The sequence below is a fragment of the Sinohyriopsis cumingii genome, chromosome 5 (genome assembly GCF_028554795.1).
Source record: "Sinohyriopsis cumingii isolate HCF-2022 chromosome 5, ASM2855479v2, whole genome shotgun sequence".
NCBI classification, from domain to species: domain Eukaryota; kingdom Metazoa; phylum Mollusca; class Bivalvia; order Unionida; family Unionidae; genus Sinohyriopsis; species Sinohyriopsis cumingii.
Window position 1 is genome coordinate 65,989,226 of NC_142965.1, and position 72,089 is coordinate 66,061,314.

General features: G+C 35.8%; 1 protein-coding gene and 1 pseudogene across 2 annotated transcripts; both read right to left on the reverse strand.

The window, feature by feature from the left end:
- Nucleotides 1–1,756: 1,756 nt before the first annotated feature.
- Nucleotides 1,757–20,529, reverse strand: LOC149799343 (uncharacterized). 2 transcript variants are annotated; one of them, XM_089958668.1, is made up of 4 exons: nt 20,435–20,493; nt 9,804–10,042; nt 7,227–7,404; nt 1,757–5,802 (listed from the first exon to the last, which is right to left on the reverse strand). In XM_089958668.1, the coding sequence occupies exon 4, from the start codon at nt 5,795–5,797 to the stop codon at nt 3,644–3,646; it is 2,154 nt and encodes a 717-aa protein (XP_089814794.1). In that variant the 5' UTR covers nt 5,798–5,802; nt 7,227–7,404; nt 9,804–10,042; nt 20,435–20,493; the 3' UTR covers nt 1,757–3,643. The 2 variants fall into 2 exon arrangements, with proteins under 2 accessions (XP_089814794.1, XP_089814793.1); XM_089958667.1 differs by lacking the exon at nt 9,804–10,042 and having other exon boundaries at nt 20,435–20,529.
- Nucleotides 20,530–42,239: 21,710 nt separating this feature from the next.
- On the reverse strand, nt 42,240–47,421 carry LOC149799344 (uncharacterized; annotated as a pseudogene).
- Between the last annotated feature and the right edge of the window lie 24,668 nt (nt 47,422–72,089).

Sequence of the window (72,089 nt, forward strand, 5' to 3'; positions counted from 1 at the left end):
AAAAATGCAATGGGGCGGTGTATGTTATTGTAAAATAACTAATACATACATGAAATCTAACTTTCACACACATACAGAACTGATAAGATCATGATATAGTATTAGTTTAGCATAGAAACGCATGGACACATACTGGCACAAATAGAGAAGATTTGAATGAATGATTAGAATTCTCTAGACTTTAATACTAGAATGTCCGTTTAAAAGGCCATTGTACTGAGTGGTGTGCGTAACAAAGAGGATATTTTGTTCACTCCAGTGGTTAATACGCCAACACATATACAACTTTCTCTTTGTCGTAATTACATATTAGAAATATGTTGTTTATTGTCCCTTTTCGGTTTTTAATGGTCCAGTTTGCCGTCTGCTGAAGAGAATAGTCTTGATCGAAAAGGCATACTCGAGAAGGTGGTAGATCACTCTATACTAAATCACATGTAGCTTCTTGATAATCTCAGGTCAGTTTTCTTTCATTTCTCCCGTAACCTGGTTGGTACCTGATATCTTTCTAACAATTTCTCTCCATTTCGACATATTCTCCACTCCATTTTGGGACTTTGCAAAGTCCACAACTATCCACTATTTGATGTTATATTCAAATTCTCTTCTGTCTGCCTGAGTTTCGTTTTCCTCTGTGTCCTGTATGTTTGTCTTTGATAGGCCAGACGGGCATGAGACGTGACATAGCATCTTAGATTACCATTCTATATGGTTTTGAGCCTATGGTTCAATTGCATCTTGAATTCCTCATTAGAGACGTATCGAAGTATGAGATTTTCAGGATCCTTCGATAACATCTCTATCTAAAGCATGGATTATTTTCACTAGTTCTGCGGTCAGGGTCTATGTCCCACATGCATACAGGAATAATGCGAGTGTGCATAAGCTTAATCGTGGATCCAAAGGTAAAATGTTGCTGTCCTTCCCAACAGGCTTCAGCCTACCCAGTACAGTTGTTGTCTGCATAACCCTGGAAAGAACCTCAGGTTTTGAACCTTCATTAGAGGATATAGCACCTAGATACTTGAAGCTTGTCACTTTGCCCAGCTTCTTTCTATTCACTCATTTTTCCTTTTGGATGCCACGCAGGTTATTTGCCATTAGGGTCTCCTGCTAAGCCATCGATATCGTCAGTGGAGTAATTGGTTGGTAATTGTTCTGCCTCCAAAACTGACTCTGCGACAGAATTGCCGCCTGCTCCGCTACCACTAATCCAGTGTAGTCACACGTGAAACTAGATTTATCGTTTCTTACTCTGTGCTTTTCTTACCACAGGAATTTCTCTTATTAGCGGTGACATAGTGCGGTGCACAGGAATTTCTCTTATTAGCAGTGACATAGTGCGGTGCAGTTCAGTACAGTAGATAGCGGAGAGAAAGACTAACAAGAGAAATAAACAGGGGAAGTACTGGCTTCCAAAACAATGCAAATCCAATGTGGTGTTTAGAATGTCAATGGCTACGTTGATTTAAAGACGAAGAATGTTTTCAGCTCATTCATTTTATCTCATGATAGTGGCATCAAACATTGTGGATAGCTTGCTCTTGAAGTAATACATATTGTGTTTGGACTCAAGGATCAAAGTCAAAGTGAGTCGAAGAAATAAAGAGAACATCTCAGTAAGCTTGCAGCTAGAGCATGTACTATGATCAAACATTGTGGATGAATTCTCTTTGGACGGGAAAGAATTTTTTTTTTTATTAGAAGGTCAAAATTATAAAATGTCATGGCATTGAGCTACAGACAAGAGAGAAGATTTATGTAAAATAAGTTTAATTATGCATCGCATAATGATGTAACATTTTTACGACAGACTGATAATGTGGGAAGAACAATAAGTTACATATGTTGGAATACACAGCGTTAAAGTCATTGAGGTAGTGACTCCAAAGTAAAGATAACTTGTTAGTACAAGATTGCTGTTTAGAGCCTTTTCCACCTAGTACTAACTTGGGATCATATATAAAACATTCGTGTTTAAATACCTTTTCTCTAGGATAATAATACGGTAGCTCAACGATGGACGCACTTTAATTTGGTTACATGAAAATCTAGGACACCAGTCTTGGATATATTGCAACACCTTTTAGAAGTAAATAAGTTTTGAATCGACAGAATAAATTAAATACCAAATGAAGGTTCCAATGGTTAAATATTTGAACACTAATAAATACATTTAAGTTATTGAAACTGGGGCATGCTATATAATCAATTAGTCAATAAAAAAGAACATTTTTAATCGTTGATTAATTTCCCAGTTACTTATGACATCTGATAGACGTCATATAGGGGCCCCGGCTGGCTGGGTGGACTAAGACGCTCGCCTTTGCAAAACACCCGCACATTTCACGTCTGTCTGTTTGAGATAAGAGTCTCCGCTCGGCCAAGGTGGGTTTCAGAGAAAGCTTATCAATAGCTTCCCTTAGGTCAGTTGTTCTTCCTGGTGTCTCTCTCCGCCAAATACACGGTTATCATGTATACCCTACCATGTGCTGAAAATTACTTTAAAACTCCACAAAAAACCCACAAAAAAAACCAAACAAACATTGATCTATTATTGTGTTTTCTTAACGGCTTCATTATGGTTAAAGCAGCTATAAGTTCGACCCCTGCCTTCAGGTATAGAATATACCTAAAAAACATTCGTTTTACCTGCTCTCAAACGACGTCCATCTTTTAAAAAACCCAAACTTTTACTGTGGAACTTGAAATCGCGTTACAATTACATTGTTAGGACGTTTGATATGATGTCATTGTTATCTCATTGGTATAGAGCTGAGAGGCAAAAGAAGTATGGTGACATGATGCTGACTTTTGTCAATATCATAAACATAAAATGTTTGTACATGTATATGCACTTGTAACAACCGCATTACTTTTGTTGTGAAAGAAAATTATGTGGTAAACCAAAATGAAATAGAACGTATTCGGAATCATTAGAGATTATAAACTGCATAAATTGGCATTGCATGTTGGAATTCTCGGATGAGCTGAAAAATTCATCATAAGGAAACAATAACTTCACGATCATACACTTTTTCAAATTTTCCCGTTACATGCACCAAGAATCTGCATAGCTGGTGACCGGGCACTCTTTCCTATACCTTTCTTTGCAATGATCATAACATGGTGATATGTATTTATGTGTGGCACTAGAAAATGTACATCAACCGGTGTACAGTTATGTAGTTTTAGTTCGCATGGACAAGAAAGTATGTAAAAATATAAATTTTTCAACAAGTTAAAAACCTCAACCTGCCACCAATGATCATCCTAAAATTGAAAAGTGTATGAGATATGTGTATAGGGCAAGTTTGCGCTGGACTACACGTAAACTCTGGGAAATGGAGTCTCCCCAAGGGCATAGCTCCCCAGATTGTAGCCGGTATTGTCCGCCCTGAAAACACACGCTAACACACATACATAATCCGAAGTACACTAATGATCATCCATATTTGCATTTGTAAGGGTTGCATCTGTGGCAGTTATTCCCCATAATTAGAAGTATATGTTCGAAGTACCTTTTCTGTGACACCATGTCAAATGAAATATGTTGTCTTAATGCACAATAATGCCTATGAAAAAGAATATGTTACCATGTTACATAATATTGCTCTAACTGGCAAGTTCAGATCGTCCTGCTTCAATAATGTACATGCCTTCTGTGAGTCACAATAACCCTCTTGAATAGAAGTCCCAAGTAGAACTTTGCAGCGTTGTGATAAGGACGGATGTTTAAGGATTGGGTGAAGCATGTAAATGCATTGGTGAGCTGATTTTCCTGTATAAAGCAATAACCCAGAAGATTTAATGCTGTGTCTCTGTGTAAGATATTTGTTTCCATCCTGATCACGTGAATCATGTTGTCCATGGCAGTCTGTTTGTGTCTCTCCTTCCCTTGTCTGCTGAAATTCATGTATTGAAAGAAACTGAGACATATGAGTGAATCAACCACGCCCCAGTCATACCAGGAATCATATTTATGTCTCAACTCCGGGGGTGCTCCAGTTGACCTGAACATCTCCATCCTCAGTGGAGTGGGCGTTATTGAAATCTCAGACTGAACATAGATCACGCTTAAGGATACTTGGGTCTGCATCAGCTCCTCAGTACTGAATCTCTTCGTGCGGAGTGTTTCTTTAAATGCGTTCATGTCACACTTCAGTATAACTGCATTATGTCTTACATCCACCGTAGCTGAGTACATGCACCTCATCCGGTAGTCACTAATATACTGAAGACATACCTCTGTCAAATCGTAATTCCCAAGCTCCATTCCCAATCCGCATAGTTTGAGTCTTACTGATGTAACATCGCTGTTGATTCCAAGAGAAAGGCAACCCGAAGCCAAATCCACAAGATAGCCTACTTGCTCGTTTGACAAAAAACGTGTATTTTCTTTGCAGATTGCAGCAATATGAAATCCTAACTGCGACCACATAATCAACATTGCATGCTTGAGAGGATATTGCATGATGCATGAAAAATGTTTAGAAGCAAACATGATTCTTTCTAGATATTTAAGCAACATTCCATAATATTGTGGAATATGACTAAGTATAAAACGTCTACAATTACATGCACTTGCCAGACATATGTCGTATTCAATATGTTCCTCTGTAATGATAAACGGTGTAGTTGAGATGTCGCGAATTTCCAATCCGCTAATCGTATTTGTCAGAATCTGTCCCAAATGACAGCATTGTATTCCAAGTAGAAAGCTGCAATCGGTTGATAGAAGATACCCGAGTATATTTGCTAAGGAAACTCGTACTGTTCCAACTATCTTTCTGTCATAAATATTATTTGTGGCAATGAAGTAGTCAGGACAAAACCCTATAATTGCCCACTCATACAGTTGTCTAATGCAAAGTATGAGACAGTACAGAAGATTTTCATTACTCCACAGCTCACATGGTGTTATTTCTCTCATCCACAACATGCAGACTTTGCAATGGTAGCTAGAAAATGCATCTTTAAGAACAGGTTCAATAAATGTTTCCTTGATCATTTTTAGCAGTATGTACACTTTAATCACTGTGTCTTCAAAAGACCTCGTCAGGTCCCTTTCAGCTTCCGAAAATGATAACCTCCAAGTTAGGTGTGGTTCAGAACTGTGTGGATGTCCAACAGGTGTAGCAAAACATCCATATTCCCACGCATTCTCTATCTGTATAGGTGTAGGCCAGCCATATAATCTATGACGCTGGAACCATTCGTATCCCTCTCGTGGCCATTGTGAACACCTTACAGCATATACTATATCGGTGGATAACTCCTTGTAATTTGCAGGATGATGAAGTGCCGGACCTGATGCATTACCAAAGTGATGATGTATTGTGTTTGACATTACAGTCCTGTTTAATGAATCAATAGTCAAAATTTTATTAGCACTTTCCGAATTGTATATCGGAACTGGAGTGTTTTCCGGAGATATGTTTATTTTCTGCAATTTGACATAACCAGGATGAGTGAAGTTATCTTTGACCATAAGATAATTGTCCTTGTCTGGCTGACAGTCAGCTAGATCAGTAACTACCTTAATAAAATTACTCTGAAACAGAATGTCTGTATCTGACTTTAATCCCGGTCCAGTGGAACCCTCTCCTCTACTGCCAAGCACGAACGCTCTTGTTTCTGCTTTGCGAATAGCTTCACCAATGTTCAGGAAAAGCTCAGTCTCTGTGGCAATCCTAACCTTCCTTTCTCGGTCTGCACGTGAGTAGCGGAGATTATCCAGAACGTTGGATAAAATCTGTGATACAGGGCGGTAGTACTCTGGGGCCTGTTGAGTCATGTCAACTAAAAGTCGAGAAAAAAAATACCAGCATAAAAATAATCCAATAATCGTTATAAGAGCTGTGAAGGTACTTGCAACTTCACTTCATCATTAATGTCATCATCATCATTATCATCATCATCATCATCATCATCATCATCATTATCTCACCATTTCAGTCTTCACACATCCACCGGTTTTTCACCAAAACGAAATAATTAAGTACCAGTATGAATCCTGCATTTCTTATATTGAATTGCTAATGCACTCCAATACACTTTCTGAGTTTGCTGAGAAATTGTAATATTTTTTATATCCATAAATACTTGTTTGTGTTATAAATTTTAAAACACCGTTTGTATTATGATTATGAAACATTTATATATGAATTTCCAGGATTCGTAATGACTCAGTAAGATTTATAGGTTTCCAGTTAACTAAACGAAGAGTACCAGTGATATCGATAGTTTTTACGTACGGGCTTCAGCAGACTCTACATTCGTTTCTGACAGGTGAAAACATTTGGTTTATCTGCGTCAGTGAAACTATTTGGGTTACTGGGGTCTAATCCTTCATATTGCCTTACTAGTTTCAAAGTATGTCATCAAATAATGTTTACAAAACCTATCTTGCAAAATTTTGCATGGTTTTAATTAGCAATTTAATAACATTTATCTATAAATAATCAGTTAGTAACAGACTAGAGCAATTGTCTTCGCTATCATAGCCAAAGGAATACAAGGATAAAAGACCGAGTCAATCACCAGTTCGACTGAGTCCGACAGCGACGCTTGACTGGTTGAATGTCAATGATGACGTCGCTGCAAAACTATTATTGTGTCACAAAGAATCAGTGGCTCGCAATTAAATAGATGAAAAGAAAATATGCTAGACTAACGTTATCAAAGAAGAAATGTGTTTGCTTGTCAGTTTTTTAAACTCAGCTATACAAATAATTCAGTCCTCTCAACGAGAGAGAGAGAGGGGGGTATTAAAGAGAGAGAGAGAGAGAGAGAGAGAGAGAGAGAGAGAGGGTGGTAATAGAAGAAATGATCAAAGGCTTCCGCTCATACAATTCCATGTATACATTAGTCACTTTTATCCAATATAATGTTGTAACTATCAAAGCTATTTGAGAAACACTGGGTTTAATGATAGCACTACATCTGATAAAGCGCTATATATACAGTAATAATGGGATGTATATTTTTACAAAAAGATCTCTGTAGGATAGAAACTTTGGCATCTAATGTCATGTAGCCAATATAACGCATTCTTAAAACAGTCACACAGAGAGACAAACAGGCTTATATATATATATATATATATATATATATATATATATATATATATATATATATATATATATATATATATACACAGATGGAGGGAGAGGGTCATGGCGAAAGAGACGAATATTCAGGATGCAACTTTGTCTCAAACATACTTGAATGGTCAAGCAAAATTTCTTGTCGATCTGTCTAGTGAATGAAGAATCCTCTTCTCTTGAGGGCCATGCTAGTTAAACATTGTGTTTGAGACAGTCCACTGTACAATCTCGTGCAAAGATCAGTGCCAACTGTTAAAAGTTTCGAGCAGTCTCATAAACAGGCATAATTTGTAAGCTGAAAATTAATGCAAAGACAAAGCATAAATTTGATTGCAATAGTGTTGAATTAAAAACTTAAATCAACATTGTTTATAACAGTGTTGTGAATCAATATTTCTTCATGATTTTAATTAGCAATTTAATAACAAAGTGATTAAAAGACCTCTTGACAACGTATTTAAAACTTTTACAAAATTTAAGCTTCTTGTCTTAATAGTACACATTATTTTTCCAAAATCGGTGGGGAAGTTGGTCAACACACTTCAAGATCAGTGGGTGGATGGATAAATGGACTTTCAAGATCAAATAGTCCCAAAACAAGAAGCCGTGTGCAGATAAACTCTGTGCCCCCCCCCCACCATATCAAATCGGTGATCCCTTCACCACACGTTGTCCTGAAACACCACACCCTTGCTGCTACCTTAGTAATCTTAAGTGGCATTACTTCATCCCAAGGTTTCTCATGTTGTATGCTTATGTTCCAATTTAATCTTTAAATATCTACATTAATGTTTTACGTATTTTTGTGATTGAAACTGGAATGAATGAAAAGCACATATGAAAATATAGTGTATTGAAAAGTTAATATAATGTATTGAAACGTTTCACATATCTCGAGCCAGCTATTTAAAGGTAAATCAATTCCACGCATATTAATCACCGTTTTCTATTAAATCTATTACGTGATTGTCATCACAGTGAAATGCAAACTACGCAAAATTTCCCATCACCTAGACAGACAACTTGTTGTTTACACAATGTATTCTAATCAGCTCTTATGAATGGTGCTTTTCTGTAATGATATAATTGCTACTAGATTATCCTCAATAGAAGATGCAAACGAATAATTTACCGATCGAAAGTTTTATCAGCTTGATGTAAGGTGATAAAGGTGAATGTTAAAGAAAAATATCCTTTCGATTGTTCACAGGCTCGTGTGAAGATGTCATGGGGATGTGATACTTGGAGAAACGCAGGAAATAACTATTAACCATGAAGATCGATTACTTAAAGGTACATATCTTAAAGCCAACGGCGAAATACTTCGAACAAACAATACCTGATATAATCATACTATGACAATGGCGGCAGGAAACTGACAGCTGTTTGAGAAGTCTCTAATTCAGATCTAATCTGTGCAGATCATTTCGTTTATGAACGAGTCACAATTGTAGTATGCATTATTTGTTTGCAGTATGTTGTTGATCGCTGTAAACCGAAGTTTTATTGACAGTGTGCACAATTGGAGGTTAAATTAATAATCACCATCAATGGCTTATTTATTATCAAATCAACACCAAGTCTCACCTTTCTCTGCACTTTTGACGCGGTGCAGAAGTTTTAGAGTTATCACTTGTTCTGACACGTGTGATGGATTTCCGCTTGACATTATAGCTGACACATTCTTGAAAGAGCAATTGAGTAAAATGAAACTTATTATGCAGACAATATGCTTAGGTCAAAGTTTTGGATCAGAATAAATTCATCTTTGAAAGATATATATGGTCATAAATATCATTTGTTCATGAACTTTGATGAATTTAGGGTAGCCATATGAAAAATGCCCGGTTCTGGATAAAGTAGCGCCCAAGGCGAGATTTGCTATTAACAATCCGCCCCTGTATAAAGAAAGAAATAACGCCATTAATTGGACGGTGCCTTAGCCAGCCGCCTAACTTGCATGAACCTACCGCTGGGCAAGATATGAAGGGCTGAGCATGACCTAAGTCAAAGACAACCTGATTTTCAAAGAATTCTGAACCATCCAAGATGGTGATGGTGGACACTGATTCAAGGCTGTCACAGTTTATAACCTCACATCGCCCAAAACAAATACAGAAAGTTACAAGCACCAATTACATGCTCTAATGATAGGTAAATTCAAATTTCACGGGAGCAGCACACGTAAGACGGAATCAACACGTTGGCGGTTCTACAAGTAGAGCATTTATAATATGGCCGTCACGTTCAAATGGATGATTTGCGCAACATAATCTTGAAGGAGTCGCAAGCCGAAATGGTACAGTCCGTTATGATGCCAACTTCTACTCTCTGCCATGGTGTTGTGCATTCTGACACGCTAATCGCATTTTGAAGTTACCGAGGTAGTTATTGTCAACGAACTTCTCTGGTACAGGATACTTCTCTAGAGTCAGGTCCACCAACTATAGCCGAATGCTGCCACATACGCTGACGATGTATAACCACATCATGGTGAGATCACCTTTCTTTTCTTTGGCATTAGGGATAATTTTAGCCAAGATACTGGTGTGCTCAAGGCAACCAGGTACACCTGGAACTCAATTTTTCTGAACTAAAGCATCGATTTACTTGTTCTCAAGCATGGAGTTTGTCAGACGCAGGGCAAAGGTGACGATGCATATATTCCATTCAATATTTAGAAGAGGTATTTACCTGAAGTGTTTAATTCCTGATGAATTCTCTCCCTTCTCACAACTAATGCAGCTCTCTGCAAGCATACAACTTTCTGTCAACTTCTCCACTCCAAAACACTTTTGTTAGCTTCCAAAGTTTTCTGGATAGTCTTGGACAGTACTTGGTGAACAAGTAAGGAATATAGTTTGTTTCCAGGAGTTGATACTTCCTTTTGCTAAGTTTTATCGTCTTTCACTTCTTGCAGTCATGGTTCTAAACTGACAAATGATAAAATAAAATAGAGACAAACAGCCATACTTATAACTATATTGTTATAAAGGATATACAATATATCAATTTAAACTATACAATTTTATATAGTGCATTGGCATTAAGTCCATTAGTATACAAAGTATCTAACTTATGAATCCAATAAGTTTATTTCATGAGTCTATTCATGTCACCATGCACAATATCTATTGGCATGAAAGAAAAATCGAGTAGAGAGTGATTATTGGTGTTGAAGTGTGTTGAAATATTAGAGGAAAACTGGGGATCTCTATAATGTTTTATATGAAAGCGATGATTATTCATTCTCTTAGAAACTCGTTGAAGTGTTTGTCCAACATATTGCACGCTACATTTTTTACAGGCTATTAAATAAATCACATCAGTTGATATGCAGTTAGTGTTATCACGTAGAGAAAACACCTCTTTTGTATTAGCACTACTGAAAGAAATACTTTCTCTTATGTTTGCACATCGAGAGCACCGGTGTCTGTGACAATTAGATGACGAAAAGTGTATTTTTTTTCTGTCTGTCTAGTTCTAATTAAAAAATCTTGCGAATTCTTGGGTCTTCTATAAGCGAGAATTGGTTTAATTTTGTAAAGTGATTTTACGCTGGTTTTATTGGATAAATTTAGTAGACTATAATATTTATTAATTATACGACCTATATTAGGTAATGAAGGATTATATTGTATTGTGAAAGGAATCGCATCTCTCTCTATTTTACATTCTGCTGTGTTTAAAGCCTCAAGTTGAGTAAGATTACGGGCTTTGTTCAGCGCAGAATCAATTATATATGATGAATAATTACTATTTTGGAAATATGTTCGTAATTTATTCAAAGAATTTTGTAATTGACAATCATTTGAAATAATGCGTCGGTATCTTTTGGCCTGTCTATATGGTATGCCGTCTTTTCATGACATGGGGTGACATGAAGAATATTCCACATATTGGTGGATATTAGTTTCCTTGATATGAATATTTGTAGAGATAGTGTAATCAATATTTTTTATTACATTTACATCTAAAAATGAAACATGCGTACTAGATGCAGTATAAGTAAATTTAATCGTCGGGTGAAAATGATTTAGGCGATCAGTAAATTTTTTCAGTTCTTCAATTGACTGATTCCAGATCATAAATATGTCATCTAAAAATCTGAACCAAACAGATGGATTAAACTTTTCGTTTTGAAGAAAATCTTTTTCTAATTTACCCATGAAAAGGGAAGCGTATGGAGGGGCCATAGGACTACTCATTGCCGTACCAATTATTTGTATGTAATTCATAATATTAAATTGAAAATAATTGTTTTCCAAAATAAGTTTTATTATTTTACAAATATCTTCGCTAGATAGTGTGCTATTATTAGGATTGTTATCGATAAAATATGTACACGCTTCAATACTATCTGCATGCGGAATGTTGGTATATAGTGATGTTACATCTAATGATACAAGGATTGAGTTTTCAGATAGCTGTGGGATAGACTTCAACTTTTTAATGAAATCAGTATTATCTTTAATGTACGAAGGAAGTGATTTCATTAAAGGTTGTTAAACACTATCAATACATTTGGATAGGTTTTCAGTATATGAATTATAACCTGATAGAATGGGTCGTCCTGAATATTTTAAAGGTAAATTATGGTCAGGATTTTTATTAGTTTTGGGTAATATGTAGAATTGAGGTGTAAGTATGTTAAGAGGGAAAATATCAAATTCCTCATATACGGAATTATTTTTTTAGCAATCTCATTAATGCATGTTGAAATTTTAGATTTAATTTCTATTGACGGGTTTTTGTTAGTATGTTTGTAGTATTTTTCATCATTTAGTTCACGTACAACTTCTTTAACATAATCTTCTTGATTCATGATAATAATAGTGTTTAATGTCGTCCTTGAAATATTACTATGATATGGCTTTTTATGATTATCCGTTAATATCTCTTTTGTGATCGCATCAATATAAAAATCTAAATATCAATCACGTCCACTAGGTGGTATAAAAGATAATTTAATTGTGTTGAAATAACCCATCTTTTTAGAATGAAACGAAACCGATTTACTGTCACAATTGCTGTATGCTTTATCATAAAAAAATTCTTTTAATTTTAGGCGTCTAGAAAAATTAAAAGTTTCTTCAGCTAATTTAATTTTATTGTGACATTTTGGTTTGGGCCAAATTTTAAGTCCTTTGCCTAACAGTATATAGTCATTATCAGTTAATTTTCTACGTGAGAGGTTTAACACTGTTTCTTTACCTCTCTTAATTTGTTTTCTTCGCTTTGTTTCTTTTTCACACTCTCTTCTACTTTTGAATCTGTGGAATCTCCTATTCCTTTGTCTTGTGATGTCGTCTCTATTAGCCCTTGTAAAATCATTACCAGGTTTGTCAGCGTCTTTCTCATGGTCACTGTTTCTGATTCCCCCCGATTTACGGCTTCTGAGTATGTCTTCTTTGTTGTTCCCTGAAGAGTCAAGTTTTTTCGCTGTTGTTCATGCTGTTGATTCTTGTTTGAATTTACAAAATTCCTATTTATGTTGACTCTTTGGTTTACTGACGTTTTGGGAGGTGCTATATGTGTATTACTGTTCCTTGCTGTAGTTTCCTTGGGTTTTGAATACTTTCTCTCTTGCTGTTCATTACTCTGTTGTGTTGATTCGCTACTTTTTTGCTGTTGCTTATTCTGTTGTTGTGATGATTTCGTGCTTGAAGAAGTATAGATTAAATGCGAAACTAGGTGCACAGAATTTTCGGCGTTTGCGTTGTTTTTTATCACTAAACTGACAAATGGAACTACTGTCTCTACTGGGCGTATACGTTTGGGGTGCTATATAAAATCTTTTTTTCTCTCTGGATCTTTGTGGATTTTCTCAGGTATTTTTCTACCATCTTCTTTGTTCATTCAAGTCTCCCTGACCTTTTATCTCCTAGAAGCTTTTTTGACAGATGGGCAGTGACATGGTCGCTCTTCTCTATTCGCCCCCTTCTGTTTTGTCTCATCTTCTCTTCTCTTCTCGCTTTCTTCAGCCGTAGGTTATTCCTGGGTCACCCAATCAATTTTTCTCTTCATCCTCTGCTTTTCGATGCCTTCTTTTCAGCCACTGTAGCTCTCTGCTCCAATGTACTCATTCTCCCGAAATCTCCAGTTTTCGTTTGGCACTGTTTTTCTCTGCTTCTTTTCTTCTATTCCAAACTGTTCGTTTTCCATACTTTAGTTTTCGGCAACGGTTTCTACATTTCTGTCAACATTTCCTGCCCATATTTCTTCCAATAATTTGGTTGGTCTATATCCTCATCAAACTGCCTCCATTTTGTTTTGTTTGCGCTCACAGACAATTTCACTCTTTCGTTCTGTTGACAAGCCCTCCAGTTTACCATTGCCAACCTTCCCTGAATATCAAACTCCTGGACAATGTGGTGTGCAACCTGATCCATCTCCTCCTCCGTTTACAGGTTGCCCTTTGCTTTGTACTACATTGAGAATTGGAGGACAGCCCATATATGAACCTTGAATTTTAAGCACCCTCTACTTGTTTTACATGTGATGCCACAACTGCAAGCTCCAGATGCTTCTGTTTTCTGGCTCGTTGTCCCCGTCATCTGTTCGGTCGATTATCATTCCCCACTCTCTCACGACCTTGGGGGTATCTTACAACTTATTTATCTATAGCGAAACGTTGTAGATTTTTCCAACTCTCTCTGTCACTGCTACATCTAAGCCTGCTTAGGTTCAAAGAGATAAATTTATGGAACATCCAGTTAATTCAGGGCTTTTTTGCATATGTCGGAAAGTGTGACACGATTTTGATTTTCCCAGTGAATATTTTAATGTGCAATAGGCTTAATATTTTACAAAGCAAATGTAGATAGACCGATAATATCTTCTGCTATTATTTAATCCAATGTATATACCATGAGAAACTTCATTTATAGATGCAAATATTTACACGCTTACGTTTTCAGAAATAAGTCGGTCACTCATATAATAACTAAAACATACGTTCAATTTCAGAAACTAAGATATGCACGGTAGGTACTTGGTTCATACAGAAAATTGTTTTAAATTTCATGAAACTAATTACGTTCATGATTTCAAACGGACAACAATAGAATTTCGTGATATTTTGTTACAGTTGTGTAAGCCAACAATACACGAATCCCTATGCATTAGTATTTACAATACTAATTTGAACTTAATTGTAAATAAACGCATATAGTACTTTTGTTTTAATGTTGGAATTCAAGACATTGTAGTTAATTACATAATTTTAATGTCTCATGAAATCAATAACCGAGTACTGGTTGACTAAAATAATATCTTGTTTCTTTGTTTGTTTTCTGTAAGCTTGTCTGTCTGTATATTAGACCGTGACACTGATCATTGTATATATTTTCTATAGCAGAAGTCAGATACAAATAGCTGCATTTACAGATGTGAAGTTACTATAAATAATCAACAGGATAACTATAATTTACAACAGCATCATGTTGACGTAATGTATGAAGTTGAGTGGTTGTGCAAGTTATTTAATTCAGCAACTGAGCATTATTTCTTAAAATTAGAAAATAACATAACCTTATAATATATATATATATATATATATATATATATATATATATATATATATATATATATATATATATATATATTCAATAGCATGGATTGAATATAATAGCATTTTTAATGTATAGTATTCATTAGGTGTAGTCCTAATGATAATATAGAGAGGCTTTGCTTGAAAACGACTGAGAAAAGGATACATTTCGTTGAGTGGGTGAAAATGCTTGAATTTTTCATCAGCGAGATGAAATATATCCGTTATTCAATCAGAGCTATTTTCTTTTCTCTTTGTTTTATGCTCAAAGATATAGTTCAGCAATAATCATAACAGATTGAAGTACCCATTTCTTTCGTTATTTCGCGCTATAATAAAAGCGTTTAACATTTTATGTTCGGTTTTATCATTTTATATTCGGAGCTGTGTTTTGTGTATATTCGCACAGAAGGTGTCAGTAACGCAATGGTCTTTCTTAACAGAAAGTAAAACATTATTTTTTAACCACAAACGTGAAGAAAATATAAACACACTGCGGAACTTTAACTCGATTTACCTCTTTTCAATGTTTCCATACATATCACATCACCACACAAGTTGCCTCAGATTTCTTCATCATCATCTTATTTTTGTCTTTTCACAGCAGATAAAAAATATTTGTAGTGTTCTACTCCTTTGAATTATTAATTCTCTTGGAATGTCTTTTAATTCACAGCCTAGTATAACATGTTCTTTTCTCCATATTGTTATGTATATTTGATTTAATTTAATTGTTTGTAAGTTTTGAAATCTTTTTATTTTTAATTTCATTACATGTCAAAATAATGTAATTTTGTTTACTAGGAATTTGATATTTTCCAGAAATTAGTTTAACCTGACTGCTAGTCGTAAACACCGAACTTTGTATCTTTTGCTGACCTAGTTCCTAGCCTTGATTGAGAATCAAGCAAACAACTTCTTCTTTTAATGCATTTTTAATGTCTGAATGATAACAGTGAAATCGATGCTGAACTGGAATACGTGACTTTAGACGTGTAGATACCTTCTAAACCATTCTGGAATGTGATCACGTGACCCTCATACGGGAATCTGGTTTGCGTCTCAAGTTGCTGTATAACCTATGTTTATAGAGAAATTAGTGTCGGTCCTCTAAACACTGGTACGTAAGGTGTTCGTTTTGCTGTGACCAGTTTGGAGTTATATTTTCATTTTTATTCAATTATTTGGATTCTAAAAGATTAATTCTTTTTCCTGGAAATATTTGAGTGCTCATACAGAATTCTTGGACAAAGATATTTCTTTACATTTTTTCGGAAATTCAAACACCGGAATATTGTTTGTGAACCAGCAAAGAACTGTAGACACATCCGTAATATAAAGGCTACAGTATACGTCATCGTCTTCAATTTTGGGTTTTTCGTCGGGACTCGAACTTGAATTCATTTGAACGTTTCATTACTAGGACTTCTAAAATTTAATTCATGGATTATTCTTGGACTATTTTTGAATTTGATTCTTAAAACCGTAAGTTCTCATCTTTTTTCCCCTCATTTTTACAGTGTTTTTCCAGGGAAATAAATTATTTGTTACATTTTTCAAAGCTTGCTGTTTTCACTTTTTCTTTTGTCACTGTTTATTAGAGCCTAAGCACGTAACATAAGAATATGTTACCGAACTGTTTCAAATTTAATTGCTTGCAACATATCAATGAAATGTTCCTATCTTTCCTTATATGCCTGTACAAAGTACTTATCTGTTTTTCATATCTCCAAATGACAGTAGGATATTTTCACAATTATAGGATGAAACATTGTGACTTAGCTACTGTTTAAATAATTAGGATACTGAATATTTCTTTAATACATTTTCATGGTTTAATTTGATGTAACTTGAAACCAATATCATCATACCGCGTGATACTGCATTTAATTTGTGAGAATTTCAACATTTTCTGATTCCTTGATGGAATCCAAGCATGGGTGGAAGTTAATGCCACATTCTGCTACACTTATTTGCATAACGATCGAGTATCCTTATGTATGTTTACATGCTCGTTTATCACTGTTATTATGGCATTGTGGTTTATATATGTGTTTAGCATACAAAATGCAAGTAATAGTTTACAGTGAATTACTATCTTTACTCGTTTCAGGCAGCCACACACAATCCAAAATGATACAAATCGAAAGGATTTAATAATAATAATAATAATAATAATAATAACAGCAGCAACAACAGCAACAGAATGTCGTGCCTTACAAACGCTTCCTTCATGAAAAATCTACATGGATAGGAAATATTAAGTTTTAAAGCTCCCCCCCCCCCCGCTGCATGATCTTCGACTCGGCATCCCGAGTGTTTTACCCGGGAACACTCTTTATTCGATTATATTTCGTATGTGTCTTGTTTATCTCCTGCTATACACCTTCAATGTGTATACAGTCGACCATTGTAGAGGTGTTCATCTTTTTTTAAATATAGTATATTCGATGTATTGCTAACATTGTTCTTTAAAGTTGTTGATACTTGTACACGTTTTTGGTTACTCGAATTCGAAGTCATGTGATTAATACTAGACTGGTCTGTATCTGCCCTGTAGCGTATGGAGGGACGACAAATTATAACAGACAGACATGCAAATGGTATAAAATCATGCGCATTGTATTATGTCTCGCTTTCTTCTTTATTCTACCTGTTATTTCCCTTATTGTAAAAGCATTTTCTTTTCATCAATTGTATGCTATTGACGTAAATAACTAACTTTCAATTCATCCTAACCCGTATGTACAGTGTCAAGCCCTCGAATGAAGCATAAAATGTCTATAAAACTCATTATAATGGGTCAGAATATAAAGAAACAACTTTACCTGCATATAATCTTAGTTTTGCAAGTGCCCGACCATACAAGACTATCAAACAATTTATTTCCTTGATATTTTCTGCCATTACAGTTATTTCACTATGTCACTAAATTTAGAAGCGTAGGATCTTGACCAGGGAAATAATTCTAACAAGAAGCTATTCTTAACCATTTGGTCACATTGTTTACAGCTGTGGCTTGTTTAGCTTGGTTTGCCAAGATCTCTCTGGCTCGTTCTTTAATATTCTTTGATTTTGCTGATTATATTTTAATGAACAGAAGGTGGGGATTCTAAAAATATTATATCACTGAGGGATTTCATTGCAGTTTTGTAAAATTAAGTTTAAAGGTAAGATACTCTTGATATAAAATTAGAAAAAGTCGTACTCAGTATCTCGTTTAAGTCTAGAATTATTAGCTTTTGACAGAGTTTTAATAGTAATTAGAATGACAACATTTAATGCATTCTGTGCGATTCATTGTACCAGTGACATAGTAGCGATATTTTTTCTATCTATACGACTGTTATTTGACATAGTATTCTCAAAGGTTGTTGAGTAATGGTATTTTTGGAAATTTAATTATATTAAAGAAGGTCATCCCAACTTTTCTGGACGGCTTTTTGCAGGTATAGAAAGATGATTTTTCTTTCTATATAAGTGTATCGATTATGGAATATTTAAAAAGTAATCTGGTTTTGAAAAATATTTAACACTGTTCTATTCAGACCTGGTAACGTATTTATGCCATTTCAGTTCTTGTAGTTACAAACTTTCAGTAGACGTAGCTCGATATTTCCGTATTGATATTCGTAATATATATGCAAACCTTACATTATAGCCAATATATTGCTAACCATTTGCGTTTAACTTTTCAATGATTTTCGGAACGTAACCTGTACAATGATATGTTATCAACATTAAGTGGTCACTTGTTACTAAGGAAAGATTATTACCGGTATCAGAGAAAGCTCAGCTCTTTGTTAAAGGTAGACATGATTAGAAGGCAGGCACAGGCATGGTTAGATGGAAGGGCATTACTTGCTATGGGTACTATCTTTAAATTTGTGGAAATAATACGCTCACGTCTTTCACTGTAATGATGTTACAAGCATGATTAAAAGGAATCTGATGGATCAGTGAGCACTTATGCATAACATTCGACGGATGTATGTGTCTTTCAAAACTTACGTTTACGATAATATGTCAGATTCTTTTTTTTTATTTCCGTCATCTGCATTCTTTAATATAATGAATATCAACTAACACACCACGTACTGTAATATATCTATTAGTTCTACCATCAAGTTAGAACATACTTAACTTTAATTTTCACATAACTCGTTACACCAAGCTTTCAATCACTTAAATATTTGACAAGATAGTGCAAAATCGAACAAGATGAGAGAACTACAAATCAAACATATACTTTTCTTTGATTTTGTCTTTAGAAACGTTTTTGAGACCCTCAAGTCTAATGTAAGTGAAGCAACCAAAAACAGTTTATCATGGGAGGATGATTACGTTACCTCTGTTTTTTTTTAGACTATCATGATGACTATAGCCTGTTTAATGAAAACGGATAATAATTCTCAACTTTAAAAGAGCCGCCAGTGAACAACGACAACATGAATGCAATGCGTGTCCGTGGGTGAGTATTAGGGTGTTGAAATATACAACTATTAGTATAAAAAACTGTAAGAGAAGTATTCGTTACCTAATATCTGCAAATAAGGCAAAAATGAATATCGGTCTTTACATGAGATGAGATGGGATATAATTTAGTTATAATTACATATATCTCCAAAATGTAACGGGGAAGCTCTGTATATGTTGATACAAAACCAAGAGTATATTTAAAAATATTATTAGAGCATTAGTTTTAAAATACCTCTCGGAATCTATCATTACCTAATTACTGTGATTCAGACTGACGAATTTTACCAGTACATTCGTCCCTGGTAACTAGGTGGAGGGACGAATCAAGATCAACTTCGTTCCCCAAACCACTCAGTCTCCTCGCGCCATTTGTCGAACAATGGTATGGCCAGAATTATTATTTCCCCAGGGTTTTGAAGTTTAGTCAGAAGAAAATTAAACAAGCCATAGCATTTTACAAAACCTCAAATAAATAACGCTTGTCTAAGACTGATCATAATATATAATAAATGGACACAAGGGATAAAATAGAAGAATGTAAAGAGTCATTCCCCGCTTCAGTTCGGAACATTATTCTCCCCCTTTCAAATTAAAAGTTCATAAAAAAATTTGAGCACATCATACACAAGACAGTAATTAATCCACGTATCAGCGATACTTCTTGCGACATCAACGTGCAAAAGAGACACAATAGGAACTTTCTCCTTTCGTATTCAGTCTCTGAGCACCTTCACACGGAAATTGGAGACTTGCTCGTTTCTATTTTTTTTATATATTATGCTACCTTTCCTCCTGCCATTGTTTATTTAAGGTTCGTAATGTTCGATCGTATTTCTATTTGATATGATTAGAGTCCTGTAACCTGAGGAGTGGGGGAGGCGATGTGAAACCGATAGAATATAAAGTTAGACATGGTAGACATACAGACGGACCAGTGACGTACTAAGGGTACATAGCGCCCGGGGCTACGATGATGGCCCAAATGGGTTTTGGCGCCCCAAAACCTCTGGCGCCAGGGCAATCGCCCCATCCGCCCTCCCCTCCCTAAGTACACTACTGAGACGGACGAAAGGTAATATCACATTTGCAGCAATCTCTATATCGTTGTAACCCATCTTCCTGTTTTTCTTCTTTCCTGCTGTACCAACGTTGTTAAATAATTTTGCATTAGTGACATAAAGAGACAAATCTCAGTCAACCTTCTCGCACATGTACAGTGTCCAACACTCCAAAGAGGCAGATAACGCCTATAAAGCTCTTTACAATGAATCAGAATGGAAATACACAACCTTACCTGCGTCGAATCTCATTTTCTCAAGTACCAGATCACTCAAATCTATCATAGATTTTCGCGATAACGAAAGTTGATTAGGCAGTAAAAGGTTTTCCCTGTGTCACTAAATTTAGAAGCGTGGGATTTTGCCCAGGGGAAATAATTCTTGCAAGAATATATTCTTCACCCATTGGTCGCATTGTTTGACACGTTTGACATATAGAGCAGACTATACCAATATAATTAGTAACTTCGTGTATGTGGCCTGATTATTGTTGGTATATAACAGATTCCAACATAATTCCAAGGCATAGAGACATTTTCACTAACAATTAAAATTATCAGTGATAAAGTGGACGTATTCATGATTGGTATTTACTTATTTTAACAGTGAGAAGCTTACTCTTCGTATTGATAAACAGATACGCACCAAAAAACATCTTTAATAACAAGTGGTTAAATAAAAAACAGCAATAAAAACAACATAAGCGGGATCTCTTGCTATCTGGGAAGTATCATCAATTCTATTATGTGTCTTTCTGGGGATACTAACATATAAAAGTTCTGTTCAGAATATTTAAAGCGACTATATCTGAGACGGAAAGTTTTACTTGTTCATCTCTCCATATGAATGTTTGGTGGTGGAAGACGGCGGCTAGTATTATTATCATTCCATAATTCCCCCTTCGTACCTTGACAATGACTCATGGACAGATGTATGATACCCAGGCTGGTGTGGGTTTGCCTGATGATGTATAGGTTGTGACTAAAGCCTAATAATGACAGAATGGATATTTGAAGTGGACTTACAAATGACAGCAAGGCAGTCAAGTTACTACTACTAAGTTACATGTTTCATAACGATATTCGTAATGAATGCAAACATAGTGAGCAAGGAGTTTTATTTATCAGAAAACACAGATTACTATATCAGTATCATTTGGTTATGTGCTTCTAAAGAGAGAATATTGTCAGTACTGGCATTAGCCCCACCTTCGGTTTGAGACATAGGATCAAAGGTTAGGCAGACGCAAGATCAGACTGAATGGCATGAAATTAGCCTAGGAGCTTCCTTATACAATTATGGGATACTGGATTAGAGTGTTTTACTGCGGCGGTTTTAAAAAGTGCGATCTCAGGGTTTATGAATGAGTCGTACAATTAGCACATTTGAAAGGAATCTCACGGATCGATGAGCTGATATGCAAAACATTTTAGTGTTATCTGTTGTCTTTAAAATCCACATATACGATACAAATGATCTATTCTTTCTTCGTCATATGTGTAGTATGAGCATCGAAACAATGCATCTCTTACTGTGATATTATCTTTATTCTTTTTATTATTTTGTTATTACTTGCTTGGCTTTAATTTTTCATAGCATTCTACACACATATGTTCAGTGAAGTTAATATTTGCAAGTAAATGTAAAAGAAACTTGGTAGGCAAAATCTAAATTAAATGTTACGTTAACCCCTCTTTATCATTAACTTTTATCAGCTACGATTTTGGATACCTTTAAACCTAATGTAATCCATGGGGCTCAAGCACAACGCAGAAATGAAGCAAAGAAAATTACGTTGGAGGTAACCCTTGTTTTACAGAAATCTAAGATGAATTGTCTTACACGAAATTTTGCTCAGTGTTTGAAATGTTATCAATGATCATGTGACAAGGCAAATGTAAGGCCTTTTAGGGTGTTATAGACAAATACTGACCAAAAACAATCCTATAAAAGAAATATTTCGTTCTCCAACACTACAAATTATTATAAATAAAACCATTGGCCATTCCATCATATAAGACCGGTTAGAAACCATTTGTAAAGATCAATTTCTCGAAATTTACATTGGAAGCACAGTAACATGTTGATACGAACCCGACAGTATCTTTTTTAAATAATGCGTTTTACATTCAAAGGATAGAAAATAAAAATAAAATCAGAAATATTTATTGTTGTTGCAGATTGTTTTGGGGTACATTTTATTATCAAAATCATTTGTGTGTAGACGTTTATCATGTGAGAGCTAGGCACTACTAAATTATATAAATCAAAGGACTAAATGTAAAATCTCGTTATGGCTTAGATCATACTTACCGCTTCTCAAAAGCACGCGTTTACGTACGTTACTATCCTGTTTACCCATACATAATTATTAAACAATTTTTATTGATGTGAGAAAAGACAGAGTTTTGTCGTGTGAGTTCGTAAATGAATACTTCCAATGGCAGGTCTATAAGTTGTAAAGCACCTTAATTTGACAAAGCATTACCCAATTTTTCTGATGAACAGGTGTATGCATTAGTTCATTACAGACTATTGTTCAAGGAAGGTAGTCCTACCTGCAATGAGATTAAACAAGAATGAAACATTCATCATTTTTTAACAGACGCATTTTTGCAAGAGATAGATGGTACACATTTTCATAACATTAGTTTCCAAACCATATGTAGGCGTTTTCAGTGGTGTATATTTTGTACACATGCAATATATTTTGACGGCTCTTTCATATATAGTCACAGTAGCTAATATTTTGTATATTTTGTTAGTATATCTGCACGTTTTAGGGATGGTAGAATACAATCAATATGAATTATATTCGTCGGTCGTTCATGAGTTACAAAGTAAAATACAAACCAACTTCTCAGATTGGATTTTTTCTACGACAAAATCGATGTCCATTAATTTTTCTCTTACTTTGTTATCTATTCTGAATGCAAACAAAGCTCTCGTTCCTTCCGAAGGCATCAAAACCACTCCCAATTGCACAAGCATTTAAAATACTATTTCGAATTGAAAGAAGGACTGAATTTGATGTCTGTGCGCTCTGATTTCGTCAAATACAACTGAGTGGGAAACACTGTCGCTTCCACTGATGATATTCGTTCGTTTGAACGTGGATTTTGCCATATCTAACGATGAGGAAACATGTATCACGTGTACCGAGAATTTGTGTATCTTCATTAAATTCCTTTCGGTCAATTGCATTTTGGAAGTGTGAATATTCACAACAAAAAAAAAAAAAAGGAAAAAAAAATAGAAAGGAGATATTGGACAAAATATTATATTCCTAAATTAAAAGTCGCCGTGAAACTGCATTTTCTAAAACGATAATCCAGTGAACTGTAACTGATGTATCGTGTATACCAAGGAACAGTTCAACAACGAGAACATGGTTTTGAAGATATGTTACAACCGGCTTTTCATATGGAAATACCTGTCTTGAAACTCATTGTCACACGACGATTGCATCGTTTAAAAGATGCGGTGTTGACTCAAGGAAAATAATTTATCCAAAATGTGCTCATCGTCAAAGTTCCAAAGAGCTTTTCATGAAAGGAGCAAAAAATGTGTTATTTCAGTCAGGAAAATGAATATGCGGTCGCCGAGATTGCACACTCCTGGTAAAGGCAATAATTCCTCTTCTGCGCCACAGTAAAGACAAGGATGAAATACAATTCGAAAACGCTTCAGACTTCATTGTCACGACCAGAAAAATAACACGAAAAGAAGAATAGACCGAGATACCGAGCGTCAGGACTAGATCGGTTTGCCACACCACGGTCGATAATAACTAAGCAAGAATCCAAGTGGATATAATCTCATCACGTGTCGTGTTTTATCGCCTATAAACTATCGCGTTTAAAATAACATAAAAACAGGCTGGTCTGATTGACAGTTACTTGTACCTGAAACTCAATAGTTATCAAAACGGACACAAGTAATCCAGGTGCCGATTATAGTGACTCTTTTAAAAAAAATAATGTACACTATTTTCAGTGAAGTGGATTTGTACTTTAACAACAAATAGATCAGCAGAACCATGGACACTTACCCTTACCAAGCCTATCTCGAAGATCTCCCGACATACGTAAGTGAAGCCAGGAACACACACAATGAGGGGTCGTTGGTATAAACACCTGACGCACACGGTGCCTTCAACGATACAAAGTTGACAAAATCTGACGATCCTCGCAATGCTGAATTTGACGACCACCAAATGAAAATCAAATAAAAACGTTGTTCTGATATGATGGCTCGTTTGCTCTTGAATATGTGATTGCAAGAATATTTTGAAAGGTGTGGATGTATGGCTGAGAATGAATCAAAGTACCACCGTATTCCATTTGATAAGAAATGCTAACGGGCGCTACATAATTATTGAAGAAGTCAGACTCTAAGCATTTCGACTTGAAGTCTTACCTAAAGTTGGAAACGACATCAGTCAAGCTCTGATTAGAACCACCGCCAAGTATTCTCTACGGCTAGTGGGAGACGTCATCTTAATTAATTCCTCCGGATTCCTATCCAAGATCGAATATCATATCTTCCAAGGTCTCCTGCCTAAACGTTTGTTTATTGGCACTGTCAGCAATCCTGTCATCAACTCAACTACGGATCAAAATCCTTTCGAGTTCCAATATTTGAACGTGTTTACAATAGCAGACACCCGAAACGGCAAGATGTTGTGCAGCAGCCATTTTGAAGCTAACCTTACCTAGAAAAGTTACTTGAGATCTTGCTTGACTCAGTTTGAAGCCACATGACAATTAGATTTCAACCCATGATATTTTGTACAAGGATTACGCAGGAGGATATTCTTTTTGGGGATTTTGTTTCACTTAATACAAGGCAGTGCAATCATGTATCACTCAGTTCAATAATGTGAGATTACAAAGATCGGACTGAATAATAGATGACAATAGTATATGTAGCTTCTTCAGCAACATAGTCCCATTATAACATTTCCTGACTTGTCTTGGAAAGCGATTTCTCTAAAAATGATGCCAAAATAAAAATATATTTTCTTTAGCTCCAAAGCGATTGTACATCGAGGGAAAATAATACACTGTACTAGATCACTTGATGCCTAGTCCTATTCCTGAATGTTGTCAATCTTGTAAACACTTTTTAACATATGCCTTTGCATTTTTACATGAAAAGGAAGAAAAAAGCGCAAATTCCCCTTTTAATAGTTTGATATTTCCGTGAGTGGGGCTTATTAATGGATGTTGTATTTGAAATTAAAAAAAGGTGTTGGCTAGTTTGTATGAGAAAAAAGTTATTACTGCATGCTCTATAACATTATATTTGTCAATCTTTGGATTTGTAAAAAGGGGACGTTTTCACGTCCACATCTTTACTTTTGAGTGATGATTTCTTTTCTATCCGCGCTTAAATTATATTAATATATATTTTACTCCAACAAGAAGCTGAAACACAAAGGGAAAGGAATCAACTAAGTCAGTCAAACACCCTATAAACAAAGGAACAAAACATGATCGAAGGGAACAAGACGTACAAAAAGGGACGCGGGATAACGAAACCAAACAAGAGGTAACATCAGCAAAGCAAGAAGTGAGACCAGACAATAAAACAAGGACACAAAAGGAAACAAGGAGACCTCAACGCCCATATTGAGCAATGGGGAAGAAATCATCAAGTTCATAGAGGAAAACTTGTAGAGCAATGCATCAGAAAAGAAAAACTAGCTATTCTTAACAACAGAACCTCAACAAGGCTTGACCCAAGAAGCGGTGACTATCAGCAATTGATTTAAACATTTGTACCTTTAGATTAGCCTTAACAACCAAATGGGAAGTACTATTAAATAGCACGAGCGGCAGTGACCATTCCCCTATAGCCATTACAATTTATACCGAAACATCATGGTAAACAGAAACCACCTGATCCCCGTGGAAATTTGATAAAGCAGATTGGGATGCCTTCCGAAGAACCCTGAATCATAGCACATTAGATAAAATAACAAGAACCAACAATTACCAATATTATGAGAACAAAATTAAAATCCTTAATCCTGCGGCGAGTAAAAGCATCCCAAAACCAAGTGGCAAAGGAACCAAAATACAATGCCTTGGTGGACAGAAAATTGTAAAACTGTAATAACTGATAAGAAGAAAAAAGCCTAAACCGCCATAGGCACTCCAAACTGACCACAGACATTTTAATATATAAACAAAAAGCAACATTTTCTATGAGTGTGCTTAAGGAAGCCAAAACCAGCTCATGGCGTACTTACTGCTCATCATATAATTATAAGAGCAATGCAAATCGGGTCTTGGATAAAATCAAGTCAATCAAAGGCAGAACAACAAGAAAATTCCCAACAATCCCAGAGGCGATTACTGACAAGGATAAAGCCAATGCGATCGGTAAACATTTCGCAGCGGTGATCAGCAATAAAAAGCACTCAGATAAATGTTTAAAACAATCCTCAAATTTAAATGCGCAATATCCCCACCTATTCCAAAACCAGGCAAGTGACAGTGACAGGTCCCCACTAAATGATAATTTGACAAATTATGAATGGGGAAATGCAGTAGCTAGCTACAAAACTACCTCACCAGGTGAAGATCAATTGGCGTATGAAATGTACAAAACTTAACAGAAAATATGGAATACATCATGATTGATTTTATTAACCAAATATGGCAATGAAGAAAAATCCTTCAGAAATGGAAACAAGCATTGGTTGTTAATATCCCTAAACCTGGGAAAGATCCATCTATTCTATCTTGATATTTATGATATAAATAAATACAGAATAAGTTATGTTTAACTTTTTATTGTGTTCTCTCTATTTTCGAATACTCGCACTATTAGAATTACATTGACACACATAATAATAATTCTACTTCATGGCCATCCAATTACTATTCCAACCTCAGCCAACAAGGTTTTCTAAATGCACAATTTTTCTCGTATATTTTAAAAACAACAATTTTATCATAAATGTTTTATAAACTATATTTGATAACATGAAGATTATGTTTTTATAACATTAAAGCATAAACCTATTGGTGGAGACTTATACTACCTTATTAACAGAAACTTCCGATAAAATCAAACCTTAAAATGAGGATCTGGGCAAACCCAAACTTTAGACGAACCCGAAATTTGGATGACTTAAAATTAAGGCAAGTCCGAAATTTATATAAATCAAAATCTGGGCAAATTGCAAATTTTGGTCAAACCCGAAATTCTGGTAACTCGAAATCTGGGCAAGTCGAAATTTATATAACTAAAAAAATCTGGGCAAATCCGACGTTGGCATTGTCATAAAACAATGCTTTCAGATGTGGTTTTTATCGGAATAAATTTGATCATGACGGATGAAAATTTGTATTTAGAATTTTGAAATTTTAGTCATAAAGGACACAGATGATTCTGACTATATTACACTTGGTACTTTAGGTATTGAAAAATGGGAACCAGCCTGGAAATGGGTGAACATATAATAGAGTATATATGGGTCAGGCTGTCCAGAATTGGTTAATAATGTAAGTTATGTTGTAGGAAAAATAATATTTTGAGAGATTATCCTAGTTGTAAGTGAAAACAATAATAAATAGAGCCTTTGTTTTATTGATGGAATTTCAGTCCTTTAACATTCTTGAGGTTGGAACATTAGTTATTTAAATTAGCACTTGACTCTTTGCTGCGGAATGGAAAGCATGTTTCAAACACATGCAGGTCCAGAAAATGCTGCGGCTCACATCTTTTCCTCTACACAGAAGCTGACATCCAGGTTTCATCTATACTGATAAATATAAGTTTGATCATGAGCACCTTAATATTTTAAGTCATTGAATTTTTAATATCATGGTGATTGCATAGGTTTGCTATGGGAAAACTGAATCAGTACCGTGAGTCCTTCAGGGCTGTCTGTCCCACATCTGCAACAACGAGGGCCATATTCATACCCTCTGTACCACTGGAGAACCTAAGATGTTTACACAAACATAAACAACGGGGATAACCAATGCTCTCCGATTCGGGTGTTAGAAACAGGACCGCTACAACGCTATCACCTCGCGCTCAGCAACACAGAATGCTGGGAACCATGGCGCCATTACAAAATTAGTGGAGCACGTTCCTGGAGGCAGGATTTGACTAAAATGCACCTTAAACAAATAAGGCAACATAAAGTATTGTCATATTGTTATAAATGATCATCATTACTGTTACTCGAAACATCGTGACTAGTTGAAATAATCAACATAATGGATGAAATGAGTGTCTGTCGATCTCATCCAAAGCAGCCATGTGCTTTTGACGAGAGACCGTCTCAAGACGACGTATTCAATGGAAACAAGGTACATTTCCTCATTATTTTAAATATTTATTTAAAAAAATATATACCACCATGTCGTCCAATTCTGCATGTCAGGTAATTATGCGCAACGATACGTCATTTCTGTAAACATTGGATCACGTGTTTTTTTGGGTAAGAAATCCATTTTGTGTCAAGAAAGAACGATCGTACTTTAATTAAAAAAGCGATATTCATAAAGTGTACAAAAATATCCCACATTTTGACTCTAAATGCATATGAAAATGTGATTTCTAGGTGTCAACATGAAGACCCACTCCACGACCTTCTTGAACCTGTAACCCAGAAAATCCTGTTTACTATGTATTTTTAAAATCATACAAATAAATACGTTATTTAAAAGATGGAAATGTTCATCTTAAAAGCAATCTTCATCTTAATATAAGTTAACAATTTTGCAGGAAGTTGTCCCAGATACAAAATCGTCTGCTACCCAACGTGTCAACTTGCCGCTAGAACGGGATTCTCTAGAAATTCCCCTACGTATAGTCTGTTTCTGAATTGTTTAGTAATTTTTCCCCATAAACAAGACATTGCAAACACATTACATCCTATTTAGTGTTATTTAAAATCCACATAATAGCTTATTTTTTCATATACAACGTTGAACTTTACAATATTTTTTAACAAGATCGGTTTAGTTTGCTTGATATCTCTTGCCATTTACTGGCATTGTTACGTTGAATTTTATAAAACTAGCAATAAACCTGACATAATTACTGGACTGAACTGCTGACAGAAACAGTCCAAAGTAATAGTCTGATGGATAAACATTACATAATTTCAAAGCTGCCTTCAGAATAGGTCGACATATCGCGAGTCATGAAAACACGTGGGTGGTATACCCGTGTGTGTAAAATTAATATTGTTTTGAACAGAATATTTTGGTGACAATCGCCTCTTTCAAATGGTAAGCATAAAAGTATTGTAGTTTTGTCAATCGGTTGAATTCGGAATGCATTTTGCTTCAATATTGGAGACGGAAACCTTACGTGCGCAGAAACGCCCGACAGCATTGTAAATAAGATAAAATTGTGAGACTGGCATAGTAATGTTATGGTGAATGAACTTGGCAAAACAATCAATCTTGACAAAAGTGATGTATCCCACCCAGTACGCAGATGATAGTAAAATATGGAGAGCAGGCAACCCGAAAAACTAAAGCGTTATCTATGGAATCCAAACCATCATAAACGCAATTGGAGACTGAGCCCATAAGTGGGGTTTTAAAATCTCGACCAACAAAACTATAGGTATGCCAATTTCTCCATAAAAGAAAAAAGATCAACCGTAACCAATCCTACTGTTACAAAGCACACCTGCAACCTTTGTTAAATAAACTCGTTTCTTAGGTATGCTACTCGATGAACAACTAAGCTGGAAATCCCACATCACTGAATTGTTAGGAAAATGAAATCAAGACCTAAATCTCCTGAAAAATATCAAAGTAACAACATGGAGAGATGATCATGAACTCTACTAATGTTTTACAAATGTTTAATTAGATCAAGCCTTCAGGATTTGTACAGGAACATAAAATATATTTAAAAAACACAAAAGAGGACCTACAGATATTGACAGGAGAATTACCGCTACACCAAAGGCGAGAAGAACAAATGTTAAGATATGCGACAAGAACACATCTATATTTGAAAAAAACCACGCACGAAAAAAGAAAATCAACAAATGATATTAAGATTTTGCACGAAATTAGTCCCTAATTTTTCAGGAGGGAAACTATAACAAGACAAGGCCTAATAACATCAACGAATCACACTGCAAGCCGACTCAATACGATATTCAGATCCTACCCAATGGAAAAATCATCCAAGTTTGACCAAGATCGACTTACAAACTCTAGCAATGGGATCAAAACATGAAAAACCACTCGAAATGTTGCATTACATAAAACCTATTCTGGAAAATAAATACTCTAAACACACAATAATGTTTACTGATGAATCAAAATCGCACAAACTAAGTAGAACAGCCACCGCAATCATTATCCCTGCTAAAAACAGTGAACTAGAGGGCATACTACCAGATGGGACTTAAATATACACTGCAGAATTCTTTGTGATAATTGAAGCCCTAAAAAGGATCCAAATTCAAAGGACATGTAACAACCTTATCGTCACGGACTCGCTCAGGGTACTAAAATCAACCTTAACAGGAAACCCAAAAGTAGAGAACATTTCCTACAGAAGGCATTACATCTCATTAGGAGCATCGAAGCAAATAACCAATCAATAACATTTCTTAGGCTTCCATCTCATATTAACCTAATTGGAAACGAACGAGCGGATAAGAATGCCAAAGAAATCCCACTGAAAGAATCAAAGTCATCAATACATTATAGTACGAATGAAATATATAGTCAAATGAAAACAAAGATTGACAATAAATGGCAAGATGAATCTGACAAAATGCAGTAATTCTGTTCAACATACAAAAGAAAGTCCAATAAAACATCAAAGCCCCAAAAGCAAACCACATTATAGATAAGAAAATTATTAACCGAATCAAAACTGGAAAGACTATTGATAAATTATGTTGGAATGTATATTAAGGAAAACAGTCGAAAGAAAACAAATTATCCATATTGCCCTCATCTGAATACGTACATCACATTTTTTTACAACTACCAAAAAATATAGAAAAGATACTCGCCTCTAAAAGGAAGCAACAACCATTATACTAACATTTATCATATCCAGATTTAATCGAACAGAGCAAAAAATAGTAATATGGAATCAACATATGACAACATTATTATGTTCCTTAAAGAAATTGGTAGATATCAAAAGGTATAGTAATAGGATCTCCCTGGTTATTATAACAATTTTAACACTATTATAATTCATTGCAATCCAATGTACTAAACACAAGGCAAATGAGTAAAGTCACTGGTGGCCTTGAGAAGGAGGAAGGCAGGCTGAATCGGTAGGCACAGGATGAGCTGGACATCAGCCGTCTAGGGTCTGGTCAGTTCCAGTGAGCATAGAGTGGACCCTATGTAAACTGTGAAAGCATGACCTGCCACCCTTGTGCCACACCGTAATTGAAAGCATTTGACTAAGGCAATGCAATATAGTAACGAACACAACACAACACTATTGACATGAACAGTTGTATACAAAACAATACGCCTCTTTAACAAATCTATCAAAATCTTGGAGCATTTGTCTGTGAGTGTAACCCATTAGCACAACTTAACCCTACAAATTAGGATATATCAGAATGTTAAAACACAGTCATCAGGCCCCGCTGCAAATGGTGACAACTTTTTTTTTATACAAGATATAAACAATCTGACAAATAGAAATAGGGCCCAAAATAAACAATAAGACAACTAAACTCAGGTTGTCATGACCCCGCTAGGTGACGTCATTAGACCATGAGCTCTTGTAGTCTGGAGCGTCTGCTGTGACATTGGTGCAACTCCTGTTGTCATTGCTTGCTGTCCTTGTCGCGCCCAGACATGACAATTGAAAAGTATGCTCTGCATACATGAACGCGAGAGGTAGTGGCTCCAAACGTACCTTCTCGACTAATTAATTATCCAACCCATGGGAGACAGTGATACCAGCTCCGGCACTACGGACCATAAGGGCCCTAGGAAAAACTTAAGCCACTAGTTGGAATTTGAGAGCTGGGGTCAAAAGAGCATCATTACTCTTATTCACAGAAGAAAAAGATGAATAAATGGACTGGAGTATAGATAGAGTGTGGGAAAGCGGCGAGGCTAAGAGAGAAAGGAATAGAGAACGTAAAGAGAAGATGAACGCAGCACTTTCTAGGGCATCTCACTACTCCATTACACCGCCTGGAATTTCGGGTAAAATAATTAGACCCCCTAGACCAGATACCGGACAATCAATTGAATGGAAACTCCATTGCAACCCAGACCAACATTTGGCAGGACATTATGACAGACACGGAGGCTCAAACTGAAATAGGTCTACATGACATCAATAGAACAAGAGAGAAAGCTCAAGCCGACGCTGAAGCAGCAGATAAAGCAGAAGCAGAGGTGCAGTCTCATGCTCAACAAGAAATATATGAAGAGGAGAAGGAAGAAGGTGAGATGGTGGACACGGCTCAGGAAGACGATATTGAGGATACTGACCCAGACTGACATCGACTTGTGGGACTGGGCTTAGAACAGGCACTGGTTGACTTCAAGAAGGCAAATCACTTTATCAGTGAGGTGATATACTTAGCTTGGAGGCTGCTAAAAAAAGAAAGCCAAGACCACATCAATACATTTCTGGGTGCATTTTCTAATGCGATACTATGAGGAAGATTACCAGCTTTCCCTGAACACCCTTATTGAAGCCGTAATACAGCTTACTCAATTAAATGGGTTTGAGGCATTATCAGTGCATCGGTACACAGAACCACTGAGTGCGGCAGAGATAAAAGAAGAAGAAGATTACCGCCGAACGTTTGGACTGCAGACCTAAAAGCCCTTGTAACGTGTTATTACTAACCAAATGCCTCCTTATTAAAATGGGATCCAATTTGCCTTGGAAATCCGACTCGATAAAACCAAAATTCATAATTAATCCTTTGAGTACTGTTCCAAATTCATTAACAAAACACTAATATGGGCAAGAAAAGTTATAGTCACTTAGACTACAAGTTTTTTTTAAGAATTACTTTAGTATTTATTGTGTACGCTAAGTACACAAAATGTCGAAATATAATATAGGTAAATTTGAAACCTCTTTTAGCGTGTCTCTAATTATGATTGTGGCTGACACATAATTGGTAATAGGACATAACCGAATTTAGTAATTGGACAAGATTTGAAATTAGTACGCCTGGCGTTTCCGATATAGTGTCTCGGTTGGAGTTTCTTGCCGGGTCCCTTCACCTTCCCTTGGCTCAGACTACTAAGGACGAGTGTGAGGGTCAATTCAGACCTGTCTAAGTAATAGGTGTCCCAATGAGCGCATACGTATGGAACCAGGGTGGCGCTATGAGTGGGATATCATTCCCCCAAAAGCATCTAAAAGATATAGACTTATCACGATGAGCCTCCGTGTTCCTCTTCCTGCACATTGTAAGTTCCTTGGGAATTAAATGTCCTGGAATCGGACAAATTTAATAGCACACGAGCCTACATTACATACGTTTATAGCCACTAAGACAGCGGACAACCAGAGCAGAGTTCAAGCCCTTTCGGCCTGCCTAGCAATACGCCATAAGTCCGCCTAGCAGCCATAAGTCCTTTATAACATTGCCACCACATATGTTAAACTTTATTTGGAAATCGGGAGGAAGACTTTCTTAAACCCGCTGGTAATTGGAATCTTTATGCAAATCTAATAATCTCTACATTAACTCTATTTCTTTTCTTAACTTCTTAATCTAATTTCTCAACTTAAATTATCCCAGGAAATCATAAGATCATATAGTAGTTCCTAATAACATATAATGCAGTAGGTAGTTATCTATAACACTTCAACAATAAAATGTAGTATATTGACCAAATGTTTAAATTTGGCGCCCAATTCCAAATTCCAAATTCAGACCTTAGAATAATTAAATAAATTATCTTCAAATTGGACTTGGCATTTTAAAAGGGTGCTGCATGACTCATACACAGGTGCTAATTACCACTCTAGCAATAGCCTGAATGAAATCCTCGTATATTCCCAAGAATATTCACTACGGGATTTTCTACCAATTTGGGTTTGGAAATACTCTGACAATATCAAGAAATATTCAATTTGTATTCATAAATTATCTTATATTTACCCTATCCAATTAATAGTATTAAATACACAATTAAGAAAATGTATCAAAAACAATAAAAAGAAAGTGCAAATGCAACAGAACAGAGATCCAGTTAGGAAACTCACAAAAGTATTAAGGTTTAACACTTACAACAACACCCCACAAACACATTCCGCACCTAACTCCTATCTTTTGGTTCAAGCCCTACCCGGATGCTAGTATTGGTAATGACCCTTTAAGTCAATGCTAGGATATCATACACATCACAATCACCATTGATTATCAACCCAGAAGGGCCAACGTCTCCACCAGTGGTATTTGACTAGAACATCACCATATACCCAAATTCACCCCAAATGCTTGATGACACATTACCGATGTCATCAACCCGTAGGTGCTCTATGGGAGAAGAAATTAACCACCAAATTCCTGACCAAATAGAGGAGAAACAAACAGGGAGAAAACTTTACATTCCTGAACTGGGCCTAACATCAAGTAAAAGAAAACTACCCTTAAAACCGACATTACACTCAAAGAGAAGGCCAGACCCAAGGGTATCATAGAAAACATTGGACAAGATTCATATGAGGAGGCAAGCAAATCAGCAAAAGGGTTGATCAAAGTTAAAAAAAAAAGAGCCAAATCCTAAGAGAAATCAACATGTTATAGAAACTAGAGCTTCAAAAATCCATATTAGTCAAACCCCAGACCCTTTTAAAAGTACCGAGACACAATATAGAAGACTTTCTAGAATTAATCATTGATGAATGTGGTAAAAAAATAACTACCCCACCCAAACGTAAATCAATCAAGTCCAAATAGTCCTGTCCCAGTTTGCAGACTCTTGCGGTATATGGAGAGCGGGAAACTGCTGTGGGTGAGCATCAAAAGGGTCTCAATTGAACTGGTCGATGGACTGACAAATACGGCTTAGGGAATTCCTATCACTATTTCTAAACAATACACAAATCAAATTCGAAAAGATAGCCAAAATTTTAGGTATCTTTTTAATGAGCACCTTACATGGAAAATTGATATAACATCAAAAGGTTTAACCAGGATCTGAGCCTCCTCAAGAAACCGAAAGGGTCGAATTCTAGAGCAGATGAGTGCACACTGCTGACCCTATATCGACCTTTAATTATATCTAAAATAGTTATGGCTGCCAAGAATATGCCTCAGCATCTCCTTTAAAAAAACTGGGTAGCATCCAAAATAAAGTTCTAGCTAAATGCACAGCCGCTCTAAGAAGCACATCTGAGGAGGAACTACAAGTATTAATAGGTGAACCACCATTACATTCAAGAACAGATGAACGGAACTCCTCGGTAGGTATGGAGCCAGAATGAACATATGATATCCCGCATTCCACTAGGTCTATAATCAAGAGATGCAGTAATCACTTCATCAGTAAATCGGTACCAAAAATAGAAAATAGATGAGTTTGCGACTAGCCTCGGGATAGAAACTATTTACTATTATTATTTTGTTTTCACCATAGAATTCAGGAATTTCTGTCATCAACAATTACATGGTGCAGTGCAGTTCAGTAGAGGTCAGTACAATTTTGTACCATGGCAGAGAGAACGGTTAGACACAGTGAGACAAGGAAAAGGGTTAATTAAAAAATATTGGTATTTCAAATAAAATCAAACCTTGAAGATTGTTTCTCTTTGGGGCATAAAAGAATCATTTTCGTTAAGGGCTGAAGTTTTCAAAGGGCAAAGTCATTATAATGCAAACAAGGGAGAATGGTCATGTATAATAACTTTAATAACACACATTATATTAGTACACAACTTTAAGGATGATGTACTGATAGGCTGACATACACTGCATACATACATAGCTATTAATCACATGACAAGTGTTGAATGTATCATTCACAGTATTCCTCTTTTACATGTCATTGAATAATATAAATTTATATATTCTGAAAATTATGATGGCAGTAGAAGAATTTATTCATTTCAGTTTGGTCAGAATGACACATGGAACAATTTTCTTGATATATACAACTCATATGGGTCGCAATCTCTTACAGATAATATCTTTTCAATTGACGGGGAAAAAAAACTGAATTCTAAAAGCAGAGACGAAACGTATTTGTAAATAATTGAACATCAATGTCACGGAATTGTATAAATCCCTTTGTTATTTATTAAATACATGTATTTGGGTTTCATTTATTTGTGTATAACAATGCCCGAGGGCGATTTATGTATATTGTTCAATATGTTGAATCAGTGAGTTTATTCATCATATGCCGCATGTGCCATGTTTTCTTTTGATGGGAAAACCGATATTCATCAAGCGCACAAATGATGTAGGGCTACATCATCTGTTCATAAATACCTCACCGTAGGACAAAAAAATTACAATACAGAAACGTCTTATCAGTGAGCAGTCTACTCAACGTCTTGCAGATCTCCACCTATAGAGGTATGTTAATTATTTATTAATTTGTTATGTATATTATAGGGGCCCCGAGTGGCCGAGTGGTCTAAAGCGCTCTCCATTACGGATCACTGCCATCTCACCTCTGTTTGTGTGGGTTTGAGTCTAGGATTCGGCTAACGTGGGTATGTGAGAAAGCTTGCCAGTAGCTTCTCGTGGGTCGGTAGTTTTTCCCGGGGCTTTCCTGGGTTCTTCCTCCACCATTAATACTGGCTGCCATGCATAGCCTATCGTGTGCTGAAATATGGCGCTAAACACCACCACAACAACAACAACAACATGTATATTATAGGTTATAACTTTTGTACTACCATGTTTATTTTTGTATATTTTCTATGCAACTCCAGCTTGCGTAGTATAATGCAAATATTTTCTATTCTTGTATGTGACTTAACAGGAGATTTATATTAGCAATAAAGTTGCATTTTATTAAGAAATGTTTAATACCAAAGGATTCTTATTGGACACAGGTGGGTTCACTTCTGAACCTGTTTATTGCTTGGTAATGTTGTGCCGATAGTGTAATTTGCATAGCTTACCGTATATAACGTCATTGCGTGTTATCGTATATGCACATGTCATTCTTAGCACACCGTGTTATATTTATTTTCAGCTGATCAGAGTTGACGTGGTAGCAGCTGTAGAGCTGACTATAGCAGCTGTAAACCTGACCATAGCGATCAGAGCTGACGGGGTAGCAGCTGTAGAGCTGATCATAAAGCTGACCATAGCAACTGTTTGAGCTGACCATAGTAATCAGAGCTGATGGGATAGCAGCTGTAGAGCTGATCATAAAACTGACCATAGCAACTGTAGAGCTGACCATAGTGATCAGAGTTGACAGGGTAGCAGCTGTAGAACTGATCATAAAGCTGACCATAGCAGCTGTAGAGCCGACCATAGTGATCAGAGCTGATGGAGTACCACCTGTAGAGCTGACCAGAGCAACTGTAGAGCTGACCATAGTGATCAGAGTTGACGGGGTAGCAGCTGTAGAGCTGACCATAAAGCTGACCATAGCAGCTGTAGAGCTGATCATAGCGATCAGAGCTGACAAGGTAGCAGTTGTAGAGCTGACCATAAAGCTGACTTTAGCAACTGTAGAGCTGACCATTGTGATCAGAGTTTTAGGGTAGCAGCTGTAGAGCTGACCACAAAGCTGATCATAGCAGCTGTAGAGCTGACCATAAAGCTGTCTATTGCAGCCGTAGAGCTGATTGAACAGTGTTTTTGCTGGTTGAGTAGCAGGTGATCGGACGCAGCTGACCGATTGGTAGGCGCTGATTGCCTGATTGACCAAGTGATTGAATGGTGGTCGGTGATTACCTGTAAAGTTGACTGCTTGATTGACCAGTGTGACTGGTAACCAAGTACTCTAGTGATGGAGTGTTTTGTGTAACTGCATACATCTATTCTTTTAGCCGTGGGCTAATTTTGGGGTTTGTTATACCAGTGTTTTGGGACTGTAAAGATATATTGTATGATATCTGTCCCATCTTTACATCATTGTACTAATTGAGTAAACTATATAATTTTTCAATGATTGAGTGAACATGTCATTTTTACTATATGAGTAAAGTACATCATTTTTACTAATAGAGTAAAACACATCATTCTTTTCGTCATGTGAAATTACTGTGAATCATTGACCTTTGTCCTTGTACTATGTAAGGTCATTTACTTGTATTCACATTTATGTTACATTATTAGATTCGTGCGAATTGTGTTAATTTGTCCTAATCATAATTCTTTTTTCAGTTGAGTCATTCATCAATAAACATTGTATTTGTATCAACCATCATTAACGTTTCGTTATAAATCCAACGCCAACTCAGTTATCTTCTTACAATTAATAAATAAGACAAAAATCTATTTTACTCCTTTGTTAGTTATCTGAGTCGATTTAGCGCTTTGTTTCATTTAATGGTATGTTGTGGATAATCAGATTTGTTCAGGGCTTCTGTCTTTTTAATAACATCTGCATCTCAAGGTGTGAAACACATTTTAAAACTTATTCTACCTTTTCATGTTCTCCAAAATAAAAGTCTGTTTTCCTTTGAAAATCAACATTTACTACACGTCTTCAAATGATGTGATCTTTGTATTATTGGGACATCGATGTGATGTCAGTTACTATCTCTAACTCTGAGAGGTATTTGAGGTAAGTTGAGGAGTTGTAACTACTGATAAATTATAAGAACTACAATATTTATACGTGTGTATGAATTTTTAACAGCATCAAGACACTAGCTGTGAAAGAAAATAAGACAGGAAATCAAAGAAATATCACACATTTGAAAATAATTAGCATTTTTATGACCTGTGTAAAGTGAATTTACTTCACATCTCATGAGCATAAACAGTGAAAAATATTAAATTGGTCTTGCATGACTGCTATTTTCAATTTCTTATGTGAAGTTAAAAATAGTCCATAATGAAAAATTCACAAACCAACATGTTTTGTGTTCAATTTACTTGATACAAGAAATCTTCATAGATCAATATGGTGCTTTTTGGGGGTGGCGTGATAAATTAATTTTAGTGATGCAGTACACTCTGTATGTTGCAGAAGGTAGATATTACGTGTAATGTTTTCACAGATGACGATCATGCAAGATATCAAAGTGGGGTAGGAAGAGGTCATTCGGTAATAACGGCAGGTAAGTAATGCATAATTAAAAGTATTTACCCCCCCCCAAAAAAAAAATACATTTTAATATCAACAGCTAGTTGTCCTGTCGCTATTGCACAGCTGAATTTGTTAGTTAGATTGGTAGGCTGATGCTCTCGTCAGTCCGATCAAAAACAGAAATTTAAATGTTCTCACCGTAGAGGGAGAGGTCTATATATAAAAGGTTTATGTTTCTGAGCCACATGATGTTCCGTAACAATCAGCCCCAGAGAAAAAAAAGTAGTATGGGAACAACAAAATGCTGATGTTATGACAGCCTCCAAAAAGGAATGATTAATATAGATCAATGCGGTAGCAATAACTCGAGTCTTGGAGAAGTTGTTCTGGTGGATAGATCACTGGTGAAGATCATAAAGATGAAGAGCGTGAGCCGTTATGGAGGCAGGATCCCCAGTGTTGTGTTAGGAGATCAATCACGTGAGGTAGATACCTGGGTCGACCGATCGGCATGTCATCAAGATCGTTGAACCATGATTGTTGGGGCCACAGTGGGGCGATGGGAATGATCTGAGCAGTGCAAGTTCCGACCTTTTGCAGAACTTAAGGTTGAAGTCGGAACGGTGAGAAGTTATATGCGAATAGGCTACCCTATTGAAATCTGAATGTCAATGCACTCTCGTCCGTGACTAGGGATACGTAAAAGTGATGCTTGCTGTTAAGCCTGATCATAAACATGTCTACTAAGCGGTCAAGATGCCATTCCGTGAGGACGGCTTGGCCTGTTATGGACAGTCTGTCCGCTGATACATTCATCTTGTCAGGAATGTGGCAAACTCGAATTGTGCATCTTCTAAGACTGCCCAGATGAAAAGATTATAGAACCCCACGCAAGAAGAATGGGCACGTGTGCCTCCTTGATATCGTATATATACTACGACCGACGTGTAGCCTGAGGAGATCATAACACATCGACCCTTGATTCTATCAATGCACCCTTGCAGTTCTACAAATACTCCTTTCACTGCTAGGCACTTGATGTGGAGGGACAATTCGGCCATAACCCTGGAGAATTACACGTTCTGGCTCTAAATGAGCGCTTCATCCAGAATCTGATCCATAAGCGAACATAAGAGTGGGGGTTGGTGCATGCATGGAGACCCCCACCAGGATTCATCCACCACTGCAAATGGTGTTGAGATTGTGGTCGAAGTGGGATCGTGGTTGATGAAGAATAACTGTGTGGTTTTGACCTTGCGAAAAGGAGGAACTGTATATGTCGCATATGAAAACGTCCCGAAGAAACTAAGTTGGCAGTGGCGTTCAAGGTTCCCAATAGGATAGATAAGGGCGAGGAGATAACAGGAGTTTTGCTCATAGCGACTCCTAGCGGGTTCCATCCACCCGATCCAGAGGAACCCGGACAAAGTTTTCTTCGTGGGGCTGGTACACGAGGTAGGCCCGGAAGCCCTTTAAAGAACTAAGTTCTAAAGGAGGAAAATGTTACCATATGTTTTTTTTGTGTGTGTTGGTTTTTGTTTTCTTAATAAAACTGAACATACAGTTATAATACAGAGACTAATTAAAACTAGAGAAGAAGACGTTTTGTACGGTACTTTGCAACGGACATAATTTCTCTGGTTTTAGTTTTGCAAACGTCTACACAGTATGGCGCCCGACATTGATGTGCTAAAGGTCTTACTGACTCCCACTATGTAGGAAGGTGTGTTCACGTCGAACGGACGATGTCTTTTGGTACAAAAATAGGCTAGCAACGCAATAGCGGCATGATAAGTAATTGCTGCTATTACAAAATCTCTTTCAGTTACCTGATACAAGGAATTTTCACTGGCCAAAATATACTGTCTTCTATTTACTTGATACAAGGAATGTTAACTTTACTAGCATACACACTCCACGATTTACCTGATACTGACCAATATATTGTCATCGATGTAATTGATATAAATAATAGTCTGCTTTAAACCTGTGTAAATGTGATGAAGTTAAAGGGAAAAAATCTCAGCTATTATTTTATACAGAATTGGTGACACGGCACTGTTTCCGTTACATTTCTTTGTAAGGACCCTTTGCATTTTAGGTTGGATACTTTTGTTGGATTTGTTTTAGTTGGACCATTTAGACAGTAAAATATAAATTACTCAAATTAAATATTTAGATTGTCACCAGTGATCATCCTAAAATTAAAAATGTATGAGGCGGTATATCATCACACACACACACACACACACACACACCAACGGGTGTACACATGCAAGCCTTGTATAATGCAGTTACTAAAATATTAAGAATCAAATTGTTGAACCTAATTCTGATTGATCTTGATATGTATGACATTGATACAACGACTGTGTAAGAACAAAGTTAAATCCTGATTGATCTTGATATGTATGACATTGATACAACGACTGTGTAAGAACAAAGTTAAATCCTGATTGATCTTGATATGTATGATATTGATACAACGACTATGTAAGAACAAAGTTAAATCCTGATTGATCTTGATATGTATGACATTGATACAACGACTGTGTAAGAACAAAGTTAAATCCTGATTGGTCTTGATATGTACGACATTGACACAACGACTGTGTAAGAACAAAGTTAAATCCTGATTGGTCTAACAATATGAGAGCAGAGTATGGATGCCTTGTATGGTACACGCTACTTACTGACTTAGTATAGTCCATTACATAGCCTTGTACAGTTTCTAAAGGTACTTTTGGTGTTGTTTAACTTGATTGCTAAATGTTTTAGTAAGACTATATAATTAATAGTTTTGAATAGGTTGACTATAAGTATTATTATGTTTGTCTAGCATTGTTTTCATAGTCGACAAGAGAGCGTAGAATCAATCATGAACAACATTGGCATTTTTACGTTTATAAATCAAAGCAGAACTAATGGGGGAATGAGGGGGTAATTCGTTGGAGTTTTTATGTAGATACCACCTGCCTTGCCACGATGGTTGATATTGGCTTAAAAAACTTAAATAATTTCACCAAACTTTCATAATAAAACGCTGAGTAAATATTTTAGTTGTTAATTTATTGATTTGTTGTAAATGAAAATAAAAATGACCATGATGTATTTTGCAGATAGTAGCTGTGCTCATTTCAAACTGATGGCAGTCTTTATAACAATAATTGCTTTTTAAACAAGCAACTAGTTTACATTCTTCCCAATATTTCAAGTATATATTTAAGTACCTTCTTCTGACAGCTTGTGAAATGAAATTGCTGCCATAATGACTAATGTTCCCGTTGTGCATGAAATGCAAAGTGTGGTCGTATAAACTAATATTGCTCTAACTGTCACGTTCTGATTTTGCTGTTTCAATAAGGTGAGTGAAAAGAACACTCCTGAACAGAAGTCCCAAATAGAACCTTGCAGCATTGTGATAAGGACGGATTTTCAAGGATTGGGTGAAGCATACAAATGCATTGGTAAGCTGATTTTCCTGCATAAAGGAATAACCCAGAAGATTTAATGCTGTGTCTCTGTGTAAGATCTGTGGCTCCGTCCTAATCACGTTAATCATGTTGTCCATGGCAGCCTGTTTGTGTCTCTCCTTCCCTTGTCTGCTGAAATTCAGGTACTGAAAGAAGTGAAGTCACACGAGTGAATCAACCACTCCCCAGTCAAACCAGGAATCATCTATAGATCTTAACTCCGTGGGTGCTCCAATTGATCTGAACATTTCCATCCTCAGTGGTGTGGGTGTTATTGAAATCTCTGACTGAATATAGACCACGCTAAAAGATACTTGAGTCTGCAGAAGCTCCTCAGTACTGAATTTCTTTGAGCAGAATTTTTCTAAACTCGATTGCAGATTACAATGCAATAGACTGAGGTGATGTTTCTGGTACAGTGTAGCAGAGTACATGTACCGCATCCGATAGACACTAATATGCTGAAGATATGCCTCTGTAAAATCAGAATTCCCAAGCTCCATTCCCAATCCACATAGTTTCAGTCTTACTGATGTAGCATCGCTGTTGATACCAAATGAAAGGTAAACTGATGCCAAATGCTCAAGATAGTCTATTTTGTCCGCGGACAAATAACATGCGTTTTCTTTGCAGACTGTGGCAATATTGAATCCTATCTGGGAGCACAGAAACACCATTGCATACTTTAGAGGATATTGCATTGTTGAAGACATACCTCTATAAGCAAACATAATTCTTTCTAAATGATCAACCAAGCTTGTGTAATATTGTGGAATGCGCTTAAGTGCACTAAGCCTAAAAGCGCATGCTCTCTCCACACTTAATTTATAGTCAATGGATAGTTCAACACTGACAAACGGTAGATTTGAGGTACGGTGAATGTGCAGCCCACTGATACTGTATGTCAGAAGCTGACCCAAATGACAGCATTCTACCCCAAATAGAAACCTACAATCAGTGGAGAGAAGATAGCCCAGTTTTTGGACTAAAGCACATCGTACTGCTCCAAATATCTTTCTGTCATAGATATTATTGGTGATGATAAAGTAGTCAGGACAAAACCCTGCTGTTGCCCAATCATACAGTTGTCTGATGCAAAGTATCAGACAGTACAGAAGATTTTCATTTCTCCCGAGATCAAGTGGTATACTCTCTCTCATCCACAACATACAAACTTTGCAATGGTAGCTTGAAAATGCATCCCCTACAACAGGTTGAATATATGTTTTCCTTATCATTTTTAGCAATACGTAGACTTTCATCACCGTGTCTTCAAAAGACCTCACAAGGTCCCTTTCAGTTATTGAAAATGATAACCTCCACTCTAAATATTCTTCAGAACTGTGTGGATGTCCAACACGTGTGGCAAAACATCCGTTTTCCAAAGCGTTCTCTATCTGTGTAGGTGTAGGCCATCCATGCAATCTGCGACGCTGGAACCATTCGTATCCCTCTCGTGGCCATTTTGAGCATCTCCAAGCAAACACATTGTCAGTAGAATGCATTTTGTCAGGTCCAGGGCATTGTAGTGCTGGGCCAGATATAGGACCAGCGTTATGGTAGTGTGTGTTTAAAACTACAGACCTGTTTAATGAATCAATAGTTAGAAATTCTTCATTGGTTCCAACACCGTGGATCGGAACTGGAATGTAGCCTGGTAATACTCCTACTAACTGTAATTTCACATAACCAGGATGAGTCACGTTATCCTTTAAGATAAGATAATTGATCTTGTGTGGCTGGCAGTCCACTAGATCAGTGACTACATTAATATCATCCCAATGAATCAGAATATCTCTGTCTGATTGTAGTTCAGGTCCAGTGGAACCCTCCCCTCTGCTTCCAAGCATGTATATATAGCATAATATTCGAGCTTGTCCTAAAGCCATGTCGATGTTCCAAAAGAACTCGTATTCCGTGGCAATCCTAATCTTCCTCTCTCTGTCTTCACGCGAGTAGCCGATATTATCCAGAATGTTGCTTAAAAGCTCGGATACTGGGTAGTAATACTCTGGAGACTGGTGAGTCATTTTATCTAAAAGTACAAGAAGAAAATACAAATAAGACAGTAATCCAAATAATCACCAAACTACACTGTTATTTTCAGAACAAACCTTTGCATTTCGTTATCATTATTATCGTCGTAATTATCATCATCATCATCACCGCTCCGGTGGTCTAGTAGTTAGAGCGTCCGCCTCGGATGCGGGAGGTCGTGGGTTCGATCCCCGGCCGAGTCAATCCAAAGACTTAAAAAAATGGTACTAACAGCTGTCTCGCTTGACGCTGAGCATTAAGAGGTTTGTGTTGCAGACATCCTAGCGATATGACTGAAAAATTGTTAAAGCTACGTTAAAAATCCAAATCACAGCACACACACACATCATCATCATCATCATCATCATCATCACCGACCCACCGTTACTGTCATCACAGCATTAAAGAGCTGATCATCAAAACGTAATATATACCAGCGTTATTGGTCACAAAGCGATAGCGGCTAGTCATTAAGTAGATGTAAAGAAAGTATATTAGATTACCATTGTAAACGAAAACCACGTATTTACTGTCAGTTTTACACTCTCTCCCGCCTTTATCTAGCTGATGTTTCTCATTCTCACACGGGGCCCCGATTGGCCGAGTGGTCTAATGCGCTTTTCGTTACGGATCACTGCCATCTCACCTCTGTCTGCGTGGGTTCGAGTGGTTTGGTATGTGAGAAAGCTTGCCAGTAGCTTCTCGTGGGTCGGTGGTTCTTTCAGGGTTTTTCCCGGGTTCTTCCTCCACCATTAATATTGGCCGCCATGTATAGCCTATCGTGTGCTGCAAAATGGCTGTAAACCCTACAATAATAGCAACAACAATTATTCTCACACATACTTACAATGCATCATGTTTACCGAGCAGTGTAATTGGACTAGGATGTTCTCATCTTAAGTGAAAAATTGCATTGTTCCGTGATATATTCGAAACCGTCTATCGTACGTTCTTGTTCAAGGATCAGTATCAGCTGCTAAAGATATTGAAAAATCTGATAGACAGCTATTTGCTGAAAATAGAGGGAAAATTAACATATTTGTTTACAAATACTGAAAAAAAACCTGAAAACATTAAACGGTGGTTTTTAACTGTTTTATAAATAAACATTTACTGATTTTGTTTAGCAATTAATAATGGAATAATTCAAAATAACTTTTGACGATGTATTTCAAAGGTTTACATATCTCTAACTTATTGTCTTGATAATAGTGTCCATTATTTTCAAAAATAAAGAAAGGTATGGGATGTGGTGCATACATTTGAAACACTCAACGCTTCTGTTCCAACCAAAACAAAAGCAAAATTAAGCAGTATTAATTCATTCCAATGTTTATCATATTCCGCGTTTAAGTTCAGATTGATTCTTACATTAAAGATCTTTCTATCATACTTACATGCACAAGTCAATGTTTACAATATCTAATATATGTGATTAAGACTCACAAATTTCACCTGTTCATTTTCACCTAGGAGCACATGCAAGTGGAAGATGGTGGATTAGAATTAATATCAATCCCCATCTATCTGTTGTTGTTCATTAACAAAATCTAATATGGACAGGCGTATTAATATTGCAATGCTGACAATGACAAAACTGAAATGTGTATGGACTGATTTTTCATTTCACTTGTATATTTTAGGATCTCTGTATCGAATGGGTGAAACATCTGTAAGACATTAATGCTTAGCATGCTCTAACCAGACGGCAGAAAGTATGAAGTTATTATAACAACAAGCGATGAATTAGTTCCTATTTACAAGGTTAAAAACAACAGATTATCAAGAAAATACAAACCTTACAGGACCAGTCCGGTGGCCTAGTGGTTTTTCAGTCATATCGTTATGACGTCTGCAGTATGACAGTTTATAGTGATTAACATCACTGGGGCATCATGCCGCAGACATGTAGCATAATGTCCCACCCAGTGACATTATCTTGATAACAGGCCAACCAGTCCTAACACTAACTTCTTACTGCTGTGCGCCTAGCGAGGGAGCTGTTAGTACCATTTTATAAGTCTTTGGATATGACTCGGCCGGGGTTCGAACCCGCCACCTCCCGCATCAGATGCGGACACTCTAACCGCTAGGCCACCGGACCTGTCCTGTAAGGTTTGTATTTTCTTCCTTACTTTTCCAATTATTCAAGTTGGTTTTAATCTGTCACAAAAAAGGGACCATTTTCCTCCATCTTGGAAACATTTAGAATTGACAAAAGTAATAAGCCAGCTCTTATTGCTTCCTGGGAAGGGTATTCAAATACTTGTAACAATAAAACTGTAGAGGAAAACTTTTTGTTCACGAGCATAAACAAATAATACAAAACAAATTTAGACCATACCTTTAGACAAGATAAGATATCCAGCATTCATAAAGACCAGTGTCTCACATTTAAAGTAAAAAGCACGGTAAACTGTTAACACTCACCTGAAAATGATTCTTGTATATGTCACAGCTACACGTACATGAACACTAGATATCCAACAAATCCTAAATCCCTTGAGAGTGTCATGCCATGACTCACCGGTCAATTCTATGGTTAGTTTACCACCTCATAAGATGTGCGTTCTGTATTCAACTAGTTCAGGATAATATTGTCGCAAAACCCACCAGAACTGGTATTTGTGTACTAGATTATTTTGGTCACCCCTTCGCATCAAACTATGTTGTGTGTAGTCGTTTACTATGTTAAATCTGATCTCTGCTTGTATTATATAGATCAAATGACGAATCTCTTCATTGTACATTGCGCAAGTCATACTGCTTTAAAAAAAAAAAAACGCGAATTTAACATGTACAACCATTATCTGTATCCATAAAAAATGTAATATACTACCTTTTATACCAGAGAGTAAAGCTGATCTCCAATTAGTAGAAATATAGATTCTGAAGCACATTAATTTGAAAGAGTTTTACATGCTTTATCTCATAAACAATGACCAACTATACGTCGTAACAAGAATGTTTATAAACACTCCATACTGATATTACTTTCCATCAGGGAGTAGCAATAACAATGATTTCAAGAGAGCAGATGTGGCTGTCATTTTTGGACATTTTGGACAGTGAAAGAGGACCATTATCAGTGTGTGTGTGTGTGTGTGTGTGTGTGTGTGTGTTTAATTGTGAATCGTTCACAGTTCTGAGTTTTCTCCTTTTCTTTTACTCTCCATTCTCCATGGCTGATGTACCTCTCTATTGTATCCTTGATCTACCATTAGTACAGTAAAATAGATTTCATTAGTAGAACCAAGAGCTTTGTTTCCGAGGTATACAAAAGGATTATTTGTAAACGATATGTCGGACCATTAAAGCACATAATCTGTATTTATAAGGCACATTTGATTTTAATTTACTTAAGAAACATCACGTTCAAGTTAATTTATCACTTCTAATATGTATGTTTGAATTTATTTGAATACATTTTCCTATCCAATGCATGATTTAAACTTTACTGTTCACATCGTACATTCCAAATTTGAAACCTAATATGTTATAAAACAAAGCACACCTGCTGTTTGGTGTATATTAATTTCTGTCTGCATTCCTCTTGATCTGACATACAATAGTGCATCACGTTTACATATCTCTCATGTTCTGAAAATACTTGCTACTCTGTTTCTATAGCTTAGAGCTAAATTTGAAAATAGTATGTCCAACACGTGTTTTCTTCTCGGTCTAAGTATATATTATTACATCCTGGTAAACGGGGTGGATCCAAATAAAACTGGCTTAATTCTTGCGAAAGAGCACTTAAATGTATACCTTTACACATCATCAATATATTTAATTTAGACTAATCCCAAATAATGTAATTTTACCATGAAACACACGATTTTTCGAAAACTGCCGCCACGCTTTACTTGTTGTTCTCCAGTTCATGCTGCTGAAAGAAGACATTAAAAACAAAATGATAATCAGTAATAATACCAAATATCATTATTAAAAACTCGTTACATTTTGTAAAGGAAAACTGAACTTATTTAATTATCCATATATGTAAAGTGCCTTATGCAAAATAATAATTGTCTGTTCATGACATTGTTTTAAATTTGAATCTTTCAGTTTTGGTAATTTAATGAGATCATGGTTCTATAGTTTTTCTGTCTCTCTCTTTCATTTTCTCACTCCATCAACACTTCCCACCTTTCTATGTTAATTACTATACCGTCAATACTGTCGTAGCAAAAAATTGACATGCAAAGCTCAGAGATTCCATTTTTAAAGATGAATATATTTTCTTTATATCTGTTGAAAATAAACGTATATTTTCGAAGGTATAGACAACTCTGTACTCAAATTAGAAACATAATGCTATGTTCTTTGCATGAATAGTATTCTTTTATACAAAGATATTGCGTTCGACAGTTAAGCAAACATGACTGGTTAATATGTGTATTCATGGCCGTAGAGAGCGATCGTGGACCCTGGGATAATAAACACCCAAGAGAGACTTAGTTCTTGTTTAAACAAAATTTTATTTTATTATAAAATTAAGAAGTGTTGTTCGGCCTGGGCCCCCTTACGGGTCCGGGACCCGGTTGCCCCCCCCCCCCCCCGTTGGCCCTGTATGTATTGTGCATTTACACGTCACACAACTTCACCCATGCATCATGAAAAATATATTATGATCAAATATATTAATAATACGTAATTAAAGCCTTGTAATACCAATTTATATCACTGGATCATTAGGAATATGCGTGAGGATGCCAAATCATATGAAGTGACACTAATTATCGAGGAAGAGTAAAATCATACAGGTTAGAAACTTCAAAATCTGCTACTGGTATTCAAAGCCGGCTCCCTTGCTTACGGTACTCATCGCCTTCACTGCACGCAACAAGCACCCATATCCTCTCGACTCAACACACGTTCCTAAAAGAGGTGGAACATTGCCCTGGATATAGATGCTCATGAGCTGTGGATAAACTATCATGGCGATTCAGTAATTAACTCTCATTCAATACACATTCACTCTAGATGCCTCTGAGAGAAACTGAACAGACAGAGGTTTATATAGATAGTTACCCCAAAAAATCATACACATCGGGAAATGCTAACCCTGAATCGTACAGGAATGTGCTCGATAATAAGTTAAAGTTCCTCTTCCCTCCCCCATTCCAATGTTGCCTCATTATATATATATATATATATATATATATATATATATATATATATATATATATATATATATATATATATATATATATATATATATATATATATATATATATATATATATATTATGTATTTAAAATATCTTTTAAATTTTGAGGGCGAAAAACGATTCTAAAGTGCTGCATTATATAATTTCACTGGCTTTAATTGTTTCTTGAGACTAATGATGATATGAATCGGATTTGTATAAGCCAGTGTAATTACATGAATTGGATTTGAATAAACCAATATAATTACATGAATTGGATTTAAATAAACCAATGTAATTACATGAATTAGATCTGAATAAACCAATGTAATTACAGGAATTGGATTTGTATAAGCCAATGTAATTACATGAATTCATTAAAAGCAAATGAGGTTAAGTTATCTTTGATGAAAGGGGAATAATACGGTACATCTTGTAATACTAGATCAGGGACAGACACATTATATCGTAGCATGCTTTGAATGAGACAACGTTATAATACACCACGGAATCTGTGTTGCAAGAAACCTAAATCATTGTTACGTACCATGGACAGAGGCAATCCATTTTAACAAATGACGCAAACTTCGTATAAATAACCCTGTCCCCATGAATATATTATGATAATTATTCGAGTCAAATTTCATTAGCAAGTCTTTTTTCCTTTTCCAGTTTAAAAATATGTCGCATAACAGTTGAAGGCTAAATACAAAAATCTGATCCGACTTTCTCGGTTGCAAACCTTTATACCTAAATAAGAAGCCCAGCGTCTCTGGTAGCTCAAAATCTGCTACATTCAATTGGCTTTACTGAACTGATCACATATTACCGTATTACATATACACATAATAAATATTTAAATAATACAATTTTAATTTGAAGAATCTGTGTTTTTATATATATATTTGTTTATAAACATTAAAATAAAATTTTCTCCATAAATCTATGAAAATGGAAAGACATATGTTACTCTGGTAAAAAAAGATAATAAAAAACCCACCTCCTCACTCAACCCCAAAAGAAAACATTTTAGTCCTTGACTTTTTCCTATTTTTCGGACTGCAATGCAAGCTGTCGATCCAGTTGTTCAGCCATATAAAATGTGATATTATAGTCTTCACACATCTATACCATTGACAGGACTTTGTTATGTATATCATCCCTGTGTGTTTAACATTTAGTACATGACTGTAGCTTCTATTTTAAGATAATGAGCTATAAATAGGTCGTTTATTTGGTTCGTTCTATAGATTATGAACCAATTTAGAGTTTGGGGTAATTTTCCATTGAATTTTTAAGTAAACTGATTTCGCTTGAACGTAAGTCAGATGGCAGGTTTTGCGACATAGATGAAGTAGGAAAATATTGCGTCGTAAGGCTGTAAAGTTCATATAAAGTGGAAAAATTGAAGGATTACTGTTTCATAATATTTGTCTTTTTTATATCAGTCTGCAGGTGTATTTAATGTGGTGATTCGAATTAATTTGATAAATTGTTTGGATTATTCATCGGAATTACAAAGTGATAGCCGACTTTGGAATAAAATATAATTTTGGGATTATTGTGAGTTCAGTCAAACAAATTGTAGTGATCAATGACTTTGGAATAAAATATCATTTTGGGATTATTGTGAGTTCAGTCAAACATATTCTAGTGATCGCTGACTTTGGAATAAAATATCATTTTGGGATTATTGTGAGTTCAGTCAAACATATTCTAGTGATCGCTGACTTTGGAATTAAATATCATTTTGGGATTATTGTGAGTTCAGTCAAACATATTCTAGTGATCGCTGACTTTGGAAAAAAATATCATTTGGGGATTATTGTGAGTTCAGTCAAACATATTCTAGTGATCGCTGACTTTGGAATTAAATATCATTTTGGGATTATTGTGAGTTCAGTCAAACATATTCCAGTGATCGCTGACTTTGGAATAAAATATCATTTTGGGATTATTGTGAGTTCAGTCAAACATATTCTAGTGATCGCTGACTTGGAATAAAATATCATTTTGGGATTATTGTGAGTTCAGTCAAACATATTCTAGTGATCGCTGACTTTGGAATAAAATATCATTTTGGGATTATTGTGAGTTCAGTCAAAGATATTCGAGACAATCTCAATGTGATACACTGAAGACTGTTGGCATTTCAGCACATTGAAGGATATTGTTACATCAGCACATTCGGGGCATGGAATTCATTCGGAATAAGTCTTTTCCCTAGAATCGATATGAACTTTACATGATAGCGGAAGTACATTAATATGATTTCATACAATTAAATGTAAACATACATGATTTTGGCAAAAAAGGTGTGTGTAAAATAAAGGATTGCATTCAATTATAAGCAAACATACACGATTCAATCAAAAGAGAGAGAGATATATATAAATGCATCCATTCATTAATAAATTAATGGCAAATGACTGACCATGGTAGGAGTTGAACAACAGCGCATGCGCCAACATTAATCATGTGGCTACAAAGTTAAGAAAGTCGTGTCTTTCTTAATTAAAATTTAATATTAGCAGTGAATACTCTGTAATTGTGTAAAGCATTGCGTGTCTTTAATATATGTTTAGAATAAGATAAATAAACGATTATTAACGTTCGTTGTAAAGTCAGAACATCAGAAAATCAAATTCCTTGCAGTCGCTTGTACATTGAGATGATTTAGATTCTGAACCAATTTCCCAGTCTGTTCAATATCAGCAAAGTTGTAATGGTATGCACTTTCTAAATCATCACCACAAGCAGATAATGTTTTATCTCTCAAATGATTAGAATATAAATCATTATGTTAATCATACACTTATTTCTAATTTTAGTATGCAGAATAGATAATGTTATGTTACCAAGGAAAAAATGAGTAGAACTTATGTAGTCTTAATCTAAGTTTTACTGCAGTTACTTTCACATTTTACTGAATCATGTATAAATATAACAGTTCCTGCTTATTTCGTGACTGGCATTAATGCGATTAAAATGTAATCCTATTTCTACGATTATACCTATTTGTCTCACAAACAGCTGTGTTACAAGGTCAGCAAGATAAAAAGGAGATGCTCCGTAAAAAAAATTTATGCAAGGAATATAGTCTATTAAACTTTCGTCTATCTGCCAAGGTTGGCCAACATGTTTCTACCTGAAGTTTGTTAACATGAGACACTTCCAGTAAGCTCAGTTACAATTCCCCTTGCTTCTAATTATATTGTTTTCTAATTTAAGAGAGCCCTCGATAGAACAACTATCCCTACAACATCAGTGTATTTTGGTAATGGGCGGATGTATGTCATGTCTATATCATTTCCAACGTCTTCCTGCTAAATTTATACTTAAGTAGTTTCAGGGCAGTTATCATTACGTTATCAATATGTTTGATCCAGTTTCTTAGACTACTAAAAGTTACGTTAATATGTTTGTGGAACTCAATAAGATAAATGATTTCGTTTTAAAAATTTTAGTTCAAGGAAAATCGCTTCTAGATTGCGCGAGAAACAGTGTTGCCCAAGTGTTTTGGGGGATTAAAGTAAACAATGCCTTGACTAATGGTCAATTTATTTACTATCATTAGATGAATACGCCAATGAGCTATCATCAGCAAAGAGTCTCGTTGCATTTAAAGGGATCATCGCCTAAATCGTTAATACGCACAATAAATAATAACGAACCCAAAATAGAGCCATGTGGTACGCCAGCCGAAACATACTGGCTATTTGTTTCGGCACTATTTAAAAGAAGGTGATTGAAATCCAGTTGATAGGCAGTCAGAGATCCGATTGATAAGAGATCTATCAATGACATTGTACTTAGTTAATGTATTAAACCGTTGTGCCAGACCTGATCAAATGCTTTAGAGACATTGCGAAAGATCATACACGTGTCATCCTTGTTATCAAGCGCAATACTTATCCTGCAATGCACATATATGAGCTGAATCTCTGTAGATTTGTTATGAAGATAACTAGACTGATTGTTTTAGAAAAGGTCATTTAATTGCATATGGTTATAAGGCTGTATAAAAATAATTCTTTCCATAACTTTCCCAACACAACGTAATAGTAAAATAGTCCAATTATTTGAAGGATCAGTGGTAAGTCACATTTTATATACTCTCATTACTTTTCTCGGTTTTCCATGGAGATGAGAACATTTCTTTTAGCAATGGACATGTTGAATAGGACACAGAGTTGTTTAACCATGGATAAGATGATTCCTCTGAGCATATGGTGACTTATTTTACGCACGTCACATGCTTTAGGATGGGTACGATGTTGATTACATCACGTAGGTCTTATTCTATAATAATATAATCAATAATTTGTTATTAAGTATCAAGCATACATTCGGAAGATTGACATTGATGTCATCATTTTTTCTCTGTAGCAGCAAAGAAAAGGTTTAGACATTCGGCTTTTAAGACATCTGAAAACTACATGTAGCTATTCATTCACTTTCATACTCCTTAATGGATGCATACTCGTTTAAATTCACACCAATGGAATCTATCTCCTCTAACTATCTCATCTAACTTACGAATAGTTTTCCGTTTCTCTTTTTCTTATGTTGATTGACTTTTTTTACGGTATAATATGATGTGCAAAATCGTATACAGTCTTTAGCAAATTGTACATACGACGAAATAAATGCTTGAACAGCATCATGTATATCACAACTAGCTCCAAAACTTCGTTTTCCAGGCTACAGTTATTAAATTTATCTAATATTTTGCACCTTTAAGCAATATATCCTTTCAAAGTTCCATGTATTTACTACTGATTAATGTTTCGTTTAAATCACCCATAATTATAATATTATCACCCCGCTCAGTGGTGATGTTTAACGAGTTCAAGAAGTGTGACCACGGAGATGGAGGGACGGTCGGTTGTATGTAATAGGCATTTCGCGTCTTTTACACATATTTTTGTCCCTATCGCTTTACGTTTACGTATCAATAGATCGATACATGGTTAGGAAATATAACTTTCTGAAATATAGACCATTATACCCACCCACCACCCACTATTTATTTGATCACACCTAATTGATCTATGATTACCATCTCATATTAGCTCACCATCATTGATATCGTTACCAGAACCTTAACATCGTCTGTAGGGTTAATAATCCAACTATTGGCATGATAGAAAAATCATATTAACGTCAAAATTAAAATCATGATCATTATTTTTAGACAGAGTAACTAGATGAGACATCAGAATTTCTGGGGTGCTTAGATTTATATCCTATATGCCCCCACCCCCAACATTAACCTGCTTATGTTCCAATACATTTTTGTTGAGAACATGACCTGTTCAACACAAAGTTTTAGCAAGGTCTTATGGAACATTAGGTTAGAAGGATAAACTTTCTTACCAAATTAGTTATTTTTATTTTTATTATTATTATTATCATTATTATTCCCTTTCATTTTCAAAGCAGTCTTGCTAGTTATTCCTGTGATTTTTTATCTTAGAACAGTCAAGCATATTTCATATCTTTCTACATTTTACGGTCATTCTCATATTCTGCTGCGTTCATTTTCCACTGTTGTATTTATTGTTCATTTTCCTGTGCATACATTTTCAAATGCGGTACTTGTCTTTCATGTTCTTGGGTGCGCATTTTCTATTGTAGCACGTATCTGTCATTTTCCAGTTCGTGCATATTTCTACAGAGATGTATCGGGGGTGGTGGTGGTGGTGGTGGTGGTGGGGGTTGGTATATAAATATATAATCCGATACTAATTCACATACAGAGATGGATGTACACGTGCACAGTTAATATAATGTAAATACATTTATGTATGTAAAACTAGAATAAAAAAGTAGCAACTGCGCAGTTACCAAAATATTAACAGCTGAAACGCAAATGAAATCTGATACATCAATACATGTTCCGAGTTGTATTGCTATAACGACTGTATTTAAGAGCAAGGTTAAATTCTGACTGGTCTATTCATTTAAAAGTTGGTGTTTTATATAGTAAACTATATTTTGATGCGTACTTATTAATGTTGACACAATGCAGATTCTAAAAGTATGTAAGGTTTTGTTTTTCCACTAACATTGGTAGTAAATACATGAATATGTCTTCAAATTTTTCATTTTTATAGTGATCAGACATTACTGTATTGTAATTATTATTACATTATATTTAGAAACGTTTGAAAACAATAAACATAATTTCACAAATTACATTGTCTTGCTGTTTTGAACCCCTGTGTGAAAAACTTAACGTCATACACCAAGAACATTCCATTTAATCATCTGCCTCCTTTTGTGTCTTTCTGATTTTTTTCTACACTGGTCACAAATTTGATGAGGGGAATCAGGTTATAAACTATTGTCACTACAATAATTCATGGAATAAATATAGGATAAAATAAGTACTCAGTTATGTTGGGGTGTGTGTGTGTGTGTGTGTGTGTGTGTTTGTTTGTGTGTGTGTTTCAACCAGAAAAAACTGATCACACACCTTCTATAACCTAACCTCATACACCTACATGTACTAGTACACACGAAATTAGGTTTTCAAGAACGAAATTAGATCACTCAAGTGTCCGAACGGTGATGAATCTGCCAAAATCACTTGCAGTCAGTCTATGAACGCATTCATTCTTACAGCCATCTCATTCTGACTTGAAATATGAGCTTCCACTTTGAATTCACGTGTCCATTAAGGTAAAATATAAAATAGCCATGGTAGAATTGTTCATATCATGACATTGGCTTTAATTGGTTGAAGGACTGGCATTACGATGACCTTATTACGATCAAGCAGGACACTCCCACGTGTTATAAATAGCTACGTAACATAAACCCAAAATCTGTATTACTAAGCTCAGTGAAGCTTTTTGTTTTGTAATGATGCAAATAAAATAACATAACGAATAATTGAAATTATTGAAATTGAAATCTGGACGTTATTTGCTATGTGGGTCGGCTCATTCTACGATAACTCAGAAAAAACAACAACGTTAAACCCTTAAATAATTGTAGTTTAAATACGCAACAAATACACAGTCTTCTTCTAAAGCATATAGTCAATCTACGTTCTTATCAACATGTTATGAAAGAAATGTGTTTTCCTATTCTTATTAAATGAAATTTGTTCTCATGCTGCAAAATACTGTTCTAACGGGCAATCTCAACTGCTACACATCAATAATGTCCACGCCTTCTCTGATTGGTATGAATTCTTTGGAACAGAAGCGCAATATAGAACTTGGCAGCGTTGTGATAAGGACGGATTTTCAAGGATTGGGTGAAGCATACAAATGCATTATAGAGCTGACCATCCTTCATTAATGAATAACCCAGAAGATTTAATGCCGTGTCCTTGTGCAAGATATTTGACTCAAAGCTGATCACATTAATCATGTTGTCCATGGCAATCTGTTTGTGGTTCTCCTTCCTTTGTTTGCTGAAATTCATGTACTGAAAGAAATAGAAACACATGAGAGAATCAACCACGGCCCACTTATACCAATATTCTATAGGTCCTCTTAAATGTGGTGGCAATCCAACCGACCTGAACATTTCCATCCTCAGCGGTGCGGGAGTAATTGAACTCTCTGACTTAATATAGACCACGCTAAAGGATACTTGAGTCTGCAGCAATTCTTCAGTACTGTATATCTTCATTCTGATTCTTTCTAAACACGATATTTGGTTTCGTGTCAGTATCGTGAGGTTACGTTTCTGGTCCACCGTAGCCGAGTACATGTACCTCATCCGATAGTCATTAATATGCTGAAGACAAATCTCTGTTAAAGTATAATTCCCAAGTTCCATTCCCAATCCACAAAGTTTGAGTCTTACTGATGTAACATCGTTATTGATGCCAAGTGCAAGGCAATTGGTTACCAAATACACAAGATAGTCTATCTGACCACGGGACAAAAAACGTATATTTTCTTTACAAAATGAGGCAATATGGAATCCTAGCTGCGAACTCAGAACCAACATTGCATACTTTAGAGGATATTGCATGTTGTAGGGCATATGCTTAGAAGCAAACATGACTCTTTCAAGATAACTAACCAAACTTGAATAACATTGTGGAATGTGCACAAGTGCAGTATGCCTAAAAGAGCTTGCTTTATCGACACATAATTTATAGACAATGTTTACTTCTTCACTTATGGGCGGCATATTTGGGGCAAGGCGGATGTGATGTCCAATGACACTATATGTTAGAAGTTGTCCCAAATAACAACACTCAACACCAAGTAAAAACCTACAGTCAGTGGAGAGAAGATAGCCGAGTCTCTGGATTAAATCAAATCGTACTGCTCCAACTATCTTCCTGTCATAGATATTATTGGAGACAATGAAGTAGTCGGGACAAAACCCGGTAGTTGCCCACTCATATAGCTGGCTGATGCAACGTATGAGACAGTACAGAATATTTTCATTACTCCATAGATCACGTTGTGTTCGTTCCCTCATCCACAGCATGCAAACTTTGCAATGGTAGCTTGAAAATACATCCCTTACAACAGGTTCAATGAATGTTTTCCTTATCATTTTTAGCAATATATAGACTTTCATCACCGTGTCTTCAAATGACCTCACAAGGTCCCTTTCAGCTATTGAAAACGATAGCCTCTACTCTCGGTGCTCTTCGGAGCTGTGTGGATGCCCAACAGGTGTGGCAAAACATCCATATTCCCACGCATTCTGTATCTGTTTAGGTGTAGGCCATCCATGCAATCTGCGACGCTGGAACCATTCGTATCCCTCTTGTGGCCATCGTGAACATCTTATAGAATACACATTGTCAGTGGAACGCATCTTGTCAGGTCCAGGGCAGTGAATTGCTGGACCCGATATAGGGCCAAATTTATGAAATTGTGTGTTTAAAATTATAGACCTGTTTAATGAATCAATAGGTACCACACCGTAAATTGGAACTGGAGTGTAGTCTGGCGATACTCGTATCAACTGTAATTTCACATAACCAGGATGAATGGACTTATCCTTCACCATAAGCAAGTTGATCATGTTTAGCTGACAGTCAGTTAGATCAGTGACTCCCTTGTAATGATCACTGTGAATCAGAATGTCTGTATCAGATTGTAGTCCGGGTCCAGTGGAACTCTCCCCTCTGCTGCCAAGCACGTATATGTAGAATCTTGTTGCAGGTACTACTAAAGCCATTTCCATGTTCCAAAACATCTCAATCTCAGTGGCAAACCTGACCTTCCTATCTCGGTCTTCACATGAGTAGCCGACATTATTCAGAATGTTGTATAAATGCTCTGATACAGGGCGGTAGTACTCTGGGACCTGTTGAGTCATGTCAACTGAAAGATGAAGAAAGAAAACTTTACAAATAATCATCATAATAGCTGTATTTTCTGAATTTTATGGTCAACATCATCATTTTCATCATCATCATTTCATCGAGATTGACCGACCATTACAGTCATCATGCCATCAACCATTTACTCAATGAAACGAAATATACAACAGTAATATAGGTTACAAGGACTAGCGGCCAGTTAGTTATCAGATCAAAAGAAAATTTATCAGAATGGCATTCAAAGTGAAGAACATGTTTCGTGTCAACTTCAAAATCTCTTTCCTAAAAAACTATGAGAGAGAGAGAGAGAGAGACAGACAGACAGAGAGAGAAGTACAGGCGTGTATATGATGAAATGATTAAGACTTCTAGTAATACTTCAATATTATTAGATCCCCTTCTGTGCATATGCTACTTTCTCCAATATGCTGATGTTTCTGAAACGAGAGAGAGAGCGAGAGAGAGGTAGAGAGAGAGAGAGAAAACGTTCTATGATATAACTTTATCTCAAGCAAATAACAAGCATTACACATTTCTTACTAATCTGTCAAGATTTCTCTCCTTTTAAAGACAACGCGAATTAACTATCGCAGTTTGGGGATATGTTTGAGACAGCCCACCATATATTCTTGTACAAGGATCAGTGCCAAAACAATTAAAATTATCGAACATTCTGATAAACAGCTGTGGCCTAATTGCACAAAATGGAGGGAAAACTAAGAATGTATTTGTTTGCAATGGTGTTGAAATGAAAGCATTAAACAAAACAAAATGGTCTATCACGGTTTTATGAATGAATATGTTCTTCAAGTTTGCAATTAATAATGGAATAATGTAAAGAACCTTTGACGATGCATTTAGGACTTTTACAAATCTCAAGCTTATTATCTCAGTATTGCCCATTTAATTTTTCCAAAATAAAGGTATGGAATGTTATACAGACACATAGAGACCTATGGGTAGATGAATACACGGATGTGAAGGATCAAACCGAGAACTCGTAGGAAGAGCAGCATTGTCCCTTACCGTAAGGAATCGCTCATTCCTTCACCGTCCGTCCGCAAACACTTGTTACTCTGGTTCGGACCAAAGCACATGTAAAATTAAGTAGCATTGCTTCATTCCAATGTTTATCATATTCTATGTTTAACGTCAGATTGAATCTTATTACTTTAAATATATTAGTAAATGAAAATTAATATTTGAAATATGATAGTGATTGAAACTGGAATGATTGAAAAGCATATTTGACGATGTATTTAAATGTTTCACAAATTTCGACCTCGTTATCAACAAGCCAAACTATAAAAAGTATACTAATACCCGTTTGCTATTAAATCTGTTATATGATTGCCATTACAATGCAATGTCGATTGTGGAAATTTTCTCTCACCATGTATGAAAATTGTTATACGCAAATACATTTATTTGCATCATAAATGTTTCCTAGCGAGTTCTTATCGTAATGTAATGTAATGCCAAAATTGCTACTTGATGCCAATAAACAGAAGATGCAAACCTTTTACTTTACCTATCTAAAGTCCTTTGTATCCCGATGTAAGGAGACGTAGATGAGTGCGAAAGACACATATCCGATGTTTGAGTGTATTTGTCTTTAGAACGTGGTAGTTGGAAAACCACATGCACCATAGACATATGAAGAGCTATCACTTAATCTCACATGTTGCAGCGAACGTTGATTTACTTCGAAAAAGAAATACATTAAATAATCATATACTATCACAGTATTAATTATAATCATACTATCACAGTACCAGCAGGAAAGTGACAACAGTTCCCTCAGCCTCTAAATTCTATAATCCATGCCAACACTGAGTGCAACCTCTCGTTTAAGAGCAACGTACGTATAAGATATATAAAATTACGCATATCACGGTGTTCAAAAGGCAGATAAGATGATAGGCATCAAGGTCAATAAAGAAGGGTAAGTTGAACATAAAAGGTATAATATATCCTACATCAAGGTGTATATTCATACCACGGCATCCGAACATGAGGTTTTGGTTGGGAAAATGAGCATTATCCTTCCCGCAGCGAGGCAGGAAAAACATATATCCACGAACTATATAGTGCAATTTATTTTATGCTGATAGCAGTATATAGGGCAATTCATTTTATTTTGATAGAAATATATAGGGCAATTCATTTTATTTTGATAGCAGCATCTGAGAGATACATATCGAGACAAATAATATTTCCATTGCCTTTACAAAAGTTTTACATTTCAATTTCGGATATTCTACACAATTAAATAAAACATGAGAAAAATGTGTGTGTGTGTGTGTGTGTGTGAGAGAGAGAGAGAGAGAGAGAGAGAGAGAGAGAGTGAGAGAGAGAGAGAGCAAAAAGCATAGAATAATAAATAAAATCCCATATATACATTATGTCTGCCCCATATCATTGAGATAAGAATATATTTATATCTCAGTTGCCACCAAGTATGTTCATACTGTATAAGGATATATGAGCATGAAGCTGGAATAAACTGATTTTAGTCTTGGTAGGATCCGACAACTTGCGCTTCTGACCGCGATTCTTGCATAGAAAATATTTTAGGATCAAATACTTTGATAAAAATTAGTTGAAAAATGGAAATGTTGGACCCATATTAAGCTAATATAACAATGCTGTGTTTTATTTAAGAACATCTTCATTTTGAATCACATATTCTACATATTTATATGAACTATTTATTCTATGATGAAAACATTTCCTTGATAACACCCACGTAACATAAACTGTTTGTACATACCATATAACATAAACTCCTAGGAAGAAAAGGCCAACATAACGATGGTGTGTATCGTTTATGTTGTCAGATATGATCCCTGATATACTTTATATAGGCCTAATGACTAAATAATCTCTTCATTAGTCAGTATGTAAAAAAAAAAAGAAAAGGCGTTTTTATTGTGCACAAACATTATCTGTATCCATAAGTAATGTAATAAACAACCTTTATTCATGAGCATAACACTAGGTTCCAAATAGTAGTTACGTAGGTGCTAAAGTACATTAATGTGAAAACATGCTTCCGTGATTTTTCTGGTATACAAAGACCAAATAAACGTCATTAAGTCTTATTACGACTACCCATATTACTTTCCATTCCGCTATTGTAGTAACAAAAACAAATTCAAGATGGTAGATGTGATCATCATTGTGGATATTCAATATTCAAACAGTACCATTTTAATATTGAAACAATCGGACCGTAAGATTAATATGTGTGTGTGTGTGTGTGTGTGTGTGTGTGTGTGTGTGTGTGTGGTTAATGGAAATGATCTAAGTAGTATTGCGATAAAATTTTGCTAACGAACTGACGGATGGCGGACAACAGATAACAGGACATACTTCATGCCTTGCACAACCATACAAAGACAAAATGGCCTAAACGTCATTAAAATTTGTTCAACACCTATGCAGATACAACGTGATCAATACGTTTGACATGACGATCAACTTACATGCCAACCAAGGCAGGAAGTGATGTCCATGGATCCATCATAGGATAATGACATTTCTAACATCTTCTGAGATTCGAACACTGTGTCACGATTATTGTCACGAAGAGCATTGAGCGCCCGAGCCAACGCCTATACCCTCTCCATTAAACGCACGTCGCCAAAAAAGGATGTTACGTAGTCATATAAACTCGCAAGGAGACCAGTTAATTAGCTCTCATATAATACGCATTAACGCTTGATTCCCCTCACAGTAATCGAGGCATATAGAAGTTAATATAGATAGCTGCAAATATACACTATACAGAGCATAAAGTAATAATCCTATATCGTACGGGATTTCCGTGATCATATCAAGTATCATTCTGATAAACATTAGTAAATTTATGAAAAGGTAAAGACAATTGATGATCTTGCAAAACAAAACTGAAACAAGTTCATATTTGACATTTTCCTGCTTCCAGTACAACACGTTCTGCCATATCAAATGAAAAATTATAATCTTCAGTCACCTGCAGCAGTGACGTACATTAACCTGCTACGACAGTATTTCTGCAATCAGGAAATGATTCACATGTCTGGTCTGTATCAGTTAAAATATATGGCGACGCATTTCGCTTTTCTTGTCCGACAAATTTCATGGCAAATATGGTCAATTAATTTCAACTGTAATTTAACATGCAGCCTCAATCTCAAATCTAAAAGAGGAGACTATGCTCATGTGGTGGCCATTTTTAATGTCATATCGGTATCATTTTCATATTCATTTAAGTCTAGCTATGCATTATGATGCCTTTTACTGAATATATCAGGTGTTTGTAATCATCCATTCGTGAGTAGTACCGATATTGAGATTTATAGATGGCTGCTGTAGTGGTCATATTGAATGTCCACAAACAGTGTTTCCACTTAGGGACAAGCAAATGTCATAAGAAGCTTTCTAGAGAAAACCCCATGCCGATAGGACTTTTCTTGCAGAAAGAGTAGCGATAACACGATTTTGAAGACAGTCGTTGTGGCGGACAGTTTAAAAATTAAAACAGGACCATTTTCAGTTTGGATCAATTAGACTTTTGGATTAAAAGCACTATTTCACTTGTCGTAAGTACACGTGCATTCACAAAAGATAACGGACCAATAACAGGTATGTTGGGCGTGAAATACCACAATATTCACTTGATCTAGATTATTGCGTGGCCAGTTTACTATCAAATACAGATATGTCTTCTGTACTGAAACAATACGATCAGATACAGCGCCAAAAAAAGAAAAGACCATATGAAACGGTATTTTGGTACTAGACCGTATGGAAAATGTTTGCTGAGGGCTATTGATAATGGACAATTCTGTACAGGTGGATGGGTGATGATACTAATATTTGGAAGAAATATCTATATATTTTGGTAATAGAAATGGCTTATTTCCTTGCATACCTTAGCATGTAACGTTCAGCAATGAGGTTGTGAAGGAATATCTTACAATTAAAGAAATCCATATCGTTTTGTTGACGGATTTTAGTACAGTGGACAGTGGTAGCTAGAGCTTATGTACTGTAGCATGACATTTATAAATAATCTATTTAACAGCAAGGTGTTGTAGAGTTTGTATAACTGTTCATGAGATGTTTGTTCTACAAATACTGTCCACAAATAAAATATGTTTTAGTCACACCTAAAAGGCTGGAGAGTAGATCATAATAAAAGGTACAGATGCACATACTGGCCATACAGATATTTTTATGACACGTACAATGATACAACTGTACGTTTCTTTTTATAAAAATAATGAGAATAATGTAAATGATGATTCCTAAATTGAACAATTTATCTATGTGTGTGTATATCTGTCCATTGATCCCCCCTACTTTATTCATCTGAAATTTTGTACCACGTCCATGGCAAATGCAATATAAAATGCCCGCTAGTTCCTTTCATGACTTATTGTATGTAAGGACACATGATTGCCATAATTCTCTATTATCTTTTGGGCAACGGTCCAAGATATATTGATTTTATTGAAACAAAGCATTTTCACCATCGTGATTAAACGCACGTAACTTCCTATTAATACGGGTACACACAAATTGGGTAATTACCTCCCTCCAATTGATATCCCTTTTTCAAGTATCAATATATATATATATATATATATATATATATATATATATATATATATATATATATATATATATATATATATATATATATATATAAAGAACACGTAATCGTGGTTCTTCGATTCTGTTCCACCTCTCATGTAATGACAAACATAGTTCACTTATGGCTTGACAATGTCTGCGATTATGTCAACTATATTTGTTAAATCGTCTCCTCAAATACTTCTTTCTTACGCACCCCATGACTTTCAAATGAGGATGTAGGAAGATACAGTCTAACATGCCCAAAGTCTTCAAATTTAACAGGCAATACAAAACCAATTAATGTTTAACACAAATACATAAATCATTAAAACACCACCAATATGTTTATAATTAACTCGATAAATAAGTGCAAGCTCTTTCCCTACACATATCCTAATCGATACACAGTGCATTTCATTCTACCGAAGAAGAAAACGAGGAATATATATATATATATATATATATATATATATATATACACATGTATACATGTTATACTCGACTTTACAGACCATGATACATTTCACCTAATTTACAATCTACAATTAGTCACAATCATAACATCCTACTGAGCTGAAAGAACGATCTTCTAAAGTTTGCAGCTTATATATCTTACCTTTCATACATCATCGCCATCGATGATACTGTATATGTTTCGGCAAAAAGGAACTAGTTACATGTGACTGGTGTATCATGTTTGAACTGAAGTACCTAGTTTAACGCTGACTATGGTGCACAGAAAAATTGCATGGCGTGTTATAATACTCACATATATTCGCTTTCCAAGTTTCCATGTGGCAATGACAACTGTTATTGCCAAGGTTAACTGAGTTGACAAAACCCTCAAATGACGTTTTTAAAAGACAAGATAACGAAACACAGTCAGTATGAAAAATCCGTGCTATATCGAAAATTGTCCGAAATAGAGGATATTGCTCATGCTTGGATTTTAAATGGGTATTTTAGTTGTATCACTCATGTATTCAGCGAAATGAAGTGCGTTTAAGACATATGAAAGTTATTCATAGATAGGATTTTCGTAACGTGAAGAGATTTGTTTGTCTTGCATGTAAGCGCGACATAATTAGATGGGGTCAACGACTCAGTCTTTATCAACCTACGCAAAATTTTATAAACATGATATTTTATTTTATTAATCTCCATGAACGAGTAATTTTTTTTTAAAGAAACATAATCAACATGATTTAAGTATACAATCCGGACAATAGCAAATAGACTCTAAACATGATGACTGGATGAAGACGTATGGTTCACTTTAACGTACCCGGATGTGAAAACTGTCCTATGCGAATCAAAAAGATCTTGCCTCTCTTACGTTAGAGACGAAAATCCTACTGGAATTTCATTAAAGAGAACAAGAAGAATGTCATTATTTGGTTATTTATTTATTTTAAAGCTCGTTAGCAACTGTTGCATGGCTTTGTTATTACGTATACGTATAATTTACAGACCGCAATTAATGTTAATAGTGAACGACTATCTTTACCCATTTTAAGCAGTTAGACACCATCCAAATATCTGCCAAATAGCAAGGGTTTAAATAAATACAGAGAGAATAATAACAATAATAATGATGATAATAATAATAATAATAATAATAATAATAAAGTGGCTTTCTGCCAAACAGCACGGGCTTAATAAATAAATAAATAAATAAATAAATAAATAATAATAATAATAATAATAATAATAATAATAACAAGGTGGCTATCTGCCAAACAGCACGGGTTTTAACAAAATAGAGATAATAATAATAATACCGATCCGGTTGCATTTCCGTCAGAGCGACCGTCTCGGATGCGGGAGATCGCGGGTTCGAACCCTGGAGAGTCGTACCAAATACTTATGAAAATGGTACTAACAGCTGCCTTGGTAGGCGCTCAGCATTAAGAGGTTAATGTTAGGACTGGTCGGCTTGGTGTCAGGATAATGTGACTGGGTGGGACATCATGCTACATGTCTGCGGCATGATGCCCCAGTGCTACACATCACTATAAACTGTCATGCTGCAGACATCGTAGCGATCTGACGGAGAAAATGTGAAAACTACGTTAAAATCACAAACAGACACAATCAATAATAATAATAATAATAATAATAATAAAACATCGGGCTTAACAATTGCTTTAAAACTGTCGTGGTATTGATGAGACAATCTAAATGTCCTTCATTATAGATAAATCTACATTGATAGGAAATCTTAATTTCAGACGTCTCCACACACACACACACACACACACACACACAATGCATGGTCTCCGACGCAGTTTCCCGAGTTGTGTACCTGGGAACACGTGTCTTTCAATCATATTTACAGATCAAATGTTCTGTTTTAAATAACACTGGACAACAAATTTTTACAAAAGTCATGTTACTGAAATAAAATTAGTCAATTCTTATCAATTTTTATGTGCTGAACACGAATATGACAGTCAAATTGCAAAATTGGCTCTAGTTTTTTTGTAATCTGCAAGAAATTAATGTTTACATAACGAAATGCATTCCAATAGTAAAAGGTCAACTGTAATAGCCTACCTATAAAAAATCAAGTCATTGACTACATCTTAGATTTCTTCGCCTGTCTCTTGTACAGCTGTTCGGGAGCATCTCTGAGGAGTGTCCAGCAGTAGTCAGCCAGCATTGTAGTGGACCATTTTCCCTGGTATCTTTGTTCCATTGTTGCGATATCTTGATGAAAACGTTCGCCGTGTTCATCACTAACAATACCACAGTTGCTAGGAAAGAAATCCAAATGGGAATGAAGGAAGTGAATCTTTAGAGACATATTGCAGCCAAGTTTCTTATACTTCATCAACATGTCTTCTACTAGTTCCTTATAGTTTTCTGCCCTAACATTTCCGAGGAAGTTTGTAGAAACTAGGCGAAAAGCATTCCATGCTTGTTTCGCGTCACCTTCCAGCAAGTTGTTGAACCGGTCATCTTTGAAAAGCTCTCGAATCTGAGGACCCACAAAAACTCCCTCTTGAATCTTTGCTTCGCTGAGTCGAGGGAATTTTTCATGCAGGTATCGGAATGCTGGCAAAGTCCGGTCAAAGGCTTTCACGAAGTTCTTCATCAAACCTAGTTTGATGTGAAGGGGTGGTAGCAAGATTTTCTGAGCCTCAACCAGAGCTGGGTGTTGGATATTCTTCTCTCCAATGGCTACATTCTGCCTGTGAGTCCATTCCTTCCTCATGTAGTGCATTTCCCTTGCTCGGCTATCCCACTCGCATAAGAAACACATGTATTTTGTATATCCTTGCTGCAGTCCCATTAAAAGGGCAACTACCTTCAAATCACCACAGAGGTGCCAGCTGTACTTGTTATACTCAATGGAATTCAGTAGCTGCCTTAAGTTATTGTATGTCTCTTTCATGTGGACAGCATACGCTACTGGAATAGATGGAAGAATGTTTCCATTGTGCAAAAGCACAGCCTTGAGACTCAGTTTCGAAGAGTCCACAAATAGTCTCCATTCTTGTGGGTCATGAGTGATTTTTAAAGCATTCATGAGGCCCTCAATATCGGAACAGAATATCAGATTACTTTCCTTTCTGAAGAAAGGCTCCAATTGCTGGTGGCGCTTTCGATATGCAGTAATTGTGACATCTTCTTCTAGAAGATTCCATTGTTGGAGTCTTGATCCTAGCAATTCTGCCTTGTTCTTTGATAAGTCCAAATCACGAATCAGGTCATTTAGTTCTTCCTGTGTTATTCTGTGTGGGGTTGATGATGCACCACAGTGAAAATCTGGATCACTGCATGCTGATGGACCAGGAGAAGAACAGGTCGACTCACCTTTGTCTTCGTCAGATGAATCAAGAGAATATTCTGCTGGAGGTTCTGGAATAGGAAGTCCCTCACCATGTGGAACTGGTCTCAATGCAGACGGAATGTTTGGGTAGACTATTCTCGACTTCTTTCGCTTCGTTATTCCGCCGGAAAGAGGAGGAACCAAGCAGAAGTAACAGTCATTTAGGTGGTTGCTTGGCTCTCTCCACACCATTGGGACTGCAAACGGCATTGATGACCTTTTGCAATTCAACCACTGTGAAAGCTGTGTTGTACATGTAGCACAGCATATATGCGGAGCCCAAGGCTTGTCTTGGTCACCAACCTTGCATCCGAAGTAAAGATGATATGCCTTCTTCACTTGAGAATTGATACTTTTCTTCTGGTTGGCAAATGTCACTTCCCCACAAATATAGCAAAAATTGTCCGCGGTATTAACACACTTTCGAGGCATTACTGTTCTTTATTGTACGTAAATGGATAAAATAATAAGTTTTATGTAACAGTAGCTTGAACTGTCTCGCACAACGTCTAAAATATTTTAAATGCTGAACCTATCTGATTGGGCTTTATATAGTACACTGCTTACGTCAGCTTCAGCAGCCGCCTGGCATTAGTATAATAGGCCTACACATGTATAGTACACTGCTGACGTCAACTTACTTCAGCAGCCGCATGGCATTAGTATTGCATTGCATCAGAAAATGATGCAATCAACTGTGGATGATGTGAGCATGATGGTATTATGCAATGTTACATCATTATTCCGGATGTTGCTGCAGTCCTACTGGAGAAATTTACACAGTGAAACATAGAAAATGAGGTATATGAATATCTTCAAAACGAGAGCCAATACAAATTTTTCACGGTTATATTCGTGTTCGGCACACCAAAATACTACAGATTAGGGCCTTTTCAAGTCAGTAATGATTTCACTGTTGACCAGTGTAATTGAGACAAAAAATAAAATGCAATTGAAACACAATAGTTTTATCTGTTCATTATCCCGAGGTATTTTGGAGAAGGCGTGAATGAACTGTTGCCACTTATGACTAACTGATTGATTAGATTCGATTTGTTACTACCAACACACATAGGTATTTAGCGTCAAAAGAGCACAGGCAAGCAATGATAAACCCAATTAACACTTCGCCTCAAACCGAATGTGTTGTATAATATACAGATATACAAATGCAAAGCGACCAATATAACCAACCGGATCCGGCTTCAGTTCGAAACCATTTTTTCCTCTGGAGAAAGGACATAATTACCCTAATGAGTATAAAAAGAGTCACCAAAATAATAATTACTACATTTACGAGCATATATTCATGCCACACAAAATCAAATCTTGTTGTACACCATTAAGTGTGTATCCATTCAACCATCGAGGATACAACATCTTCATTGTTTTATATCTTTCTTACCATCTTTTTCAAACTTCTTCCTCTTCTTCTTCCGTGTTTTGACAACATAGCCTTGATGACAAAATGACTTTTAACTGACTTTGTTGCGTAGAAAACACACATAAGTCATATCATGCCTGCAAACCAACTCAAAATGTTTTAGAATGGAAGCTACACTAACTTTACCTGCATTGAATCTCGTTATTTTCAAATATCACATCACTCAAACCTATCATAATTCGCCTTGCACGATAATAATATGGCTTTCAGCCGATAAAGGTTTTCCCAATGTCACTAAATTTAGAAGCGTGGGATTTTGCATGGGGAAATACTCTTACAATAAAATATTCTTCCCTGGTTGTGCACATTGTTGATACGCTTGACATATTTAGGAGAAGATACCAATCAAACTAAAGACTTCATGTTTGTATTTTTATCGTTTTCGTCTAAATGACAAACTCCAGTATAAATTAAAATTATAGAGCCATTTTCACCAACAATTACAATTCTTAATGGTAATGCGGACGTATTCATCTTCCTTATTTATTTGTTTCTTTTTTATTTAAAAAAAAAACCTATATATGGCACGAGTAGTTGTTATTGTTATGTGATTTTATGCCATTTTTCAGCACACGATAGGCTTTATACATGAAATGCAGTATAACTGCTAAGACACGATTAGTGCAGAGTATGTTGACAGGCACATACCACAAACATTGGTACCGGTGTCAAGCTCTCTTTTCTCGCTGATAAATAGTTATGTACCATTCAATGTCTCTTAAACAACAAATGGTTGCATAATAATACTAATAGGGTATATGCTATTTATGTGCTATATACATTTACAAATATTATAAAGACCATCTCTACGTCAATAATAATAATAATAATAATAATAATAATAAACTTAGCAGACTGTTATGCAATTCTATTGTTTTCACTGGGGAAGTATTATCTAACCTAAAACATAACTTTATTGTCTTTCTTACATACATAAGTCTATATTTGCAATATTTAAAAGTGTTTTTAATTGAGACTCAACATTTTGTCTTCATTTCCTGCTGGGAACGTATGTAGGTGGAAGATGGTGGATTACTAATAATATTAATCCCAACCCCTCTCCAGTTGTACATAAACAAATACTGATATGGACGGGTGCTTTGACACTGAAATCCTGATCTTGGAATAATTGAAAGGTTAATAGACCGACCGACAGACAGACAGACAGTTGTTGAGAGATACTATTATTACTTTAGAGGTTTCCTAATGATATCTTGATAACTGAAACCAACTAATGCAATCATAGGAAACAGCGTATCTTATTTAATGCAGAATACCAATCATGCCCTTTGCACAAATTCATTGTGGAGGAACATCTTGGAAATTTTGAAAAATATAAATAGCACGCTAAATTATGCATTTTTCAACGCATTTATGTTTGTTGAGTAATATTTGATTTGAGTGTGATTGTCTCTAAGGGGTCCCGCGTAACACTGTATCGGTATTATTTGGTTATTTGTAACTAATACAAGAATATTACCAGATAGGAGGTAACACCACCTTCTGCCTGGAAAGCTTTGATTAGAGGACAGACAGACGCATGGTCAAACCCGACTGGCATGAAATTTTCCTATCTGCTTTCTTATACATATTTGGAGACAATACATTATAGTGTTGTATTGTAACGATGTTGCAATTGTAATAACTCGTAGGTGATTCATACATTTAACACAAATTAAAAGGAATCTCACGGATCAATGAGATGATGTGCAAAACATTCTATGTTTATCTGGTATTTTTAAAATCCTACATTTACGATAATACGCAAGATTCGTCTTTTTTCATTAAGGTTATAAAACATCAACTAATGCATCTCTTAGTGTGATAATAT

Coding starts and splice junctions, on each gene's coding strand:
- LOC149799343 (XM_089958667.1), bottom strand. CDS start 5,797: ATGACTCAACAGGCCCCAGAGTACTACCGCCCTGTATCACAGATTTTA.